This window comes from Triturus cristatus, chromosome 3_2 (genome assembly GCF_964204655.1).
Source record: "Triturus cristatus chromosome 3_2, aTriCri1.1, whole genome shotgun sequence".
Classification (NCBI taxonomy): domain Eukaryota; kingdom Metazoa; phylum Chordata; class Amphibia; order Caudata; family Salamandridae; genus Triturus; species Triturus cristatus.
Window position 1 is genome coordinate 922,914,483 of NC_140584.1, and position 72,089 is coordinate 922,986,571.

At 48.3% G+C, this 72,089-nt stretch overlaps 1 long non-coding RNA gene across 1 annotated transcript; it reads left to right on the top strand.

The window, feature by feature from the left end:
• Positions 1-22,570: 22,570 nt before the first annotated feature.
• LOC146858804 (uncharacterized) lies at positions 22,571-23,010 on the top strand. The gene is made up of 3 exons (XR_014979698.1): positions 22,571-22,648; positions 22,731-22,814; positions 22,919-23,010. It is a non-coding gene; the product is annotated as an uncharacterized LOC146858804 (long non-coding RNA).
• The last annotated feature ends 49,079 nt before the right edge of the window (positions 23,011-72,089 follow it).

Below are 72,089 nucleotides of genomic sequence, written 5' to 3' on the forward strand. Positions count from 1 at the left end.
CGAATTCCATATGCATTCAAAGAAATTCCCACTGCTGGAATTAAAGCTCCAAAAATGTCACCCACTATTTCTGACCAAGTTTCTCTCTTAAAACGTGTTAGTAAATTAATATGTTTTACATCTTCTATTCTATCTATATGAAAAATCTTTGGAAAGACCAGGCCCACATAACACGTGCCATACCAATGGTCAGGCAACTTGTAATAAGCCTTGTTCCCACAAACATAATACACTCCTGGGAAACTGGATCCTCTCCTCCTCTAAAACCCCATCCTGTTGCAATGAAGTATGTATCATGACACTCACTAGTCCCAACAAAGTATGTATCATATTGGGATTTCCTCCTGGTAATGCATAATTTACCCTTCTGTGGTGCATCTAAAGCCAAAGTTGGACTAGTTCCATTTCTCAATTCTTTTCCCATCTCAATGTCCCAAATTGTCTCACTCATTTTATATTTCCCTGCCTTTTCATGCATGCTCAATCTCCTTTCCTCCACCATGTTTAGGAAAGCTTTCTCCTCTTCTTTCAAACTGCAAGTTAAATTATTCTTAAAAATGTAATCAAATGTTAATTCTTCTTTCTCAATAAAAATCTCACCAAAAATGTTAGCTTCTTTAGCTGGATTCAGCTTTTCATTCATAGGCAATTGCCCAAAAATACTATCTTTGTTAGACATCTCATAATCTATTTTCCCTAGCAAATAAAAAACCCTACTTAACACACTACAAGAAATTCCATACGTAGCTGGTAAATGGTGATAAGTAACACCCTCTGAAACGGATGCAGGTAATTGCATACAAACGTAGCAATCCCTCACTTCCAATGTCTTCACATATTCATACAACAATTTCGAAAAAACATTGCTAGAAAAATCATTAATTGACCTATCTTTATGCATGTAAGTATTACTAATTCTAGTTGGAACTACTTTTTGTGAACTTTTCTCTACATTAGTCTCATTCTCAGTATGTATTTCAAATGTACCTATTGTAACTCTAAATGTAACTAATAAAGCTAAAACACCCCATAGTAGCATTAATAATCCAGTACAGCAACAGCACATTCTACACCATCTTTTCAAGAAGGCACATTTACTTTGATTATTCTCTATGTTAGCCATTTTACTACTTTGACCGTGTCTTTTGACTTAGCCTCTACTACTCCACTACTGTACTACTCTTTATTTCTGGATTACTTCAGACAGCTAAATTTCAGACTTTCTCCTTTTCAATTTTCTCCAAGTGATTTCTTCAGTTTACTCAATTTGGATATTCATCACTTTTCACTTCTTCTTCTTCAGCAACATCAAATTGTATCAGATCATCAACAACATCCTGTGCATCCGACTCTTCTCCAATGTCAGTCAGGATAACTTTTAAGATTCCAACAGATTTTTCCTTTTCCTCAACCACTTTTCTCAAGATCCCCTCCGGATTGTCTCGATTCACTGTTTCTTCTTCTTCTCCTCCTTCAGACAGTGCCACATAAGACCATTCCGGTGATCTGTACTTTTGGTTGGGTCTTCTAATTCTCTTTATCTCCTCGGGTTCTTTTGACTCCTTTTGCCTCTTTCTTTTTACTTCATTTTGACTCGACACCTCATTCACTTGTTCAGCTTTCGATGTATTTGCTCTTATCAGTCTGTATCTCAGCCTCTTTACTCTGTTGTTAGGCCAAAAATCTCCTCTTACAACCTTTTTCGGTCTTGTTTCTGTATTATTTCTTTCTCCAATCCAAGTTCTCTTTCTCAGAACTCGACCTTCTGATTTTTCATTCTCACTTTCATCCGATTCTGTTTCAAATGCCTCTTGTTCTTCAGCAGTTTTCTTTCGCTCCACAGTCTTTTTCACCACTGTTTGAGACTTCCCTACTTCTTTCCCTCCTCGAGTCTCCGACACGCAATCTTCTTGCTGTCTACTTGTCCCTTCACCTAGCTTATCAGGAATGTTCCCTACACCTCCTCGGGGGTCTTCCGCAATCTGTCCCTCTCTATCTTCTTCTGACCCTACTTCTTCAGGTATAATCTCAAGTGGTTCTTCAATCTCCTCTTCTGATTCAGGAGTAGTCTCTGTGGAACTGCTCTTTTCTCTTCTTTTTCCTCCACTGCTTTTTGGAACTTCAGGCTCTCTTACAGAATCTGATCTCCCTTCTGAGACTCTCAATGGTTCTCTCTCTGAACTTTGATTTTTTCTCACTGGTTCTGGGTCTTCATCATCACTAGAATCTGACTCTTCAAAACACTCTTTGCCAGTCCCATCCTTTGGGTTTGGAACTCTCAGAGTATGACTCGCATGTACCCAGTTTTTCACACCAGCACACTTCACTGCAGTTGTCGTAGTCAAAATAACTTGTCTTGGCCTTCCCCACCTTGGAACCAAGCAATTTCTTCTTCTGTGTACTTTAATCCTCACCCAGTCCCCTGGACTCAGATCATGAGCTTGCTTCTTCTCAAGTGTGGTAGCTTCTTCTCCAACCTGGTGAAACACAGAATGAACTGCGTCAGCCAGGCCTTTACAGTAATCCAAAATCATGTCATCAGTTATTGTCATCAACTTATTGACAGGTACAAATGGATGACGCATTGCACGTCCCATCAAAATCTCGTGCGGACTCAACCCAGTAGTTCTATCTGGAGTAGATCTAATAGTCATTAGCACTAGAGGCAAGACATCAGGCCATTTCATTCCAGTGGCTAAACACATCTTACCAATCCTGTTCTTGATTGTGCCATTTATCTGCTCAACAACACCAGAAGCCTCTGGCCTGTATGCACAATGTAGCTTCTGCTGTATGCCCAATGCTTCACAAATCAAACTCATGAGCTCATTATAGAAGTGTCCACCTCTATCAGACTCAATCGTTACTGGAAACCCGTACCTAGGAATCAACTCTCTTAACAGTAACTTTGCCACTGTTATTCCATCATTTCTCCTAGTCGGATAGGCCTCCACCCATCTTGAGAACAAACAGACTACCACTAGAACATACCTCAGTCTGTTCACTTGGGGCATTTCAATGAAATCTACCTGCATTCTCATGAAAGGACCACCTTCTCTGCCTATCGTTCCCAGACTCACCACTGTCTTTTTCCCAGTGTTAAATTGCTGGCAAATTAAACATCTTTGACAGATGCTCTCTGCAATTGTCCTGAACTTTGCATTGTACCAAGTCTGTTTAAAAGACCTGATCATCGCATCCCTTCCCAAATGTCCCTGGCCATGATACATCCTTGCCATTGTCGACAGCATAGAGTTAGGCATGACTGGTCTGCCATCTCTATAGACCCAAACATGGTCTGTTTCTCTTGGGGCACAACCTGCCTTGATCCAGTCTTTCTTTTCTTCCTTTCCTGCCTCATCCTGCAACTGTTTCACTTCATCCCACGTTTCTAGAACATTAGTAAACATCACAGAACAAAAAGACATTTCCCCTTCTCGTTCCCTATTAATCGAGTGATTGTTCTTAGCACAATATTGTGCAATGTCGTTGGCAAATCTGTTTCCAACTGTCACAAAATCATCTCCTTGTCCATGAGCAGCACATTTCACAACTGCTAATTCTTTAGGCAGCTGTATCGCCTCAAGCAATTTCCCAATCACTTCAGCATTCTTTATTGGAGTCCCACTCGACGTCAAGAAACCTCTCTGTAGCCAAAGTTGGCCAAAATCATGCACAACTCCAAATCCATACTGACTATCAGTCATCACAGTCACTCTCAGATCTTTCCCAATCTCACAAGCTTTCGTCAATGCCACCAATTCTGAAACTTGTGCAGATTTCACTCCTTTCAATGGTGATGCTTCCATAACTTCTGAAACCTTGCACACTGCATATGCTGCACTCAGCACACCCTCGTCATTCCTCAGACATGATCCATCTACAAACAGCACATGATCACTCTCAAGTAAGGGAAGATCCCTTATGTCTGGTCTCGGTTTTGTACAGTAATCCAGCACATCCAAACAATTGTGATCATCTTCTGTCTTCACACCCACATTTTCAATATCCGGCAATAATGTTGCTGGATTCACATTCACACATCTCTCCAGAGTCACATTTGATGCTCCCAGAATGACTTTCTCATATTTAGTCAGCCGACTATGTGACATGTACTGAGTTCTTCTTCTTGTCAAAAGAATTGCCACATTATGAGGTACGAATACCCTTACAGGATATCCCATTATAATTCCCTCACTCTGTTCCAGACTTCTGCATGTTGCAGCCACAGATTTCAGACAACCTGGTAAACCCACAGCTACAGGGTCAAGTGTCGATGAGAAGTACGCAATAGGCCTTCTCAGTAATCCATGCTTCTGGATTAACACTGAAAGTGCACATCCATTTCTCTCACTACAGTACAATTCAAACTCTTTCTCATAGTCTGGCATACCCAAAGCAGGGGCTTCACACATTCTGCTCTTCAGCTCCTCAAATGCTGCCATTTGTTCTCCATCTAGTTCCAATGGATCTGTCATCTCACTTTTTGTCAGCTTAATTAGTGGCTTTGCTATCAGGGAGAAATTAATTATCCACTGACGACAATAACCCACCATTCCCAGAAACATTCTCACTTCCCTCTGGGTCTTTGGGGCTTTCATTTCTCTGATAATTCTGATCCTGTCATCAGTCACTTTTCTTAGACCTTTTTCAATATTGTGTCCAAGATAATGCACCTCTTTCTTGCAAAATTGCAATTTGGCTGGAGATACCTTTAACCCTCCATCTGCCAGATGATTTAGTAAAGCTATGGTATCTACTTCACAAGCTTCACGTGTCTTTGATGCCACGAGTAGGTCATCAATATACTGCACTAGTACTGAGTTTTCAGGCATAATCAAGCTCTCCAATGATTTTTTCAATAACTGATTGAATATCGAAGGACTCTCTGTATACCCCTGTGGGATACGACACCATGCTAAAATACGCTGGCCAAACCTAAATGCAAAAATCGGCTGGCTGTCATGATGCAATGGAATCGAAAAGAAAGCATGACACAAATCAATCACTGTGTACCACTCAGCATCATGTGGAATCTGATACAAAATCACTGACGGATTTGGCACAATGGGACAACATGCCACCACAATTTGATTAACTTTTCTCAAATCCTGTACAATCCTGAACTTCCCATTAGGTTTCTTTAGCCCCATTATCGGTGAGTTACACGGGCTACTCAGTAGTTCTCTCAAAACTCCTTGCTGAATCATTATAGGAGTTATTCCTTCAATTATTTCTGGTGTCATTTTGTACTGAGGAATGTTAGGATAAGTAATTCCCTCTTTCACTGCAATTTTCACAGGATCTACATTATTCATCAATCCCACATCCTCTCCAGTAAAATCCCATACTGTCCTTTTCACTGTGTCTCTCAGCTCTTGAGGCAAATCCTCCGGATCAAACACAGCATATGCACCAATTAACTCACTCTCTCTATTTTCTAGAGTCATTCGGTACAAAACATCCTCATCTGGTGTTTCAAAAGCTATTCCATCCGGTGTACAAAAAATTGTACAGTTCATCTTACAAAGCAGATCCCTGCCTAACAAGTTCACTGGACTAGTGTCACAGACAATAAATCTGTGCATGTCTGAAAATTTCCCTATTTGTACTCTTACTGGTTCAGTAAGACGTGTCTTGATTTGTGTATTGGCTACACCAACTACTTGAATTGCTTCATCCGAGAGAGGAAGATTTCTAATATCTGTTGACCTGACAGTTGATCTTGTCGCACCTGTGTCTACTAAAAAAGTAACACCTTCTTCATTTATTTTCCCATCCACAAATGGTCCTGCCTGGTCTATTTCTAGAGTTGCACCAAGTATGCACTCTTCCTCCTCTCTTCGGCACCGTCAATAATCACCTTCAGACTCACTCCCTTCATTCTTTAACAAGTACTGCTGTACCTGGTTAGAACGCCTTGGTTTGTTTACCTGCTCATCATTGTAGAATCCCGAATCCTGATTGTACTTTTGTGATCCTCTATTCTGCGGCAAGGGCGGTTTTGGCTCTTGACTCTGCTGTTTCACAACAGAAGGTTGTTGCTGCTGTCGATTAATCCCTTCGTTCTGCACCTGTTGATTTAAGGTTTTATTCTCATTATTCGCTAATGGTGGATTGGTACATTCAGATCTCCAATGTCCCAGTTGGCCACAGTTGTGACACGGGAACTTCTTTTTGGCTTCCTCAAGATTCCCCTTTCCTTTCCCTGCATATCTAGGCCTATTCCCTGGATTATTTCCTGCATTATTCGCCTGTTCCACCAACTGTGCTTCCTGTCTTTCCGCAACTTTCACTTGTGCCCACATTGCTTTTTCTTTCAGCTTTCTCTGTTTTGCTTCAATTTCATCACTGAAGTATTTTGCATGTCTCAAAATCTCATCTATTTTCTTACTCTGCCAGTCCACTGTATGCTCACGAATTCTCTCACTAATCTCAGGTCTCAGGCCATATACAAATCTGTATACAAAATGACTCAAATCCTTGTCACCCAGGTGTTCATCCCCACTGAATTGTTTAAAAGCCAGTATCAGCCTCTCATAAAAAGCATGAACCGATTCTTTTGCTTCCTGGTGTGTTCGATCTATTTTAACCCAGTCTGTCTCTTTTGGAGGTACTTTATTTTTCAGGTATACGATCACCTGCTCATACTTTCTCATTACCTCTGGATCTGGTGCTCCTGTTCTCTGATCTCTTGGATATTCCTCAGTAGGCCAACTTACAACTATTTTACACTCAGCCCACAAGTCTGCTGGAACAATTATATCAAACAGACTATTTAGGTCAATCCACAGCACTTTTGACAATTTCACACACCTGTCTACCTGCCTATACCACTCAATGGGCTTTTCTCTCAGTCGAGGGAAATCATTCGTAAATGATAAAATATCCTGTCTGGTCCATGGAACATGTACATTTCCTCCTCCAGGTATTTCTCTCATAGGATAAACATCCACTGTTTTCTCTTTTTCTCTCACAGGAAATGCTGAATAAGTCCTATCCCCTGATTCTTCTCTTTTCTTGTACCACCTATCCTTCCACTTCTCAACATCACCCCATTTTCGCAATAAAGCGATCATCTCTTTAATCTGTCCTGTTCTACCAGCACCATTCAGATTTTCAATATCTTTGTCTGTGAAATCCATCCTGTAAGACTTCTGCAAAGCTTTCACTTTATCAATGTCAACTCCGTGCTCATTCGCTATTGCTCTTAATCTGTCATGTGTATTTTTAGCTCTCCAGGTGATATTTTTACACATAAATAACAGTTCACCATCATGATGATTTTTCAGAATTTCCGTAGGAACTGTCCCTGCAACAAGCTCTTCTAATTCTACACGTAACCTAGCCACATCAATTGCCTGTGAATCTTTATCCCTCTTTTGAAGAACTTTCATCCATTCATTCAAATCTTCAGCTGTTATTTCAGTAGATTTTCTCACTGGAACCACTTTCTTCTGCGGTTCTAAAATCGGCATCCCTGAACAACTAGCTTCACTAGCATCCAATCTTGAATTAGACTGTATCTCTAATCCTTCACTACATGTCTCATGTCTGGATTGTCTCAAATCATAATTTTCTGTCCTTTTTCCTGAATCTCCTGAGGGACCAGCCAAACTTGTCAATCTATTCCCAACATATGGAATCACCAAACTATTTTCACCCGTCCTCTGCTTATCAAAAACAGGCATAACCGGACCTATGGTTACAGGCACCGTAACAGCTTCTAGATTCTTTGTCAGCTCTCTAATCTTTTCAGTCAACTCCGATGTAGTTCTGGCTAATTCTCTCGTATTCTCGTCACCACTTCTATTCTCTCTTTCTTTTTCCCTAAAAGGATTACCACTTCTTAACTCAGGTGTCACATTTTCTGTCTCAATGATACGCAATGTATCTCTTATCGGAGAAACAACTGGTGTGCTCTCTTCTGGTTCTGGTCTATATGGAGGTGGTCTTTTGTAAATCATGTCATTCAAGACTTCATCCTCATACTCATTAACTCCATATCTTCTCACTTCTGCCTCAGGAACCCTTTCTGTACCCTTCTCTTCAACTATTCTCATAGGGTATAATCCCTCTGTCATACTAGCATCTCGCCATCTCTTCATTCGATCATGATGAGTTTCACGATCATGTCTCCTCCCAAACATGTATCTGTAATTTCCCCCAGACCTCTGTTTTTCTCGCTCATGTACTTCCTCTTCCCATTCCACTAAAGCCTCAAACTGTGTCGGCCTTGGTCTTGGGTCAAGACACAACATCTTTTCCCGCAAATTTTTCTACACGGCCAGATTAAATGAACCATGTTCTGGAAATGCTAGAACACCATCTTCTTTAGAATACCTAACCCAATTCTCCAACCATATACAAGTATGATACCCATATCTCGCAGCCAATGAGGATGCAGGCGTTTTCGATGGAGGTAACAATTCACCTTCTCTCGTTTTAACATCTTTATCCTTGTCGAACCAATTTTTAATCTTTCTGAACAAAGATTTTTTCTTTTTCTCTTCTTGGTAATACATTTTAGCTTTTACCAAACTTTCTAATCCCTTCCGTAATACAACTGAATAGTACGATGTTTTATCCAATAACAGCGCGACTCACACTAACGCACCAATCCTGGAGCGTCTACGTCACAAGAGTATAAGGTGACTCTTTCCAATCCTTGCGCGGCTCACACCAACGCACCAATCTCAGCGCGAGCAATGTTCTGATCTAATATCCAATCAGAGCGCGGTCTGTTTGACGTCAGCAGTCGCTGCAGTTTCTCCTGCTCCTGTCTCCTGTCAGTCGTCTACCCCTCCTTTACAAAACTTCTCAGTAGACTTCGTGTCAGATTCTACAAAATCTATTAGTTACAACATATAAACATCTCCATTGTCTGCTTCGCTAACCAAAGAATAGTAAAGAAAATCTATTTCACAAGAATCCCGTTGACACAGTAGCACATCCCTCTACTCTGCCCTTCTAACATGCATTCATTAACTGTTTTCTCTAGGACTGCTCCAAAGAGTCTTACAATCAACTAAATGTATGAGCATTCACGCACATTCATACAAGAAAATGTAGTACATACACACAGAATCCTGCTTTTCCCGAGAACAGCGAACAATCTGCCCCACTACAGAATTATAACATACGTTAACCAAGCAGTGTTTACCTCTGCCCAGTCCTTCAAACAAGCTCAGAGAATACCTATTACTCCACCCGCGATAAGCTTTAACGGTGAACCTTACGGATCCCTGGGACTGAAGACCAGAGTTTCACAGATAACCTTCGCTACCATACACACTCCTTTTTATACCAGAAATATTTCTAATAGTAACACACAACGATGTCACTAATTCCGAACACAGACAATGTGACGCGCAACTTCAATTGTCACACGTTTTTCCTGCATACGTACAGGACCAACAATCCCGTCTTTCCCGAGAGCAGCATATACTTCCCTCTGCCCTACTACGGAACTGCTACCAGCTCCCAAATTCCAGAAGCACTACATAAAACTCAACATGACGACTTCAACATATAGTATTAGTACATATACCATCATCAATCAATAATCAATAAATCAAAAGCCAATGTACAAGCAATCTAATCAGATCAAGACAATCATCAAAACCATCAAATTCTGCTACCAGGAAATTGGTGCAGATTGGGGTGTACAAATTCTCCCTACTTCCACGGATAGAGTAAATTCACAGATACACGCACATACACTCATCATACGCTTGGGCCCATTTCACTAACATACACTCAGATTACTCTATCAGCACTGAACCTGTGGAAAGAAAACCTTCTAAACACCCTGCATCTACACTACGGTCGATAAGACCTAATTGACACTGTCTTGAGTCATGATTTAACCAATAATAATCAACAATAATCAAAATAGAGTACTCAATAATTGACAAGAAATAACCACCAACATAGTATTTCAAATAATGGTAATTTATCTAAAATTAGTTCAAAGAAAATCAATTCAAAAGCAAAATCATTATTCTCATAATTACCTATTCTAGCTAAATGTCATAAACGAGTCAGGACGGGTTTCTCGATAGAAGTCTCTCAAGTCACCATCCTCACAGCATCGATCCTCACCAACGCAAGTTCGGAAAGAAGTGGCCTCAGAATCCAAAATGCAATGACCACAGACCCTCTCTAGTCTAGTATATTTATAATAAATTTAACAAAAGAAGGCAACATAAAATGTTTAGATATCCGCTGAACCGCTGAGCAGAGCGAGCAGGAAAGGATGTAGCATCGCTACATTTGGAAAAATCTCCGCTCAGAAAAAACCACAAAAATAAAAAGACGGAAGACGGAACTAAAACTTGAAAATGTTTCTTTTTCATGTTCATATTTCCTCGGAACCAGCATGGTGATCACAATGTTCATTGTGGTTCCTTTGTCTTCCAAGGACATTTGGATGTCCGCCCAAAGCTGCTGTCCTCACGGAAAACTTTTAACCAGGCGAAGACTATGGTCAGATGACTCTCGACTATGTTCAGCAAGGCCTTCTCATCAAAATCTCAGCACTCGAATGTAGGCTTTAAACGGTAGCCATTTTTCACTAGGCCAAAACGTACCATCTTAATTAAAAGAGACAAAAACAACGTTACCACAGCATAGTGATTAAACAGTGTTAACCCCACTAATACCCTTATGTGTATGTAATTATCTAGCCTTTGCAACACAAGAAAAGCATTAATACACGACATTTAAAAAGCGTTTTTGTGCTTTAAAATAAACAGCACTCAGCAACATTTATTAATAAAACATGCACATTATTAGTAAGCAACACAAATGCATCCCCACGTATAGTTTTCTCTTGTTAATTCGTATTGATTAATCAGAACATTTACACAAAACAAATAATTAGTAATTATAAATTAATAATTTTAATTTCTTTCGACAATAGACAAACCAGAGCTTAAAACCCAATAGATTTTCAACAGAAAACTCTGCTCCAGCAATGTCACACCTAGAGAGGGGTGTAGTGTCGGCAGTATCAACGCATCCTTGGTCCGGCGGGCCAAAGCATAGTACCGATACACTTTATAAGCCTGGGGGTGTAGGTAGAAGGGGAAGAGTACAGTCTCACGAAGTAGCGCTGACTTAAAAATCGTTGTTGGGCATCTCACAGCATAAGGCATTAATCATTTATCTTTAATTTTCATTTATGTATGCCTGGATCCACGCCTGATGCCTGGAAGTGCTACACACCGCTATGACTACAAGAGGTGGACAATCAAGGGGACTGGTGGATCCGGAACGTGAGTGGCAAGCGGCGGCATCAAGTGGGATGGGTGATCAGCCCAGTGGCTCAAGCGGTGCTAGCCTGAGACTGTGCTCCATATGCTTCATAGTTGGAATGTATAGTAGTCACCTGTAGGAAGGTGGATATCTGACTATGGTTACCCCCAAATTTTTGCCTAGTGTCTAGCTGGTTTTTCGACTTAGTTGGCCTGAGATCCTGCCATTCAGGCTCTCAGGCTATCTGCTCTCTCTGTAAAATGGACTCCATGTACCCTAGGTACATACCCAATTGGTTGGATCACCCTGTCAGCCCCTGTACCAGTGTACACTAGGTACCCAGGGCATTGGTGTACCCAAGGCCTGCCAAGGGCTGCAGCATGTATTATGCCACCCCAGGCTTGGCCTAACAATTTGACACAACTGGCTGATCACTCAGCTGGGGTAAGTTGGTGTAATCACCTCTTACTTAGGTGTAGTATACCTATACCTAACCTTAAATGAGACATCCTGGAATCAACTTGAAACTAAGAAGAAGACGGGAACTTCGACATTCTGCTGCACAGAAGACTGAAGAAAATCTCCCCTGTGGTCAGGGAGTGACCACCTTGCTAACGCAAGCACCATCCAGCGAATCAACGTCTGCTTTGCCGCCGCCTCCCGCCGGAGCCCGAGCCCAGAGACTGACAAGACCTGGACCTCCAGACCTCTCACCGCCCGATCCACAGTCCCTGAAAAGAGGAGACCCGTGGAGGCACCGAGACACGTGGAGCCAGCCATCTTGGAACGACTACGACAAGCTGACCAGTGCAACAACCGAGGCTCCCTCCAAGTTGTGCTTTGGGTCCTGAGAAGCCCAACCCTCGAGCAGCATCTGCACCAAAGGTGAGCCCTCCAGCATCTCCACGATCTGCGTGGGGCCCTTCTGCATTTTGCCACTCGACGCGCCTAACCGGTTGCTGGCCCGCTGGCTAGTGGCCATCTTGGCGACGAAATCTACGACAAACACCGCTGGTCTGGTTGCTCCAGACTGGCCCTTGCTCCCCTCCAAAGGAGCAATCCCTCTGACCTTGCTGGTCAGAACCAACAGCTGATTTCCGAATCCTCCTGCAATTGCTTTTGCCAAGGCTTGTTTGCTTCGATCAAGTCGCCGACACCGCCGACAGCGAGAGCCTGCGTGGGACAGCTCGTGAGCCGACTCCTGGACGTCGTCGACCTTCAGGGACCACGTGGCTGCGGAGACAAGCTACCCCTCATCACCTGTTTGCACCCGACATCGCCTGGTACCCACCTGGTGCCACGCTGGTCACTGGCTAGTGACTGTGAACACTGTCCCCTCTGCTTACAGGTCTTCAACATCTCCGATCCACTCTTGGATCCACTGCATCTCTTCCCGACCGACCGCCTGCAGCACTTTTGTCTACAGGCCCCACGGAACAGATAGAAGAAACCCGACGCACTTCGAGGCCTATGCACCCGCTTCCTGTGGGTGAGGTAAAGCTGGCACACCTGTGCCCAAGTGTAGTATTACATCTCTAGTGCCTGTGTTCCAAATCTTAAGTTCCTAGGTCATCCGGAAGATTCCTTTTGCAGTAACTTTGTACTTTTTACGCACCCATTGAAACCTATGGGAGCACGCGTGTGACTATTTGCTCTGCACACGCCACCCGTGGACCTCCTGGTCACTAACTGACGTTAGCTCCTTGTAGGCCCAGCGATTCTAGAGGCCCTAGGCCTTTTCCCTTTTCTGTTCGTGGTACTTATACCACTATTTTAGTATATGGTTTGAGTGGCCACCAGGGCCTATCCATATAACGTGCAACTTCTGTGTATTCTGTGATAATCTTGTTTGACGATTTGTGCTCCTGTGCTCATAAAGAGACTAGGGGTTACTTTGAGAAATAAATACATATATATTTTGAATATATATCTGTGTGGTGTCCTTTCATTGGTATAAAAGGGGGTTGCATTTGGTAAAACAGCTGGCTTAACACGCTTCACGAGTTTAGCCTCAAAGACTGCTTAGCCTACGCTACCACTAGGGCAGCTAGTCCGAAAAGGTTGACTTACAACCACACCATAAGGGTTGCTTGGCATGGTACAAGGTGATCACTTTAACTAGTGAGCATCATATACCAGGCCAACTTCTCACATTGGTGAGCAGCGGTTGGATTTGAGCTTGCTGTGTTTTACCATTGTAATCTCTTGGTTACCAATTGAAAGATCACATAGGTACCTGTAGGTACATATAAAACAAGATTAGATATACATAAGTTCTACTGAACTTAGTTGTTGTAGAGCAAAGGGAGTAGCACACCCTGACTACAACTACTAGATAGGTTTAGTAGGTAAACCCAAGTGTAGGTAGATTGCAACACATCCACCCACACTTAAGAGCAATGGCCGGGGCAGAGGGGTCCACTGTACCCATCTCTGTCGAGAGTGACCCCCAGAGGGCACCAACCAGCTTTGCTACCCTTAATCAGAATGAGCTCAGGCATTTGGCAACTCTTAGAGGCCTTAAACAGCCCAAGAACCCAAACTCTGCTGAGCTCAGAGAGCTCTTACAGAATGATGAGAATCAGAGAGCACTCAAGAAAGCTTCCCAGTTAGCCCCCTTAGGGACAGGAACAGGAGGCCCCCCTTCTGAAGATGCCACTGAAGTACCCCTTCCCAATAGTCACCCCTTAGATGGGATGCCTACCACAGAGGAAGAAAGTGATGGGGATACAGATGTGAGTGGGGATGAAGGGAGAACTAGCCCAGTGCCAAGTGTTATACTTGGCCCAGCTAAACTAAGGCTATTGGGGACTGACAGTGGGTTCACCCCATTGGATCTCCCCAGTGGACTTAACACAGGGCTTGGAAGGCAAAGGAATCGCTCAGGTGACTCCAATGCTTCCCATGGCTCTAGAGGCTCTCAAGGTCACTCCAGAAGGAGACTGACCACCCCTCAGAGGAGGGAACATGAGGCCAGAATGCAGGAAGCCCAGCTGAGGATCAGGAAGCAGGAGCTAGAAGTAGCCCTGATGGAAGAAAAACTGAGCAAGGCTAGGCAGCATAGAGAGAGTGGGTCTATACCCACTGGTGGCAGCAATGTCCCTAGGGACAAAGATAGGGTCTTTGACAATAGGAACCTGTCCAAGATTGTGCCCCCCTACAAAAGTGGGGATGACATCCACAAATGGATGACTGCTCTTGAGAGAGCCTGCAAAGTGCAGCAGGTTCCTGAAGACCAGTGGGCAGCAATCTTATGGCTCTCCTTTGAGGGGAGAGGCAGAGATAGACTCCTCACTGTTAGAGAAGAGGATGTCAGAAATTACAGAGTCCTGAAGAGTGTCCTAGTTGATGGGTTAGGCTTAACCACTGAACAGTACAGGTTAATGTTCAGAGACACCCAGAAGACACAGACTCAGGACTGGTCTGAATATGTGGAATGTGCCACTAAGGCTTTGGAGGGTTGGTTGCTGGGAAGTAAGGTGTCTGATTATACAGGATTGTACAATTTGATGATGAGAGAGCAGATTTTAAGTAATTGTCAAAACCAGCTTCTCCATCAACACCTGGTAGACTCAGATTTGACCTCTCCCCAAGAATTGGGAAAGAGGGCAGATAAATGGGTCAGGACCAGGATCAGGCCTAAAAACCAGGGTGGTGACCAAAAGAAAGATACCACCAAGCCTCAAGAGAAGGGTGGGGATAAAGAAAAAGAGAAACCTTCCTCAGGGCCCCAAAACTCCACACAGGGTGGTGGGTCCCAAGCTCCCTCCTCTACCACAGCTAAAAAGCCCTACTGCCATGAGTGTAAAACTCCTGGGCATTGGAAAACTGACAGCGGTTGCCCAAGGGCTAAAAACAAAACTGTTCCTCCAATTACTCCTGTCACACCACCTATTACTGTCAGCAGTAATCCCCCAGGTGGTGGGAGTGCCCCCAGAAATCTGGGTGGGTTTACTTGGGGAACACAGGGGGACCCTGGCTTAGCCAATTCCCCTACAGCAACCACTCTTGTCTGTGATGGTGGCATGGGGTTTGCCAACTTCACTGCCTGTCCCAACACTTTGGGTAGGTACAGACAGGAGCCCTACATCAATGGTACAAAAGCTGAGGCCTACAGAGACACTGGGGCTAGCATCACAATGGTGGCCCATTGGCTAGTTCCCTCTGAGCAGCTTTTGCCCGGTTTCTCCTACCAGGTGACTAACATTGATGGCAAACAGAACAGTCATCCCATGGCAGAGGTATGTCTCAGCTGGGGAGGGGTCACTGGCCCTAAAAGGGTAGCAGTGTCCCCAACCTTGCCTGTAGACTGCTTACTGGGGAATGACTTAGAACTCTCAGCTTGGGCTGGAGTTGAACAAGACACCCATTCTAAAATGGTAGGCCTTTCACAAAAGGGTAGGGGGGTTGTGCCATTCACAACCCCTGTCCAAATAGATTTCCTCCCTGAAAAGGTTGGAAGGGCAGTGGTAGCCACAGCCCAGGCACAGACAGACTTCCCTGTAGGGACTGGCAGAGCTGTGACAGTCACAGCTCAAACACAAACTGAGTGCCCCCCTGAAAAGGTTGGCAAGGCTGTAATGGTCTCAGCCTATACTCAGACTGACATAGGTGTAGTGAAGCCTGAAACAATGGATCACTCCACACAAACTGAGAGTAGTGGGGAGGAAGAAAAGTCTCCCTCTCCCCAGACATTAGGAAAAGGTCAGCCTCCTCAGGGATCTGACCTCACCCCTTGTGAAGGAACTGCCCCAGAGGTAGCCAGGCCTGGCCTGGCAGAGCCTCTGATGTCAGTGGCCCCTTCCAAGGTGGGATCCAGTCTGGTGCAGGTAGCCTGCCTCTCTCTACCCTGCCTCAGTCAGCCCAGGGCTGCAGAGGTCAGGGAGGCCAGTGGACCCCCAGAGGGCCCCTGTCCACAAGAACCCCCCCATCAAAAGAATGAGGATTGCCTGGCTAGTAGCCCTAGTCAGGTGATGGGTAAAAACATTCCTGAGGGATCTCCTTTACAGGTAGTTAGGGACCTCCCCCAGGGGGATTCTGTTGGGCACAGGCAAACATGGGACCTTAGGGCCCCAAACCTGACCTGTCCCTCCAGTAAGCCCACAAAAGGGACCCAGCCTCCAGCTTTAGGTAGCCAGAGGCTGACCCTGAGAGCACAGTGCAACTCAGTTAAAGAAAGAAAGGCATCCATGGTGGAGGATGATTGGAGGAAGCTGAGGCCTCACTTTGAGGACACTCACTTCAGTACTCCATCTCAACACCAGCCTTTTACTTTGCCAAGACACACCACAGGTAGAGATTCCCTATGGTGGAGACCCTCTGATACCCTTAGGGTGAGGGATTGCTTAGTGGACCATGAGACAGGGGGTAACCATGCCAGTGCTGGTTCCTCCTTATATGGCCACTTGGGCAATATAGGCTTACCTGGTCAAGGTCAGCCTTATCTCCCTTCGTTTGGGGGGGGGTTGTGTAGGAAGGTGGATATCTGACTATGGTTACCCCCAAATTTTTGCCTAGTGTCTAGCTGGTTTTTCGACTTAGTTGGCCTGAGATCCTGCCATTCAGGCTCTCAGGCTATCTGCTCTCTCTGTAAAATGGACTCCATGTACCCTAGGTACATACCCAATTGGTTGGATCACCCTGTCAGCCCCTGTACCAGTGTACACTAGGTACCCAGGGCATTGGTGTACCCAAGGCCTGCCAAGGGCTGCAGCATGTATTATGCCACCCCAGGCTTGGCCTAACAATTTGACACAACTGGCTGATCACTCAGCTGGGGTAAGTTGGTGTAATCACCTCTTACTTAGGTGTAGTATACCTATACCTAACCTTAAATGAGACATCCTGGAATCAACTTGAAACTAAGAAGAAGACGGGAACTTCGACATTCTGCTGCACAGAAGACTGAAGAAAATCTCCCCTGTGGTCAGGGAGTGACCACCTTGCTAACGCAAGCACCATCCAGCGAATCAACGTCTGCTTTGCCGCCGCCTCCCGCCGGAGCCCGAGCCCAGAGACTGACAAGACCTGGACCTCCAGACCTCTCACCGCCCGATCCACAGTCCCTGAAAAGAGGAGACCCGTGGAGGCACCGAGACACGTGGAGCCAGCCATCTTGGAACGACTACGACAAGCTGACCAGTGCAACAACCGAGGCTCCCTCCAAGTTGTGCTTTGGGTCCTGAGAAGCCCAACCCTCGAGCAGCATCTGCACCAAAGGTGAGCCCTCCAGCATCTCCACGATCTGCGTGGGGCCCTTCTGCATTTTGCCACTCGACGCGCCTAACCGGTTGCTGGCCCGCTGGCTAGTGGCCATCTTGGCGACGAAATCTACGACAAACACCGCTGGTCTGGTTGCTCCAGACTGGCCCTTGCTCCCCTCCAAAGGAGCAATCCCTCTGACCTTGCTGGTCAGAACCAACAGCTGATTTCCGAATCCTCCTGCAATTGCTTTTGCCAAGGCTTGTTTGCTTCGATCAAGTCGCCGACACCGCCGACAGCGAGAGCCTGCGTGGGACAGCTCGTGAGCCGACTCCTGGACGTCGTCGACCTTCAGGGACCACGTGGCTGCGGAGACAAGCTACCCCTCATCACCTGTTTGCACCCGACATCGCCTGGTACCCACCTGGTGCCACGCTGGTCACTGGCTAGTGACTGTGAACACTGTCCCCTCTGCTTACAGGTCTTCAACATCTCCGATCCACTCTTGGATCCACTGCATCTCTTCCCGACCGACCGCCTGCAGCACTTTTGTCTACAGGCCCCACGGAACAGATAGAAGAAACCCGACGCACTTCGAGGCCTATGCACCCGCTTCCTGTGGGTGAGGTAAAGCTGGCACACCTGTGCCCAAGTGTAGTATTACATCTCTAGTGCCTGTGTTCCAAATCTTAAGTTCCTAGGTCATCCGGAAGATTCCTTTTGCAGTAACTTTGTACTTTTTACGCACCCATTGAAACCTATGGGAGCACGCGTGTGACTATTTGCTCTGCACACGCCACCCGTGGACCTCCTGGTCACTAACTGACGTTAGCTCCTTGTAGGCCCAGCGATTCTAGAGGCCCTAGGCCTTTTCCCTTTTCTGTTCGTGGTACTTATACCACTATTTTAGTATATGGTTTGAGTGGCCACCAGGGCCTATCCATATAACGTGCAACTTCTGTGTATTCTGTGATAATCTTGTTTGACGATTTGTGCTCCTGTGCTCATAAAGAGACTAGGGGTTACTTTGAGAAATAAATACATATATATTTTGAATATATATCTGTGTGGTGTCCTTTCATTGGTATAAAAGGGGGTTGCATTTGGTAAAACAGCTGGCTTAACACGCTTCACGAGTTTAGCCTCAAAGACTGCTTAGCCTACGCTACCACTAGGGCAGCTAGTCCGAAAAGGTTGACTTACAACCACACCATAAGGGTTGCTTGGCATGGTACAAGGTGATCACTTTAACTAGTGAGCATCATATACCAGGCCAACTTCTCACATCACCCATTTGTTGTTGCCATTTGTGGTAAGTCGGCAGTACGTCTGCCTGGCAGGTGTGTACTTTCAGAGCTGCTCATGCATTAATGTTGAAGGGTATGGTTGTCACCCATTTATTGTTGCCATTCATGTTATGGTAGCAGTTCGCTGCCTTGTAGGTGTATACCTTTACCGATTGTATCAAACACAAGTATTGGGGGCAGATGCGACACATTAATTCCTGTGTCATGGAACGGTTAACTGCCATTACGGCGCATGTGCACGCAGACGCCTTTCAGTGCGGACATTGAGCAGTGTTGGGATGCTCCGTGTAGGGGGATAGGCGGGCACAGAACCTATCCCAGAACATAGTGCTCAGGTGCAGATAGTTCACGGTTTACATGATGTACCTAAGGGAGAGGCGTGGGGCCTGTGGGGCACTCCTTGGGTGGCCTTCCAATGGTATAAATTTCACCGGCAATGAGTGGTATTGTCTGGGGCGACGTGACTAGGCGGCGCACCGCGAGGCTCAGGAGTCAAGGCGGGTAGGGGCTCCAAAACGGCATGTTCATTGCCTATGAGGAAGCCAGCCCCGTAGCATTATTATCCTGCAAATGGGGAGTGACCGGGTACGAAACTATTCCTCAACACCCCTTGTCATTAAATTGGTCATTGTGCGTGTTGGGATGCTTCGTAGTAGGGGCAGCAGCCAACACAGAACCTATCTTAGAGCATGTTGGTTCGGTTGCAGTGGTTCATGAGGCCCACGGTATGCTTATGGGAACTTTTTGGGAGCCTGTGGGACACTACTGGGTTAGTATCACAATTGTATAATCACATCGGCAATGAGTGCCAGGGTATGTGAGGAGCGGGTTAACTCAGACGGTTAAGAGCGTGGAGCTAATAACGCTAGGGGTGTGGGTTGCAACGTGTTACATCGCGATGCGTTCAATCAAGACCATTTAGTGGCTCACTGACGGTATGTCAATTTTGTCTGATTCAGTCAGCCCTGGTATTTGTATTATCATACACTAGGAAGGGGGTTGCGGACCCTACGCCTGGGTAGAACAGTAGGAATACTTCGCATGGGAGTGGGAAAGTGTCACGTCTATGCCCGAGGTACACCTCGGCATGGTTTGCAGAGATTCCAGTAGAGAGGAGGCTATATAGCGTTTTTACACCTGCAGACTATACAGACAGAGCTGAGAGCAGGGTGGTTTCCAAGTATCTTTCCTTGGCCTCAGTCAGTTTAGGGTTTTTTTTATGACTGATCTTCTGAAGAGACACAGTCCTTCGCCACAATAGTTATTATAGCTAGTGAGGGAACGACTTTACACCATTAGGTAGAAGGGTCTCGCTGAGGGGTGTCAGGGAGAATTGTGCTTCATAAAAGTCGGAGGTCCACTCGACTAGGTTAGGTGACGAAATAGTGTTGAAAATTTTTCATAAGCTTGGTCAGGGAATTTAAGGCAGGGGCATGACCTTTCTGAGCGTCAGGATGGGGGGGGCCAGATAGTCGGTCAACTATGCTGGCCTGTGGCGGTAAGGTCATGACTGGTGAGCAGTAAATTTAAGGTTCTTAGGGGGTGGCGCCATTCTCGTATGGGGTCGCCCAGGAGGAGGGACAAGGGGTCTCTCCTAGAACTCCAGGGGCGGTACATCCGGTTGGCTGGATGGGTGCGGGGAAAGAGGGGAGTCACGCTTTCTTTAGGCTGGTTGGCCACCCCGCACTGGTATGGATGTCATTAAATGGCACAGAGTGCAAGACCCCCCAAATTGGAATGGAGTTCAGGGAACGTATGGGGGTAACCGGGGGGGGGGGGGGAGTACCCTCTCGGTAAGCGGGCCCTCTGCGCATGCGCAACTCCTACGGGAGGGCGTGGCTAATTGATAAGGATCTGACACCGGTTAGCGACCTTGCCGTAGGCTCAAATAGGATACGCAGAAAGTAATTAATGTATGATTATGTCCAGATGTTAGATTCGGATAGAAAAACTATGTATTAGAGATAGTTTAAGGTTAGCCATCTGATATCTGTGCATATGAATTGTAATCAAATGTCGTTTTATGTTTCTGCGTATAATTGTGTAAATATTGTTTATTTCAAAATTTTTAATTTTGTTTTATATTTTAATAAATACGGCCGGGGGTTGTACGACCCCCGCCTCCAAAAAGTATTTACCTTCTCTTGTCCCTCATTAGAAATGTGGTTTACGCGCAGGGGGAGGGGGAAATTCGGTAGTCCCAGACCATATGATGATATTAGAAGGTTTATGTGGAACATACATTTCTATTATTCATACAGCAACACTTTGGCAGGCTGAAGGGGCAGTAGGTAAGGGGAACCTTTGAATAGATGCACAGTGCATGCACCTTCTTGCTGCTGCAACACTATGGCAGGCTGGAGGGGCAGTAGGTAAGGGCCAAATTTGAGTAGCTGCATGATGCATGCACCTTCCTTCTGCAGCAACACCGTGGCAGGCTGGAGCCTGGAGGGGCAGTAGGTAAGGGGCACCTTTGAATAGATGCACAGTGCATGCACATTCTTTCTGCTGCAACATTATGGCAGACTGGAAGGGCAGTAGGTAAGGGACACCTTTGAGTATATGCACAGTGCACGCACCTTCCATCCATTATGTAGCTGTCAAATCACTCTCATTTCAAGCTAATGTTCTCCCTTATATGCCCCCTGTAATAGCTCCCTTGTGCCAATGCTGGGATGTGTGTGTTTATTAATTATGTAATGGAGGACCTGCACAACCTGATCTGGAGATCGTTAGGCACCAGGCAAGGGATTGGCCATCAGAAGATGTTTCAGGTTGACTTTGGAAACATTTAGTTGGGCATTTTTTTTGCATGAAGCAGAGAGTTTGTTCCACTTCCCATTTCTTTTTGTTTAAATAGAGCTTGTTGTCTTTTTTAGAGCATAGGTTGCTTCCATGGTCATAATGGAGACCCCTACAGCTCCTCTTGTGCAGGGAGTCCCTTCGTTCAGGGGGACCCCATTCAGTCAATAGCCTATGAGTATCTATAATCGATGGGAATTTTGGGAACACCTCATTCCATTCTGCAGATGAACCTTATTAATAATGTCATATAGCCCACTGCCAAGGGCTTTGCAGGTTGTTAAAGGCCCTGAAACCAAGTTATATACCCGAGCCGCAGGTGAGGGCCTATCATGAGGAAGAGGACCTTTAACAACCAGTATAGTCTGAGGTAGAAGGGCTATAAAGCTATTAGAACATTTCACCCAATGAGGTTAGAATATTCTACATTTAAAAGGAATAAAAAGAAAGAAAAACATCGGAATGTTGGTGCAGAAGGCTTATACCAGGAGAAGAGGTTGGTTTTCTCACAGAATAATTCCCATGCAATATTTATGCGGTATCTCAGAATCCTTATTTTTTAATGTTCTTCTTTAAGTGTCATTTTTCTGAGCTCAGGTTTAGAAGGACGTTTCTAAAATAATTCACGCTAATCGAGGACCACTTTTCTACATGGAATACTATCCAATCAGACTATGGATACCTTTATGTGCTGAGATATTGATGAAAATGTATTATTCTATATACTTTTGCATTTCCGAATGATACCTGAACGTAAGTGACAGTAGCGATTCACTATGTTTCTGCTCAAATACATGCAGACTCCATAAAAGGTCATCTCAACTGATATATGCGCCTTATCTTCAAGTTCCCTTTTGATGTTTAACTTCAATTAAGACGCACGGAACACACATCAAGCCATTCCCAGGGACACTTCCGCCTCATCAATCAGTCTCCTTTCTATGTTTAAACTCTCCAACCAATCAGCACGCGTACGCATATAACGTCATTTACACCGAGACATTAAGCGCGGAGAAATCGGCTAACTAGCACGGACGCGATCGGCTCATTAGTGCGGATAAACCCTCTGACTTATGCAGGTATGCGGCGCCGGGTGACTTTGATTCTAGTGAGAACGTAATCTGCACAATTTTAATTACTTCCTGTGTCGATTCTCTACAGCTCCGGTTGAGAATTCCAGACGACCATTAGCGTCTACAACCAAGTGGACAGAAACAAAATTACTCCAAGAGGCTCTCTTTAAAGGTAACATTTCTGTTTCACCCCCAGTGATTGCATACTCTCCTTGTGGTCTCTACTTGAAAATGCAAGGCATTAAAACACTGAAAGCATTCCTGTTCTTTCCTCAGTTACCATTTGAGGACCAGCCCAACACGTCCCCTTCCTGTTCTTTCCAAGCACAAAGTAATCAATCATGGTCGAGTGATACACGTCCCTCCCCTCACAATAAAGTAAGTCACTGCTCAAATTAAGTTCATCTCAACTTAATTAGATTGAATTGGATGTTTTCACACATTTCTGTTTCACTCTTTCTTTTTGTAGACCACTTTCTATCACTATTCGCCCGTCTCCATCTGATACAAGGTAATTTCTCAGTTTTACATCAAAAAGCTCGCAGAGAGAGGTATAGGGGCAGCAGAAAAACTTATACAGATTTTTCCTTACTTTACAGGTCCTGACGAGAGGCCCAGTGATCTAAGGGTCTCGAAACGCGTAGACCTTATAAAGACCACAAGAAGTCCAAATATTCAAAAGATTAGGAATTGTTTAGAGTTAAGCTTGTCGCTTGAACAATCCACTTCTGTGGTCCCATAATTGAAAAAACCGTTTCTCTTTCTGTGTCTCAATGAACAAGCCTGTGTGTTTGTATGAATGGATTAGAATGCATGAGATCTGCTTATAGTATGCTAGTAGTGAGTGAATAATTGTGGTGATGTAAATATTGTATTAAGAACCTTTCTGCTTTTGTGATTCCTTTTTCTAAATCCAGTTGCTTCGGCAACAGGAAGGTCTAAAAAAATTTAAAAATTACATTACTAAATATTGATTAAGTCAAACAAAAGAATAAATACGTTTTTGACACGTTTTGTTTCATTCTTTCAAAACGTGCCCTCCAAAATAATATGGAGCTTTTAGTTTTAGGGCAGTATTAGCATTCCATTTGTTTAATCAGGTTTAGAAGGAAGCATTATTCTAAGATTTGGGAATTGTAAACTATGTATTTGGTCCTTACATCTAGGTGAGATGGACTAATCATTTTATACATAGTTGTGTATGTGGCTGGTGGGAGCCTATTTTGTGCACCTCTGATTTATTGTGTCTGATACAGGTTCTATAGTATTCCGCCATCAATCATCACATGCCCACCAAGCTGTTCTTCAACTAAGAGATTCGATAGAGTGCCATGAATCAATGCCTCTGCCCCCCTCCTTTACTCTGAATATTATCTCTCTTTCTGATTCTTTGCTGAGATCTGCAAAGAACAAGATATTGCAATTGTTCTGTGACTAACACAGTCAGCATTGACTCATGAATGTGTGTTTAATTGCAAATGCCCCACTTTGCTGTACAGTACTGACACCAAGCTGAAATCCCCAAGCCAGAGAAAGTCACATGAATATTACATACATTCTTATAACAATAATAAGCATCATAGTGCAAAGTTGGCTTTCATTGGTGTAAACAAGGACTCTTCAATATAAAGCAGTGAGACTTGTGGGCCAAGAGGAAGAATCTACAATGTGTAAACAAGCATTTACAATGCAATAGGTCTCGCATTCACGCGAGTTTAAGCTATTGTCATTGTAAATGACAATGCGTTTTATTTATGTTCAAAAAACGCAAACATAAATAAAAGGCATTGTCATTTACAATGCCAATAGCTCAAACTCACCTAAATGCGAGACTTGTTGCATTGCAAATGCTTTTTTAAGTTGAGTGGCCACACAGCTACAGTGGCAAACTCAGCTTCCTCTTCTGAAACTAGCACTGCTTCAGTGTGCAACCTGATTTGCTCTTGGCACACTGTTCATCCCATCTGGAGACTTGCTACCCCAGGAGTAGCTGTAGTAGGACTAGGGGTCTTCTTGTTTAGGCAAGCAACATCTCCAGTTAAGTGTCCCAACTTCTTACAGTTGTTACACCAGGCCTTTAAAGGATCAAGGTTCTTTACCCTGTACCTATTGTTAGACTGGGAAGAGTTTTGGGACCCACACCCCTGTGCAGGTTTTTGGGGCCCTTTAGAAGACTCAGGCTTTTTATCTTGGGGGTTCTCACCACCTTTACCCTGGGGAGGTTTTTTAACCCCTTTCTTTTGGTCACCCCCAGTGATTGTTTTTGTCACCCTTGTCTTGACCCGGTGTTCGGCCTTCTTTCCCAATTCTTGGGGAGAAATTAGACCTAGGTCTACCAAATGCTGATGTGACTTTTCGTTAGTGCAATTACTTAAAATTTATTCTTACATAAACAGATTGTAAAGTCCATTTAAATCATGCACATTGTGTCTAGTTAACCAACCATCTAGTGCTTTAACTGAGTATTCTACAAAATCATTCCAGGATTGGTTTTGGGTCTTGTGATCCCCCCTGAATATAATTCTGTATTCCTCAGTTGTGAGTCCAAATCCCTCAATCAGAGTTCTCTTCATGAGGTCATAAGACCTATTATCTTCCCCTGTAAGGGTCAGGAGTCTGTCTCTGCAGTTACCAGAGAACAGTTCCCAAAGGAGTGCCCCCAGTGTGACTTCTTCACTTTTCTCATTTCACAAGCCCTCTTAAAGGCTGTGAATCATTTTGTGATATCATTACTCTCTTCATATTTAGGAACAATCCCTTTGGGGATGTTAGGATCAAACGATTGTTCTTTATCCTTATTAAGTAAATGGCTGCCACCATTGATGGGTGCTTGGCCCATCTCTGCTCTCTCTCTTTCTAGAGCTTGCAACCTGGTCTCTAGATCCAGTCTTTTGGACAGCCTTGCTAAAAGGCTGTCCTCCTAATTGAGGCTGTCCTCAATGTCCTCACTGGCCCCCATATGTGGGATCTAGGTACGGAGAGGTTGATTCTTGGAGTCAGGGGTTCTTGGACTCTTTTCTCCCTAGGAAGTGGAGGGGATTGATCTACCAGGTGATCCCCTTCCCCTCCTTCTCCATCTGACTGGTCTTCACCATTTTCATTGGGTGGTCCTTAGCATACCCAGCCAACAGCTCCTGGGGCTTTTGTTTGGTGGGATGGGGACCCATATCTATGTTTTTAATTTTACATAGGGACCTTAACTCCTTGAAAGATAAGTGAAAGCAAGTTGTGAGGTCGAGCTCCTCAACCAAGTCCTCTATGTCATTGTGGTTATTTTCACTAACAGCTGGGTCCTTGTTTTGAGACATAATTAAAAAAACACTAAGCCATCTAACCCTAGCTAAAGTGACTTTTAGTTTTCTAAAATTCTAAAGGGACTTAACCAAGACCCTAACAAGACTTTTAGTAATTTTGCAAAGTATGCCCTGGGCTTCTGCTAATCAGGTGCCCAGAGCCTATGTTCTTTCCCTAAAACTGCATTGATGCCTAAACCCAATTGGCATCTCTGGCCACAGGTCAGCCCCTGGTGAATGGTACCACAGGTACCCAGGGCACTGTGACCAGTGAAGGCCTCTAAGGACTGCAGTACTTATTGTGCCACCCTTAGAGGTCCTGTACCCTGACACTCACACACTGCCTTTGCAGGCTGCGTGTCTTGGTGCAGAACAAAGTGAAGAGTCGACATGGCACCCTTCCCTGTATGCCATGCCTACAACCCACTGCTCTGGAATAGATCAGTCACCCCTCTAGCTGGGTGCACTATACCAGTGGTGAGGGTATAGGTGCAAGAGCCCTGTACCCCTACAATGTCTAAGTCCATTCTTAAACATTGTAAGTGCAGTGCATCCATTAAGAGTATATGGTGCTGGGAGTTTGGTATTATGAACTCCACAGCACTATAATGGCTACACTGAAAACTGAGAAGTTTGGTATCAAACTTCTCAACACATTAAACCCACACTGATGCCCCCTAAAAGCTAACCTACAACTAGTGTCCAGGCTGAGTGGCTGCTTTCAGCTGCCACCACCAGACATGTTTCTGGACCCCGGAGTCGAGAGCCTGCTGCTCTCTGGGGCCTGAAACAATGCTCATCCTGGGACGAGGTGCCAGCCTCCTCCCCCAGGAGGGGTAGGGTTCACGAAGGGGAAGCTTCAAAGGCTTGCTGCCTTTGTGAGCTTCTCCATTCTACTTGCTGCTCTCAGCAACTGGTCCCCACTGGTTCTGACCCCCACTTTGGGCATGAGAACCGGCAGGAAAAACAAGTGAGGAAGAGCGGTGTTCCCACCTCTGCCAACTCCACCCCTCAGGTCAGGGAGGCGTGGTGAAGCACAACTCTCAGTCCATGACATCTTGAAGATGGGGGACTCAGCCAACCAGGGACAGGCTCATGACTCCCTCCCACAGGAGAGTGGCAGAATAGGGGGTGTACCCACCCCAGGGAAGGGACCCATTGGTCCCTACCTTTTACCTACCTGTAATAGGTCTAAATCGAGTATTTAGGGGTACCTCTTAACCTTGCTTCCACAGACAAGAACCTGTAACAAGAAGAAGAAGAAAAAGGACTGAACAGCCGTGCAGCAGCTAATAAGAGGAAGACACCCAATGACTTGGCCCCAGCCCTACCGGCCTGTCTCCCCCTTGAACCTGCTCCTGCGCATGGTGAATCCTGCAGCCAGCACCTCAAAAACCCCAGAAGACCTGCCTGCCTTCAACTACAAAGACGTTGCCTCCTGTGAACACCGGATTTGTTCACCTGCAACCTCTGATCCGCGGATCCGCCCCACTCTGCCTCCGCCGTCCACGGCCCGAGCTCGTGTGAGCAAACAGCACAAGATGGTCGCCCCGGCATTCCTGACCCAAGATCCGGCAACCCCTGACCTGCCTCAAGCCTCCAGCCGACACCTTTAGCCTAAATCCAGAAGGGCCCCCTAACCGCGACCAGGAACTGGTTAGAAGATCCGACCCCAAAAGGCACCCCTGCACCCGGTGCCCCACGGCCTTGTGTGCCCAAACCAACAGTGCCTAACCAACCCCTAACTTCCCAACTTACCTCTCGAAGTGGTGGTCGCATCCAGAAGACCTTCATCCCCGAGCCTGCAGTGCCTTTGCAACCAACAGGGCTCCCGGCGTCGAAACAGCACCCTGCACCCGGCCGCCCTGGTGCTGCTGAGGGTGCACCTTTGGTGCTAATTTGTTTCCCCATTTGCCCTGAGCTAAAGTCCAGGAGCTTTGCTCCCACAACCCAGCGGCCTGCTTGCCAGCAGCCACCAACCGGAGGCCCCCTATTCCCCATTGGATAACATTAGGGCCTCAGCACTCTGCACTCGACCTCCCTAGTGCCGCTAAGGGTGTAACAAGAGTGCATCTTTGACCCTGGGGTAACCCCAGAAGCTCAACTCCAAAGACCGATTTCTTACCTGGTAACCGTTAACTTCATCTCTCTCCATAGGAACCTATTGATTGTTTTTCTCTGAAAAAAATTCTAAGTGTGGAGTTGATTTGTATGGAAACCTGAAAAATAACAATTGTGCAAAACTGATTTTACTTATCTTTTCTCTAGGAAATGTCCCAGTGTGATATCTAGGCATATCACACTGAGAAGAAAAAGTAATCTCAAAAGTAATCTCAAAAGTAACATAAAAGTAACTTACCTGTAATTCTTATTGCAAAATCGATACAAACTATATGTACAGCATTTCACAGTATTGCATTACCAGTAATTCAAACTGTAACCATTTCAAATTGCATTTACAATTGCATTTCAAACTGTGTATTTACTTCAAAGTATTTATCAACTTAACCTCTGCCAGGCTTGCCGGGTACTAGAAAATAAAATAACTAAAAGAATATTTTTTTATTTAAGCTGTGTGTATTGCGGTTAAAACGTTTGTTATCAAGAGTGCCAGTTCCTACAAGTACAGAAACATGTCACAATGATTTTACATCAGATTGGTCGCACACTGCTACACCTACCAGTCGTGTTCCCCCAATGAAAATGGTCCCTGAAGGTCAGCGTCGGCGGATACACCTATGCTCAAGAGTACGTGCAAGTATGCGTGGCGTGTGCCATCCCTGGACACGTGTATCGAGGTAGTTGCCTCTCGTCAGCAGGGAGTAGGAAAATGAGAGTGGGGTTGCTGTGTAAGCTGCTAAAAACATAATCAGGTCTAGTACCTCTCTTAGCGCGCAGGTGCGTAACCATGAGTCCGTCGACTCCACCGGCTCAAGGGAGCCTGAATATAAAGTTACATCAGAATGGTCGCACACTGCTACACCTACCAGTCGTGTTCCCCCAATGAAAATGGTCCCTGAAGGTCAGCGTCGGCGGATACACCTATGCTTATGACGAGAGGCAACTACCTCGAAACACGTGTCCAGGGATGGCACACGCCACGCATACTTGCATTCACACTCGAGCATAGGTGTTTCCGCCGACGCTGACCTTCAGGGACCATTTTCATTGGGGGAACACGCCTGGTAGGTGTAGCAGTGTGCGACCAATCTGGTTTAACTTTATATTCAGGCTCCCTTGAGCCGGTGGAGTCGACGGACTCATGGTTACGCACCTGCGCGCTACGAGAGGTACTAGACCTGATAACGATTTTAGCAGCTTACACAGCAACCCCACACATTTTCCTACTCCCTGCTGACGAGAGGCAACTACCTCGAAACACGTGTCCAGGGATGGCACACGCCACGCATACTTGCATTCACACTCGAGCATAGGTGTATCCGCCGACGCTGACCTTCAGGGACCATATTCATTGGGGGAACACGCCTGGTAGGTGTAGCAGTATGCGACCAATCTGGTTTCACTTTATATTCAGGCTCCCTTGAGCCGGTGGAGTCGACGGACTCATGGTTACGCACCTGCGCGCTACGAGAGGTACTAGACCTGATAACGATTTTAGCAGCTTACACAGCAACCCCACACATTTTCCTACTCCCTGCTGACGAGAGGCAACTACCTCGAAACACGTGTCCAGGGATGGCACACGCCACGCATACTTGCATTCACACTCGAGCATAGGTGTATCCGCCGACGCTGACCTTCAGGGACCATTTTCATTTGGGGAACACGCCTGGTAGGTGTAGCAGTGTGCGACCAATCTGGTTTAACTTTATATTCAGGCTCCCTTGAGCCGGTGGAGTCGACGGACTCATGGTTACGCACCTGCGCGCTACGAGAGGTACTAGACCTGATAACGATTTTAGCAGCTTACACAGCAACCCCACACATTTTCCTACTCCCTGCTGACGAGAGGCAACTACCTCGAAACACGTGTCCAGGGATGGCACACGCCACGCATACTTGCATTCACACTCGAGCATAGGTGTATCCGCCGACGCTGACCTTCAGGGACCATTTTCATTGGGGGAACACGCCTGGTAGGTGTAGCAGTGTGCGACCAATCTGGTTTAACTTTATATTCAGGCTCCCTTGAGCCGGTGGAGTCGACGGACTCATGGTTACGCACCTGCGCGCTACGAGAGGTACTAGACCTGATAACGATTTTAGCAGCTTACACAGCAACCCCACACATTTTCCTACTCCCTGCTGACGAGAGGCAACTACCTCGAAACACGTGTCCAGGGATGGCACACGCCACGCATACTTGCATTCACACTCGAGCATAGGTGTATCCGCCGATGCTGACCTTCAGGGACCATTTTCATTGGGGGAACACGCCTGGTAGGTGTAGCAGTGTGCGACCAATCTGGTTTAACTTTATATTCAGGCTCCCTTGAGCCGGTGGAGTCGACGGACTCATGGTTACGCACCTGCGCGCTACGAGAGGTACTAGACCTGATAACGATTTTAGCAGCTTACACAGCAACCCCACACATTTTCCTACTCCCTGCTGACGAGAGGCAACTACCTCGAAACACGTGTCCAGGGATGGCACATGCCACGCATACTTGCATTCACACTCGAGCATAGGTGTATCCGCCGACGCTGACCTTCAGGGACCATTTTCATTGGGGGAACACGCCTGGTAGGTGTAGCTGTCTGCGACCAATCTGGTTTAACTTTATATTCAGGCACCCTTGAGCCGGTGGAGTCGACGGACTCATGGTTACGCACCTGCACGCTACGAGAGGTACTAGACCTGATAACGATTTTAGCAGCTTACACAGCAACCCCACACATTTTCCTACTCCCTGCTGACGAGAGGCAACTACCTCGAAACACGTGTCCAGGGATGGCACACGCCACGCATACTTGCATTCACACTCGAGCATAGGTGTATCCGCCGACGCTGACCTTCAGGGACCATTTTCATTGGGGGAACACGCCTGGTAGGTGTAGCAGTGTGCGACCAATCTGGTTTAACTTTATATTCAGGCTCCCTTGAGCCGGTGGAGTCGACGGACTCATGGTTACGCACCTGCGCGCTACGAGAGGTACTAGACCTGATAACGATTTTAGCAGCTTACACAGCAACCCCACACATTTTCCTACTCCCTGCTGACGAGAGGCAACTACCTCGAAACACGTGTCCAGGGATGGCACACGCCACGCATACTTGCATTCACACTCGAGCATAGGTGTATCCGCCGACGCTGACCTTCAGGGACCATTTTCATTGGGGGAACACGCCTGGTAGGTGTAGCAGTGTGCGACCAATCTGGTTTAACTTTATATTCAGGCTCCCTTGAGCCGGTGGAGTCGACGGACTCATGGTTACGCACCTGCGCGCTACGAGAGGTACTAGACCTGATAACGATTTTAGCAGCTTACACAGCAACCCCACACATTTTCCTACTCCCTGCTGATGAGAGGCAACTACCTCGAAACACGTGTCCAGGGATGGCACACGCCACGCATACTTGCATTCACACTCGAGCATAGGTGTATCCGCCGACGCTGACCTTCAGGGACCATTTTCATTGGGGGAACACGCCTGGTAGGTGTAGCAGTGTGCGACCAATCTGGTTTAACTTTATATTCAGGCTCCCTTGAGCCGGTGGAGTCGACGGACTCATGGTTACGCACCTGCGCGCTACGAGAGGTACTAGACCTGATAACTATTTTAGCAGCTTACACAGCAACCCCACACATTTTCCTACTCCCTGCTGACGAGAGGCAACTACCTCGAAACACGTGTCCAGGGATGGCACACGCCACGCATACTTGCATTCACACTCGAGCATAGGTGTATCCGCCGACGCTGACCTTCAGGGACCATTTTCATTGGGGGAACACGCCTGGTAGGTGTAGCAGTATGCGACCAATCTGGTTTAACTTTATATTCAGGCTCCCTTGAGCCGGTGGAGTCGAAGGACTCATGGTTACGCACCTGCGCGCTACGAGAGGTACTAGACCTGATAACGATTTTAGCAGCTTACACAGCAACCCCACACATTTTCCTACTCCCTGCTGACGAGAGGCAACTACCTCGAAACACGTGTCCAGGGATGGCACACGCCACGCATACTTGCATTCACACTCGAGCATAGGTGTATCCGCCGACGCTGACCTTCAGGGACCATTTTCATTGGGGGAACACGCCTGGTAGGTGTAACAGTGTGCGACCAATCTGGTTTAACTTTATATTCAGGCTCCCTTGAGCCGGTGGAGTCGACGGACTCATGGTTACGCACCTGCGCGCTACGAGAGGTACTAGACCTGATAACGATTTTAGCAGCTTACACAGCAACCCCACACATTTTCCTACTCCCTGCTGACGAGAGGCAACTACCTCGAAACACGTGTCTAGGGATGGCACACGCCACGCATACTTGCATTCACACTCGAGCATAGGTGTATCCGCCGACGCTGACCTTCAGGGACCATTTTCATTGGGGGAACACGCCTGGTAGGTGTAGCAGTGTGCGACCAATCTGGTTTAACTTTATATTCAGGCTCCCTTGAGCCGGTGGAGTCGACGGACTCATGGTTACGCACCTGCGCGCTACGAGAGGTACTAGACCTGATAACGATTTTAGCAGCTTACACAGCAACCCCACACATTTTCCTACTCCCTGCTGACAAGAGGCAACTACCTCGAAACACGTGTCCAGGGATGGCACACGCCACGCATACTTGCATTCACACTCGAGCATAGGTGTATCCGCCGATGCTGACCTTCAGGGACCATTTTCATTGGGGGAACACGCCTGGTAGGTGTAGCAGTGTGCGACCAATCTGGTTTAACTTTATATTCAGGCTCCCTTGAGCCGGTGGAGTCGACGGACTCATGGTTACGCACCTGCGCGCTACGAGAGGTACTAGACCTGATAACGATTTTAGCAGCTTACACAGCAACCCCACACATTTTCCTACTCCCTGCTGACGAGAGGCAACTACCTCGAAACACGTGTCCAGGGATGGCACATGCCACGCATACTTGCATTCACACTCGAGCATAGGTGTATCCGCCGACGCTGACCTTCAGGGACCATTTTCATTGGGGGAACACGCCTGGTAGGTGTAGCTGTCTGCGACCAATCTGGTTTAACTTTATATTCAGGCTCCCTTGAGCCGGTGGAGTCGACGGACTCATGGTTACGCACCTGCGCGCTACGAGAGGTACTAGACCTGATAACGATTTTAGCAGCTTACACAGCAACCCCACACATTTTCCTACTCCCTGCTGACGAGAGGCAACTACCTCGAAACACGTGTCCAGGGATGGCACACGCCACGCATACTTGCATTCACACTCGAGCATAGGTGTATCCGCCGACGCTGACCTTCAGGGACCATTTTCATTGGGGGAACACGCCTGGTAGGTGTAGCAGTGTGCGACCAATCTGGTTTAACTTTATATTCAGGCTCCCTTGAGCCGGTGGAGTCGACGGACTCATGGTTACGCACCTGCGCGCTACGAGAGGTACTAGACCTGATAACGATTTTAGCAGCTTACACAGCAACCCCACACATTTTCCTAATCCCTGCTGACGAGAGGCAACTACCTCGAAACACGTGTCCAGGGATGGCACACGCCACGCATACTTGCATTCACACTCGAGCATAGGTGTATCCGCCGACGCTGACCTTCAGGGACCATTTTCATTGGTGGAACACGCCTGGTAGGTGTAGCAGTGTGCGACCAATCTGGTTTAACTTTATATTCAGGCTCCCTTGAGCCGGTGGAGTCGACGGACTCATGGTTACGCACCTGCGCGCTACGAGAGGTACTAGACCTGATAACGATTTTAGCAGCTTACACAGCAAGCCCACACATTTTCCTACTCCCTGCTGACGAGAGGCAACTACCTCGAAACACGTGTCCAGGGATGGCACACGCCACGCATACTTGCATTCACACTCGAGCATAGGTGTATCCGCCGACGCTGACCTTCAGGGACCATTTTCATTGGGGGAACACGCCTGGTAGGTGTAGCAGTGTGCGACCAATCTGGTTTAACTTTATATTCAGGCTCCCTTGAGCCGGTGGAGTCGACGGACTCATGGTTACGCACCTGCGCGCTACGAGAGGTACTAGACCTGATAACGATTTTAGCAGCTTACACAGCAACCCCACACATTTTCCTACTCCCTGCTGACGAGAGGCAACTACCTCGAAACACGTGTCCAGGGATGGCACACGCCACGCATACTTGCATTCACACTCGAGCATAGGTGTATCCGCCGACGCTGACCTTCAGGGACCATTTTCATTGGGGGAACACGCCTGGTAGGTGTAGCAGTGTGCGACCAATCTGGTTTAACTTTATATTCAGGCTCCCTTGAGACGGTGGAGTCGACGGACTCATGGTTACGCACCTGCGTGCTACGAGAGGTACTAGACCTGATAACGATTTTAGCAGCTTACACAGCAACCCCACACATTTTCCTACTCCCTGCTGACGAGAGGCAACTACCTCGAAACACGTGTCCAGGGATGGCACACGCCACGCATACTTGCATTCACACTCGAGCATAGGTGTATCCGCCGACGCTGACCTTCAGGGACCATTTTCATTGGGGGAACACGCCTGGTAGGTGTAGCAGTGTGCGACCAATCTGGTTTAACTTTATATTCAGGCTCCCTTGAGCCGGTGGAGTCGACGGACTCATGGTTACGCACCTGCGCGCTACGAGAGGTACTAGACCTGATAACGATTTTAGCAGCTTACACAGCAACCCCACACATTTTCCTACTCCCTGCTGACGAGAGGCAACTACCTCGAAACACGTGTCCAGGGATGGCACACGCCACGCATACTTGCATTCACACTCGAGCATAGGTGTATCCGCCGACGCTGACCTTCAGGGACCATTTTCATTGGGGGAACACGCCTGGTAGGTGTAACAGTGTGCGACCAATCTGGTTTAACTTTATATTCAGGCTCCCTTGAGCCGGTGGAGTCGACGGACTCATGGTTACGCACCTGCGCGCTACGAGAGGTACTAGACCTGATAACGATTTTAGCAGCTTACACAGCAACCCCACACATTTTCCTACTCCCTGCTGACGAGAGGCAACTACCTCGAAACACGTGTCTAGGGATGGCACACGCCACGCATACTTGCATTCACACTCGAGCATAGGTGTATCCGCCGACGCTGACCTTCAGGGACCATTTTCATTGGGGGAACACGCCTGGTAGGTGTAGCAGTGTGCGACCAATCTGGTTTAACTTTATATTCAGGCTCCCTTGAGCCGGTGGAGTCGACGGACTCATGGTTACGCACCTGCGCGCTACGAGAGGTACTAGACCTGATAACGATTTTAGCAGCTTACACAGCAACCCCACACATTTTCCTACTCCCTGCTGACGAGAGGCAACTACCTCGAAACACGTGTCCAGGGATGGCACACGCCACGCATACTTGCATTCACACTCGAGCATAGGTGTATCCGCCGATGCTGACCTTCAGGGACCATTTTCATTGGGGGAACACGCCTGGTAGGTGTAGCAGTGTGCGACCAATCTGGTTTAACTTTATATTCAGGCTCCCTTGAGCCGGTGGAGTCGACGGACTCATGGTTACGCACCTGCGCGCTACGAGAGGTACTAGACCTGATAACGATTTTAGCAGCTTACACAGCAACCCCACACATTTTCCTACTCCCTGCTGACGAGAGGCAACTACCTCGAAACACGTGTCCAGGGATGGCACATGCCACGCATACTTGCATTCACACTCGAGCATAGGTGTATCCGCCGACGCTGACCTTCAGGGACCATTTTCATTGGGGGAACACGCCTGGTAGGTGTAGCTGTCTGCGACCAATCTGGTTTAACTTTATATTCAGGCTCCCTTGAGCCGGTGGAGTCGACGGACTCATGGTTACGCACCTGCGCGCTACGAGAGGTACTAGACCTGATAACGATTTTAGCAGCTTACACAGCAACCCCACACATTTTCCTACTCCCTGCTGACGAGAGGCAACTACCTCGAAACACGTGTCCAGGGATGGCACACGCCACGCATACTTGCATTCACACTCGAGCATAGGTGTATCCGCCGACGCTGACCTTCAGGGACCATTTTCATTGGGGGAACACGCCGGGTAGGTGTAGCAGTGTGCGACCAATCTGGTTTAACTTTATATTCAGGCTCCCTTGAGCCGGTGGAGTCGACGGACTCATGGTTACGCACCTGCGCGCTACGAGAGGTACTAGACCTGATAACGATTTTAGCAGCTTACACAGCAACCCCACACATTTTCCTAATCCCTGCTGACGAGAGGCAACTACCTCGAAACACGTGTCCAGGGATGGCACACGCCACGCATACTTGCATTCACACTCGAGCATAGGTGTATCCGCCGACGCTGACCTTCAGGGACCATTTTCATTGGGGGAACATGCCTGGAAGGTGTAGCAGTGTGCGACCAATCTGGTTTAACTTTATATTCAGGCTCCCTTGAGCCGGTGGAGTCGACGGACTCATGGTTACGCACCTGCGCGCTACGAGAGGTACTAGACCTGATAACGATTTTAGCAGCTTACACAGCAACCCCACACATTTTCCTACTCCCTGCTGACGAGAGGCAACTACCTCGAAACACGTGTCCAGGGATGGCACACGCCACGCAAACTTGCATTCACACTCGAGCATAGGTGTATCCGCCGACGCTGACCTTCAGGGACCATTTTCATTGGGGGAACACGCCTGGTAGGTGTAGCAGTGTGCGACCAATCTGGTTTAACTTTATATTCAGGCTCCCTTGAGACGGTGGAGTCGACGGACTCATGGTTACGCACCTGCGTGCTACGAGAGGTACTAGACCTGATAACGATTTTAGCAGCTTACACAGCAACCCCACACATTTTCCTACTCCCTGCTGACGAGAGGCAACTACCTCGAAACACGTGTCCAGGGATGGCACACGCCACGCATACTTGCATTCACACTCGAGCATAGGTGTATCCGCCGACGCTGACCTTCAGGGACCATTTTCATTGGGGGAACACGCCTGGTAGGTGTAGCAGTGTGCGACCAATCTGGTTTAACTTTATATTCAGGCTCCCTTGAGCCGGTGGAGTCGACGGACTCATGGTTACGCACCTGCGCGCTACGAGAGGTACTAGACCTGATAACGATTTTAGCAGCTTACACAGCAACCCCACACATTTTCCTACTCCCTGCTGACGAGAGGCAACTATCTCGAAACACGTGTCCAGGGATGGCACACGCCACGCATACTTGCATTCACACTCGAGCATAGGTGTATCCGCCGACGCTGACCTTCAGGGACCATTTTCATTGGGGGAACACGCCTGGTAGGTGTAACAGTGTGCGACCAATCTGGTTTAACTTTATATTCAGGCTCCCTTGAGCCGGTGGAGTCGACGGACTCATGGTTACGCACCTGCGCGCTACGAGAGGTACTAGACCTGATAACGATTTTAGCAGCTTACACAGCAACCCCACACATTTTCCTACTCCCTGCTGACGAGAGGCAACTACCTCGAAACACGTGTCTAGGGATGGCACACGCCACGCATACTTGCATTCACACTCGAGCATAGGTGTATCCGCCGACGCTGACCTTCAGGGACCATTTTCATTGGGGGAACACGCCTGGTAGGTGTAGCAGTGTGCGACCAATCTGGTTTAACTTTATATTCAGGCTCCCTTGAGCCGGTGGAGTCGACGGACTCATGGTTACGCACCTGCGCGCTACGAGAGGTACTAGACCTGATAACGATTTTAGCAGCTTACACAGCAACCCCACACATTTTCCTACTCCCTGCTGACGAGAGGCAACTACCTCGAAACACGTGTCCAGGGATGGCACACGCCACGCATACTTGCATTCACACTCGAGCATAGGTGTATCCGCCGATGCTGACCTTCAGGGACCATTTTCATTGGGGGAACACGCCTGGTAGGTGTAGCAGTGTGCGACCAATCTGGTTTAACTTTATATTCAGGCTCCCTTGAGCCGGTGGAGTCGACGGACTCATGGTTACGCACCTGCGCGCTACGAGAGGTACTAGACCTGATAACGATTTTAGCAGCTTACACAGCAACCCCACACATTTTCCTACTCCCTGCTGACGAGAGGCAACTACCTCGAAACACGTGTCCAGGGATGGCACATGCCACGCATACTTGCATTCACACTCGAGCATAGGTGTATCCGCCGACGCTGACCTTCAGGGACCATTTTCATTGGGGGAACACGCCTGGTAGGTGTAGCTGTCTGCGACCAATCTGGTTTAACTTTATATTCAGGCTCCCTTGAGCCGGTGGAGTCGACGGACTCATGGTTACGCACCTGCGCGCTACGAGAGGTACTAGACCTGATAACGATTTTAGCAGCTTACACAGCAACCCCACACATTTTCCTACTCCCTGCTGACGAGAGGCAACTACCTCGAAACACGTGTCCAGGGATGGCACACGCCACGCATACTTGCATTCACACTCGAGCATAGGTGTATCCGCCGACGCTGACCTTCAGGGACCATTTTCATTGGGGGAACACGCCGGGTAGGTGTAGCAGTGTGCGACCAATCTGGTTTAACTTTATATTCAGGCTCCCTTGAGCCGGTGGAGTCGACGGACTCATGGTTACGCACCTGCGCGCTACGAGAGGTACTAGACCTGATAACGATTTTAGCAGCTTACACAGCAACCCCACACATTTTCCTAATCCCTGCTGACGAGAGGCAACTACCTCGAAACACGTGTCCAGGGATGGCACACGCCACGCATACTTGCATTCACACTCGAGCATAGGTGTATCCGCCGACGCTGACCTTCAGGGACCATTTTCATTGGGGGAACATGCCTGGAAGGTGTAGCAGTGTGCGACCAATCTGGTTTAACTTTATATTCAGGCTCCCTTGAGCCGGTGGAGTCGACGGACTCATGGTTACGCACCTGCGCGCTACGAGAGGTACTAGACCTGATAACGATTTTAGCAGCTTACACAGCAACCCCACACATTTTCCTACTCCCTGCTGACGAGAGGCAACTACCTCGAAACACGTGTCCAGGGATGGCACACGCCACGCAAACTTGCATTCACACTCGAGCATAGGTGTATCCGCCGACGCTGACCTTCAGGGACCATTTTCATTGGGGGAACACGCCTGGTAGGTGTAGCAGTGTGCGACCAATCTGGTTTAACTTTATATTCAGGCTCCCTTGAGCCGGTGGAGTCGACGGACTCATGGTTACGCACCTGCGCGCTACGAGAGGTACTAGACCTGATAACGATTTTAGCAGCTTACACAGCAACCCCACACATTTTCCTACTCCCTGCTGACGAGAGGCAACTACCTCGAAACACGTGTCCAGGGATGGCACACGCCACGCATACTTGCATTCACACTCGAGCATAGGTGTATCCGCCGACGCTGACCTTCAGGGACCATTTTCATTGGGGGAACACGCCTGGTAGGTGTAGCAGTGTGCGACCAATCTGGTTTAACTTTATATTCAGGCTCCCTTGAGCCGGTGGAGTCGACGGACTCATGGTTACGCACCTGCGCGCTACGAGAGGTACTAGACCTGATAACGATTTTAGCAGCTTACACAGCAACCCCACACATTTTCCTACTCCCTGCTGACGAGAGGCAACTACCTCGAAACACGTGTCCAGGGATGGCACATGCCACGCATACTTGCATTCACACTCGAGCATAGGTGTATCCGCCGACGCTGACCTTCAGGGACCATTTTCATTGGGGGAACACGCCTGGTAGGTGTAGCTGTCTGCGAACAATCTGGTTTAACTTTATATTCAGGCTCCCTTGAGCCGGTGGAGTCGACGGACTCATGGTTACGCACCTGCGCGCTACGAGAGGTACTAGACCTGATAACGATTTTAGCAGCTTACACAGCAACCCCACACATTTTCCTACTCCCTGCTGACGAGAGGCAACTACCTCGAAACACGTGTCCAGGGATGGCACACGCCACGCATACTTGCATTCACACTCGAGCATAGGTGTATCCGCCGACGCTGACCTTCAGGGACCATTTTCATTGGGGGAACACGCCTGGTAGGTGTAGCAGTGTGCGACCAATCTGGTTTAACTTTATATTCAGGCTCCCTTGAGCCGGTGGAGTCGACGGACTCTTGGTTACGCACCTGCGCGCTACGAGAGGTACTAGACCTGATAACGATTTTAGCAGCTTACACAGCAAGCCCACACATTTTCCTACTCCCTGCTGACGAGAGGCAACTACCTCGAAACACGTGTCCAGGGATGGCACACGCCACGCATACTTGCATTCACACTCGAGCATAGGTGTATCCGCCGACGCTGACCTTCAGGGACCATTTTCATTGGGGGAACACGCCTGGTAGGTGTAGCAGTGTGCGACCAATCTGGTTTAACTTTATATTCAGGCTCCCTTGAGCCGGTGGAGTCGACGGACTCATGGTTACGCACCTGCGCGCTACGAGAGGTACTAGACCTGATAACGATTTTAGCAGCTTACACAGCAACCCCACACATTTTCCTACTCCCTGCTGACGAGAGGCAACTACCTCGAAACACGTGTCCAGGGATGGCACACGCCACGCATACTTGCATTCACACTCGAGCATAGGTGTATCCGCCGACGCTGACCTTCAGGGACCATTTTCATTGGGGGAACACGCCTGGTAGGTGTAGCAGTGTGCGACCAATCTGGTTTAACGTTATATTCAGGCTCCCTTGAGACGGTGGAGTCGACGGACTCATGGTTACGCACCTGCGTGCTACGAGAGGTACTAGACCTGATAACGATTTTAGCAGCTTACACAGCAACCCCACACATTTTCCTACTCCCTGCTGACGAGAGGCAACTACCTCGAAACACGTGTCCAGGGATGGCACACGCCACGCATACTTGCATTCACACTCGAGCATAGGTGTATCCGCCGACGCTGACCTTCAGGGACCATTTTCATTGGGGGAACACGCCTGGTAGGTGTAGCAGTGTGCGACCAATCTGGTTTAACTTTATATTCAGGCTCCCTTGAGCCGGTGGAGTCGACGGACTCATGGTTACGCACCTGCGCGCTACGAGAGGTACTAGACCTGATAACGATTTTAGCAGCTTACACAGCAACCCCACACATTTTCCTACTCCCTGCTGACGAGAGGCAACTACCTCAAAACACGTGTCCAGGGATGGCACACGCCACGCATACTTGCATTCACACTCGAGCATAGGTGTATCCGCCGACGCTGACCTTCAGGGACCATTTTCATTGGGGGAACACGCCTGGTAGGTGTAACAGTGTGCGACCAATCTGGTTTAACTTTATATTCAGGCTCCCTTGAGCCGGTGGAGTCGACGGACTCATGGTTACGCACCTGCGCGCTACGAGAGGTACTAGACCTGATAACGATTTTAGCAGCTTACACAGCAACCCCACACATTTTCCTACTCCCTGCTGACGAGAGGCAACTACCTCGAAACACGTGTCTAGGGATGGCACACGCCACGCATACTTGCATTCACACTCGAGCATAGGTGTATCCGCCGACGCTGACCTTCAGGGACCATTTTCATTGGGGGAACACGCCTGGTAGGTGTAGCAGTGTGCGACCAATCTGGTTTAACTTTATATTCAGGCTCCCTTGAGCCGGTGGAGTCGACGGACTCATGGTTACGCACCTGCGCGCTACGAGAGGTACTAGACCTGATAACGATTTTAGCAGCTTACACAGCAACCCCACACATTTTCCTACTCCCTGCTGACGAGAGGCAACTACCTCGAAACACGTGTCCAGGGATGGCACACGCCACGCATACTTGCATTCACACTCGAGCATAGGTGTATCCGCCGATGCTGACCTTCAGGGACCATTTTCATTGGGGGAACACGCCTGGTAGGTGTAGCAGTGTGCGACCAATCTGGTTTAACTTTATATTCAGGCTCCCTTGAGCCGGTGGAGTCGACGGACTCATGGTTACGCACCTGCGCGCTACGAGAGGTACTAGACCTGATAACGATTTTAGCAGCTTACACAGCAACCCCACACATTTTCCTACTCCCTGCTGACGAGAGGCAACTACCTCGAAACACGTGTCCAGGGATGGCACATGCCACGCATACTTGCATTCACACTCGAGCATAGGTGTATCCGCCGACGCTGACCTTCAGGGACCATTTTCATTTTGGGAACACGCCTGGTAGGTGTAGCTGTCTGCGACCAATCTGGTTTAACTTTATATTCAGGCTCCCTTGAGCCGGTGGAGTCGACGGACTCATGGTTACGCACCTGCGCGCTACGAGAGGTACTAGACCTGATAACGATTTTAGCAGCTTACACAGCAACCCCACACATTTTCCTACTCCCTGCTGACGAGAGGCAACTACCTCGAAACACGTGTCCAGGGATGGCACACGCCACGCATACTTGCATTCACACTCGAGCATAGGTGTATCCGCCGACGCTGACCTTCAGGGACCATTTTCATTGGGGGAACACGCCTGGTAGGTGTAGCAGTGTGCGACCAATCTGGTTTAACTTTATATTCAGGCTCCCTTGAGCCGGTGGAGTCGACGGACTCATGGTTACGCACCTGCGCGCTACGAGAGGTACTAGACCTGATAACGATTTTAGCAGCTTACACAGCAACCCCACACATTTTCCTAATCCCTGCTGACGAGAGGCAACTACCTCGAAACACGTGTCCAGGGATGGCACACGCCACGCATACTTGCATTCACACTCGAGCATAGGTGTATCCGCCGACGCTGACCTTCAGGGACCATTTTCATTGGGGGAACACGCCTGGAAGGTGTAGCAGTGTGCGACCAATCTGGTTTAACTTTATATTCAGGCTCCCTTGAGCCGGTGGAGTCGACGGACTCATGGTAACGCACCTGCGCGCTACGAGAGGTACTAGACCTGATAACGATTTTAGCAGCTTACACAGCAACCCCACACATTTTCCTACTCCCTGCTGACGAGAGGCAACTACCTCGAAACACGTGTCCAGGGATGGCACACGCCACGCATACTTGCATTCACACTCGAGCATAGGTGTATCCGCCGACGCTGACCTTCAGGGACCATTTTCATTGGGGGAACACGCCTGGTAGGTGTAGCAGTGTGCGACCAATCTGGTTTAACTTTATATTCAGGCTCCCTTGAGCCGGTGGAGTCGACGGACTCATGGTTACGCACCTGCGCGCTACGAGAGGTACTAGACCTGATAACGATTTTAGCAGCTTACACAGCAACCCCACACATTTTCCTACTCCCTGCTGACGAGAGGCAACTACCTCGAAACACGTGTCCAGGGATGGCACACGCCACGCATACTTGCATTCACACTCGAGCATAGGTGTATCCGCCGACGCTGACCTTCAGGGACCATTTTCATTGGGGGAACACGCCTGGTAGGTGTAGCAGTGTGCGACCAATCTGGTTTAACTTTATATTCAGGCTCCCTTGAGACGGTGGAGTCGACGGACTCATGGTTACGCACCTGCGCGCTACGAGAGGTACTAGACCTGATAACGATTTTAGCAGCTTACACAGCAACCCCACACATTTTCCTACTCCCTGCTGACGAGAGGCAACTACCTCGAAACACGTGTCCAGGGATGGCACACACCACGCATACTTGCATTCACACTCGAGCATAGGTGTATCCGCCGACGCTGACCTTCAGGGACCATTTTCATTGGGGGAACACGCCTGGTAGGTGTAGCAGTGTGCGACCAATCTGGTTTAACTTTATATTCAGGCTCCCTTGAGCCGGTGGAGTCGACGGACTCATGGTTACGCACCTGCGCGCTACGAGAGGTACTAGACCTGATAACGATTTTAGCAGCTTACACAGCAACCCCACACATTTTCCTACTCCCTGCTGACGAGAGGCAACTACCTCGAAACACGTGTCCAGGGATGGCACACGCCACGCATACTTGCATTCACACTCGAGCATAGGTGTATCCGCCGACGCTGACCTTCAGGGACCATTTTCATTGGGGGAACACGCCTGGTAGGTGTAGCAGTGTGCGACCAATCTGGTTTAACTTTATATTCAGGCTCCCTTGAGCCGGTGGAGTCGACGGACTCATGGTTACGCACCTGCGCGCTACGAGAGGTACTAGACCTGATAACGATTTTAGCAGCTTACACAGCAACCCCACACTTTTTCCTACTCCCTGCTGACGAGAGGCAACTACCTCGAAACACGTGTCCAGGGATGGCACACGCCACGCATACTTGCATTCACACTCGAGCATAGGTGTATCCGCCGACGCTGACCTTCAGGGACCATTTTCATTGGGGGAACACGCCTGGTAGGTGTAGCAGTGTGCGACCAATCTGGTTTAACTTTATATTCAGGCTCCCTTGAGCCGGTGGAGTCGACGGACTCATGGTTACGCACCTGCGCGCTACGAGAGGTACTAGACCTGATAACGATTTTAGCAGCTTACACAGCAACCCCACACATTTTCCTACTCCCTGCTGAGGAGAGGCAACTACCTCGAAACACGTGTCCAGGGATGGCACACGCCACGCATACTTGCATTCACACTCGAGCATAGGTGTATCCGCCGACGCTGACCTTCAGGGACCATTTTCATTGGGGGAACACGCCTGGTAGGTGTAGCAGTGTGCGACCAATCTGGTTTAACTTTATATTCAGGCTCCCTTGAGCCGGTGGAGTCGACGGACTCATGGTTACGCACCTGCGCGCTACGAGAGGTACTAGACCTGATAACGATTTTAGCAGCTTACACAGCAACCCCACACATTTTCCTACTCCCTGCTGACGAGAGGCAACTACCTCGAAACACGTGTCCAGAGATGGCACACGCCACGCATACTTGCATTCACACTCGAGCATAGGTGTATCCGCCGACGCTGACCTTCAGGGACCATTTTCATTGGGGGAACACGCCTGGTAGGTGTAGCAGTGTGCGACCAATCTGGTTTAACTTTATATTCAGGCTCCCTTGAGCCGGTGGAGTCGACGGACTCATGGTTACGCACCTGCGCGCTACGAGAGGTACTAGACCTGATAACGATTTTAGCAGCTTACACAGCAACCCCACACATTTTCCTACTCCCTGCTGACGAGAGGCAACTACCTCGAAACACTTGTCCAGGGATGGCACACGCCACGCATACTTGCATTCACACTCGAGCATAGTGTATCCGCCGACGCTGACCTTCAGGGACCATTTTCATTGGGGGAACACGCCTGGTAGGTGTAGCAGTGTGCGACCAATCTGGTTTAACTTTATATTCAGGCTCCCTTGAGCTGGTGGAGTCGACGGACTCATGGTTACGCACCTGCGCGCTACGAGAGGTACTAGACCTGATAACGATTTTAGCAGCTTACACAGCAACCCCACACATTTTCCTACTCCCTGCTGACGAGAGGCAACTACCTCGAAACACGTGTCCAGGGATGGCACACGCCACGCATACTTGCATTCACACTCGAGCATAGGTGTATCCGCCGACGCTGACCTTCAGGGACCATTTTCATTGGGGGAACACGCCTGGTAGGTGTAGCAGTGTGCGACCAATCTGGTTTAACTTTATATTCAGGCTCCCTTGAGCCAGTGGAGTCGACGGACTCATGGTTACGCACCTGCGCGCTACGAGAGGTACTAGACCTGATAACGATTTTAGCAGCTTACACAGCAACCCCACACATTTTCCTACTCCCTGCTGACGAGAGGCAACTACCTCGAAACACGTGTCCAGGGATGGCACACGCGACGCATACTTGCATTCACACTCGAGCATAGGTGTATCCACCGACGCTGACCTTCAGGGACCATTTTCATTGGGGGAACACGCCTGGTAAGTGTAGCAGTGTGCGACCAATCTGGTTTAACTTTATATTCAGGCTCCCTTGAGCCGGTGGAGTCGACGGACTCATGGTTACGCACCTGCGTGCTACGAGAGGTACTAGACCTGATAACGATTTTAGCAGCTTACACAGCAACCCCACACATTTTCCTACTCCCTGCTGACGAGAGGCAACTACCTCGAAACACATGTCCAGGGATGGCACACGCCACGCATACTTGCATTCACACTCGAGCATAGGTGTATCCGCCGACGCTGACCTTCAGGGACCATTTTCATTGGGGGAACACGCCTGGTAGGTGTAGCAGTGTGCGACCAATCTGGTTTAACTTTATATTCAGGCTCCCTTGAGCCGGTGGAGTCGACGGACTCATGGTTACGCACCTGCGCGCTACGAGAGGTACTAGACCTGATAACGATTTTAGCAGCTTACACAGCAACCCCACACATTTTTCTACTCCCTGCTGACGAGAGGCAACTACCTCGAAACACGTGTCCAGGGATGGCACACGCCACGCATACTTGCATTCACACTCGAGCAGAGGTGTATCCGCCGACGCTGACCTTCAGGGACCATTTTCATTGGGGGAACACGCCTGGTAGGTGTAGCAGTGTGCGACCAATCTGGTTTAACTTTATATTCAGGCTCCCTTGAGCCGGTGGAGTCGACGGACTCATGGTTACGCACCTGCGCGCTACGAGAGGTACTAGACCTGATAACGATTTTAGCAGCTTACACAGCAACCCCACACATTTTCCTACTCCCTGCTGACGAGAGGCAACTACCTCGAAACACGTGTCCAGGGATGGCACACGCCACGCATACTTGCATTCACACTCGAGCATAGGTGTATCCGCCGACGCTGACCTTCAGGGACCATTTTCATTGGGGGAACACGCCTGGTAGGTGTAGCAGTGTGCGACCAATCTGGTTTAACTTTATATTCAGGCTCCCTTGAGCCGGTGGAGTCGACGGACTCATGGTTACGCACCTGCGCGCTACGAGAGGTACTAGACCTGATAACGATTTTAGCAGCTTACACAGCGACCCCACAAATTTTCCTACTCCCTGCTGACGAGAGGCAACTACCTCGAAACACGTGTCCAGGGATGGCACACGCCACGCATACTTGCATTCACACTCGAGCATAGGTGTATCCGCCGATGCTGACCTTCAGGGACCATTTTCATTGGGGGAACACGCCTGGTAGGTGTAGCAGTGTGCGACCAATCTGGTTTAACTTTATATTCAGGCTCCCTTGAGCCGGTGGAGTCGACGGACTCATGGTTACGCACCTGCGCGCTACGAGAGGTACTAGACCTGATAACGATTTTAGCAGCTTGCACAGCAACCCCACACATTTTCCTACTCCCTGCTGACGAGAGGCAACTACCTCGAAACACGTGTCCAGGGATGGCACACGCCACGCATACTTGCATTCACACTCGAGCATAGGTGTATCCACCGACGCTGACCTTCAGGGACCATTTTCATTGGGGGAACACGCCTGGTAGGTGTAGCAGTGTGCGACCAATCTGGTTTAACTTTATATTCAGGCTCCCTTGAGCCGGTGGAGTCGACGGACTCATGGTTACGCACCTGCGCGCTACGAGAGGTACTAGACCTGATAACGATTTTAGCAGCTTACACAGCAACCCCACACATTTTCCTACTCCCTGCTGAGGAGAGGCAACTACCTCGAAACACGTGTCCAGAGATGGCACACGCCACGCATACTTGCATTCACACTCGAGCATAGGTGTATCCGCCGACGCTGACCTTCAGGGACCATTTTCATTGGGGGAACACGCCTGGTAGGTGTAGCAGTGTGAGACCAATCTGGTTTAACTTTATATTCAGGCTCCCTTGAGCCGGTGGAGTCGACGGACTCATGGTTACGCACCTGCGCGCTACGAGAGGTACTAGACCTGATAACGATTTTAGCAGCTTACACAGCAACCCCACACATTTTCCTACTCCCTGCTGACGAGAGGCAACTACCTCGAAACACTTGTCCAGGGATGGCACACGCCACGCATACTTGCATTCACACTCGAGCATAGGTGTATCCGCCGACGCTGACCTTCAGGGACCATTTTCATTGGGGGAACACGCCTGGTAGGTGTAGCAGTGTGCGACCAATCTGGTTTAACGTTATATTCAGGCTCCCTTGAGACGGTGGAGTCGACGGACTCATGGTTACGCACCTGCGTGCTACGAGAGGTACTAGACCTGATAACGATTTTAGCAGCTTACACAGCAACCCCACACATTTTCCTACTCCCTGCTGACGAGAGGCAACTACCTCGAAACACGTGTCCAGGGATGGCACACGCCACGCATACTTGCATTCACACTCGAGCATAGGTGTATCCGCCGACGCTGACCTTCAGGGACCATTTTCATTGGGGGAACACGCCTGGTAGGTGTAGCAGTGTGCGACCAATCTGGTTTAACTTTATATTCAGGCTCCCTTGAGCCGGTGGAGTCGACGGACTCATGGTTACGCACCTGCGCGCTACGAGAGGTACTAGACCTGATAACGATTTTAGCAGCTTACACAGCAACCCCACACATTTTCCTACTCCCTGCTGACGAGAGGCAACTACCTCGAAACACGTGTCCAGGGATGGCACACGCCACGCATACTTGCATTCACACTCGAGCATAGGTGTATCCGCCGACGCTGACCTTCAGGGACCATTTTCATTGGGGGAACACGCCTGGTAGGTGTAACAGTGTGCGACCAATCTGGTTTAACTTTATATTCAGGCTCCCTTGAGCCGGTGGAGTCGACGGACTCATGGTTACGCACCTGCGCGCTACGAGAGGTACTAGACCTGATAACGATTTTAGCAGCTTACACAGCAACCCCACACATTTTCCTACTCCCTGCTGACGAGAGGCAACTACCTCGAAACACGTGTCTAGGGATGGCACACGCCACGCATACTTGCATTCACACTCGAGCATAGGTGTATCCGCCGACGCTGACCTTCAGGGACCATTTTCATTGGGGGAACACGCCTGGTAGGTGTAGCAGTGTGCGACCAATCTGGTTTAACTTTATATTCAGGCTCCCTTGAGCCGGTGGAGTCGACGGACTCATGGTTACGCACCTGCGCGCTACGAGAGGTACTAGACCTGATAACGATTTTAGCAGCTTACACAGCAACCCCACACATTTTCCTACTCCCTGCTGACGAGAGGCAACTACCTCGAAACACGTGTCCAGGGATGGCACACGCCACGCATACTTGCATTCACACTCGAGCATAGGTGTATCCGCCGATGCTGACCTTCAGGGACCATTTTCATTGGGGGAACACGCCTGGTAGGTGTAGCAGTGTGCGACCAATCTGGTTTAACTTTATATTCAGGCTCCCTTGAGCCGGTGGAGTCGACGGACTCATGGTTACGCACCTGCGCGCTACGAGAGGTACTAGACCTGATAACGATTTTAGCAGCTTACACAGCAACCCCACACATTTTCCTACTCCCTGCTGACGAGAGGCAACTACCTCGAAACACGTGTCCAGGGATGGCACATGCCACGCATACTTGCATTCACACTCGAGCATAGGTGTATCCGCCGACGCTGACCTTCAGGGACCATTTTCATTGGGGGAACACGCCTGGTAGGTATAGCTGTCTGCGACCAATCTGGTTTAACTTTATATTCAGGCTCCCTTGAGCCGGTGGAGTCGACGGACTCATGGTTACGCACCTGCGCGCTACGAGAGGTACTAGACCTGATAACGATTTTAGCAGCTTACACAGCAACCCCACACATTTTCCTACTCCCTGCTGACGAGAGGCAACTACCTCGAAACACGTGTCCAGGGATGGCACACGCCACGCATACTTGCATTCACACTCGAGCATAGGTGTATCCGCCGACGCTGACCTTCAGGGACCATTTTCATTGGGGGAACACGCCTGGTAGGTGTAGCAGTGTGCGACCAATCTGGTTTAACTTTATATTCAGGCTCCCTTGAGCCGGTGGAGTCGACGGACTCATGGTTACGCACCTGCGCGCTACGAGAGGTACTAGACCTGATAACGATTTTAGCAGCTTACACAGCAACCCCACACATTTTCCTAATCCCTGCTGACGAGAGGCAACTACCTCGAAACACGTGTCCAGGGATGGCACACGCCACGCATACTTGCATTCACACTCGAGCATAGGTGTATCCGCCGACGCTGACCTTCAGGGACCATTTTCATTGGGGGAACACGCCTGGAAGGTGTAGCAGTGTGCGACCAATCTGGTTTAACTTTATATTCAGGCTCCCTTGAGCCGGTGGAGTCGACGGACTCATGGTTACGCACCTGCGCGCTACGAGAGGTACTAGACCTGATAACGATTTTAGCAGCTTACACAGCAACCCCACACATTTTCCTACTCCCTGCTGACGAGAGGCAACTACCTCGAAACACGTGTCCAGGGATGGCACACGCCACGCATACTTGCATTCACACTCGAGCATAGGTGTATCCGCCGACGCTGACCTTCAGGGACCATTTTCATTGGGGGAACACGCCTGGTAGGTGTAGCAGTGTGCGACCAATCTGGTTTAACTTTATATTCAGGCTCCCTTGAGCCGGTGGAGTCGACGGACTCATGGTTACGCACCTGCGCGCTACGAGAGGTACTAGACCTGATAACGATTTTAGCAGCTTACACAGCAACCCCACACATTTTCCTACTCCCTGCTGACGAGAGGCAACTACCTCGAAACACGTGTCCAGGGATGGCACACGCCACGCATACTTGCATTCACACTCGAGCATAGGTGTATCCGCCGACGCTGACCTTCAGGGACCATTTTCATTGGGGGAACACGCCTGGTAGGTGTAGCAGTGTGCGACCAATCTGGTTTAACTTTATATTCAGGCTCCCTTGAGACGGTGGAGTCGACGGACTCATGGTTACGCACCTGCGCGCTACGAGAGGTACTAGACCTGATAACGATTTTAGCAGCTTACACAGCAACCCCACACATTTTCCTACTCCCTGCTGACGAGAGGCAACTACCTCGAAACACGTGTCCAGGGATGGCACACACCACGCATACTTGCATTCACACTCGAGCATAGGTGTATCCGCCGACGCTGACCTTCAGGGACCATTTTCATTGGGGGAACACGCCTGGTAGGTGTAGCAGTGTGCGACCAATCTGGTTTAACTTTATATTCAGGCTCCCTTGAGCCGGTGGAGTCGACGGACTCATGGTTACGCACCTGCGCGCTACGAGAGGTACTAGACCTGATAACGATTTTAGCAGCTTACACAGCAACCCCACACATTTTCCTACTCCCTGCTGACGAGAGGCAACTACCTCGAAACACGTGTCCAGGGATGGCACACGCCACGCATACTTGCATTCACACTCGAGCATAGGTGTATCCGCCGACGCTGACCTTCAGGGACCATTTTCATTGGGGGAACACGCCTGGTAGGTGTAGCAGTGTGCGACCAATCTGGTTTAACTTTATATTCAGGCTCCCTTGAGCCGGTGGAGTCGACGGACTCATGGTTACGCACCTGCGCGCTACGAGAGGTACTAGACCTGATAACGATTTTAGCAGCTTACACAGCAACCCCACACTTTTTCCTACTCCCTGCTGACGAGAGGCAACTACCTCGAAACACGTGTCCAGGGATGGCACACGCCACGCATACTTGCATTCACACTCGAGCATAGGTGTATCCGCCGACGCTGACCTTCAGGGACCATTTTCATTGGGGGAACACGCCTGGTAGGTGTAGCAGTGTGCGACCAATCTGGTTTAACTTTATATTCAGGCTCCCTTGAGCCGGTGGAGTCGACGGACTCATGGTTATGCACCTGCGCGCTACGAGAGGTACTAGACCTGATAACGATTTTAGCAGCTTACACAGCAACCCCACACATTTTCCTACTCCCTGCTGACGAGAGGCAACTACCTCGAAACACTTGTCCAGGGATGGCACACGCCACGCATACTTGCATTCACACTCGAGCATAGTGTATCCGCCGACGCTGACCTTCAGGGACCATTTTCATTGGGGGAACACGCCTGGTAGGTGTAGCAGTGTGCGACCAATCTGGTTTAACTTTATATTCAGGCTCCCTTGAGCTGGTGGAGTCGACGGACTCATGGTTACGCACCTGCGCGCTACGAGAGGTACTAGACCTGATAACGATTTTAGCAGCTTACACAGCAACCCCACACATTTTCCTACTCCCTGCTGACGAGAGGCAACTACCTCGAAACACGTGTCCAGGGATGGCACACGCCACGCATACTTGCATTCACACTCGAGCATAGGTGTATCCGCCGACGCTGACCTTCAGGGACCATTTTCATTGGGGGAATACGCCTGGTAGGTGTAGCAGTGTGCGACCAATCTGGTTTAACTTTATATTCAGGCTCCCTTGAGCCAGTGGAGTCGACGGACTCATGGTTACGCACCTGCGCGCTACGAGAGGTACTAGACCTGATAACGATTTTAGCAGCTTACACAGCAACCCCACACATTTTCCTACTCCCTGCTGACGAGAGGCAACTACCTCGAAACACGTGTCCAGGGATGGCACACGCGACGCATACTTGCATTCACACTCGAGCATAGGTGTATCCGCCGACGCTGACCTTCAGGGACCATTTTCATTGGGGGAACACGCCTGGTAAGTGTAGCAGTGTGCGACCAATCTGGTTTAACTTTATATTCAGGCTCCCTTGAGCCGGTGGAGTCGACGGACTCATGGTTACGCACCTGCGTGCTACGAGAGGTACTAGACCTGATAACGATTTTAGCAGCTTACACAGCAACCCCACACATTTTCCTACTCCCTGCTGACGAGAGGCAACTACCTCGAAACACGTGTCCAGGGATGGCACACGCCACGCATACTTGCATTCACACTCGAGCATAGGTGTATCCGCCGACGCTGACCTTCAGGGACCATTTTCATTGGGGGAACACGCCTGGTAGGTGTAGCAGTGTGCGACCAATCTGGTTTAACTTTATATTCAGGCTCCCTTGAGCCGGTGGAGTCGACGGACTCATGGTTACGCACCTGCGCGCTACGAGAGGTACTAGACCTGATAACGATTTTAGCAGCTTACACAGCAACCCCACACATTTTTCTACTCCCTGCTGACGAGAGGCAACTACCTCGAAACACGTGTCCAGGGATGGCACACGCCACGCATACTTGCATTCACACTCGAGCAGAGGTGTATCCGCCGACGCTGACCTTCAGGGACCATTTTCATTGGGGGAACACGCCTGGTAGGTGTAGCAGTGTGCGACCAATCTGGTTTAACTTTATATTCAGGCTCCCTTGAGCCGGTGGAGTCGACGGACTCATGGTTACGCACCTGCGCGCTACGAGAGGTACTAGACCTGATAACGATTTTAGCAGCTTACACAGCAACCCCACACATTTTCCTACTCCCTGCTGACGAGAGGCAACTACCTCGAAACACGTGTCCAGGGATGGCACACGCCACGCATACTTGCATTCACACTCGAGCATAGGTGTATCCGCCGACGCTGACCTTCAGGGACCATTTTCATTGGGGGAACACGCCTGGTAGGTGTAGCAGTGTGCGACCAATCTGGTTTAACTTTATATTCAGGCTCCCTTGAGCCGGTGGAGTCGACGGACTCATGGTTACGCACCTGCGCGCTACGAGAGGTACTAGACCTGATAACGATTTTAGCAGCTTACACAGCAACCCCACAAATTTTCCTACTCCCTGCTGACGAGAGGCAACTACCTCGAAACACGTGTCCAGGGATGGCACACGCCACGCATACTTGCATTCACACTCGAGCATAGGTGTATCCGCCGATGCTGACCTTCAGGGACCATTTTCATTGGGGGAACACGCCTGGTAGGTGTAGCAGTGTGCGACCAATCTGGTTTAACTTTATATTCAGGCTCCCTTGAGCCGGTGGAGTCGACGGACTCATGGTTACGCACCTGCGCGCTACGAGAGGTACTAGACCTGATAACGATTTTAGCAGCTTGCACAGCAACCCCACACATTTTCCTACTCCCTGCTGACGAGAGGCAACTACCTCGAAACACGTGTCCAGGGATGGCACACGCCACGCATACTTGCATTCACACTCGAGCATAGGTGTATCCACCGACGCTGACCTTCAGGGACCATTTTCATTGGGGGAACACGCCTGGTAGGTGTAGCAGTGTGCGACCAATCTGGTTTAACTTTATATTCAGGCTCCCTTGAGCCGGTGGAGTCGACGGACTCATGGTTACGCATCTGCGCGCTACGAGAGGTACTAGACCTGATAACGATTTTAGCAGCTTACACAGCAACCCCACACATTTTCCTACTCCCTGCTGAGGAGAGGCAACTACCTCGAAACACGTGTCCAGAGATGGCACACGCCACGCATACTTGCATTCACACTCGAGCATAGGTGTATCCGCCGACGCTGACCTTCAGGGACCATTTTCATTGGGGGAACACGCCTGGTAGGTGTAGCAGTGTGAGACCAATCTGGTTTAACTTTATATTCAGGCTCCCTTGAGCCGGTGGAGTCGACGGACTCATGGTTACGCACCTGCGCGCTACGAGAGGTACTAGACCTGATAACGATTTTAGCAGCTTACACAGCAACCCCACACATTTTCCTACTCCCTGCTGACGAGAGGCAACTACCTCGAAACACTTGTCCAGGGATGGCACACGCCACGCATACTTGCATTCACACTCGAGCATAGGTGTATCCGCCGACGCTGACCTTCAGGGACCATTTTCATTGGGGGAACACGCCTGGTAGGTGTAGCAGTGTGCGACCAATCTGGTTTAACTTTATATTCAGGCTCCCTTGAGCCGGTGGAGTCGACGGACTCATGGTTACGCACCTGCGCGCTACGAGAGGTACTAGACCTGATAACAATTTTAGCAGCTTACACAGCAACCCCACACATTTTCCTATTCCCTGCTGACGAGAGGCAACTACCTCGAAACACGTGTCCAGGGATGGCACACGCCACGCATACTTGCATTCACACTCGAGCATAGGTGTATCCGCCGACGCTGACCTTCAGGGACCATTTTCATTGGGGGAACACGCCTGGTAGGTGTAGCAGTGTGCGACCAATCTGGTTTAACTTTATATTCAGGCTCCCTTGAGCCGGTGGAGTCGACGGACTCATGGTTACGCACCTGCGCGCTACGAGAGGTACTAGACCTGATAACGATTTTAGCAGCTTACACAGCAACCCCACACACTTTCCTACTCCCTGCTGACGAGAGGCAACTACCTCGAAACACGTGTCCAGAGATGGCACACGCCACGCATACTTGCATTCACACTCGAGCATAGGTGTATCCGCCGACGCTGTCCTTCAGGGACCATTTTCATTGGGGGAACACGCCTGGTAGGTGTAGCAGTGTGCAACCAATCTGGTTTAACTTTATATTCAGGCTCCCTTGAGCCGGTGGAGTCGACGGACTCATGGTTACGCACCTGCGCGCTACGAGAGGTACTAGACCTGATAACGATTTTAGCAGCTTACACAGCAACCCCACACATTTTCCTACTCCCTGCTGACGAGAGGCAACTACCTCGAAACACGTGTCCAGGGTTGGCACACGCCACGCATACTTGCATTCACACTCGAGCATAGGTGTATCCGCCGACGCTGACCTTCAGGGACCATTTTCATTGGGGGAACACCCCTGTGCCCCACACAGACGGTCGCTCACCTCTCACTGCTGCTGCCTGTCGCCTGCTGCTGCCTGTCGCCTGCTGCTGCCTGTTGCCTGTCGCCTACCTGCTGGTACCGACCCCGCTCACGCCGCTCCCTCCTCACCTGCGCTGACCTCCGCTTCACGCCGCTCTCCTCCTGCTGCTGCTGGCCACTCTCCTCGCCTCCTCGCCGCCGCCGCTGCCCCGGTCACTCGCCTTCCTGGTTTCCCGCCGCTGAGCCCGCAGTCCCGCCTCTCCTCCCTGCCCATTGGCCACCCAGCCTCCCGCCTCCCAGCGGACCCTCCCTCCCGGCTCCTTACTTAAGGTGACCGCGGCGGGCTGGTCAGTGTGACCCCTGTGCCCCACACAGACGGTCGCTCACCTCTCACTGCTGCTGCCTGTCGCCTGCTGCTGCCTGTCGCCTGCTGCTGCCTGTTGCCTGTCGCCTACCTGCTGGTACCGACCCCGCTCACGCCGCTCCCTCCTCACCTGCGCTGACCTCCGCTTCACGCCGCTCTCCTCCTGCTGCTGCTGGCCACTCTCCTCGCCTCCTCGCCGCCGCCGCTGCCCCGGTCACTCGCCTTCCTGGTTTCCCGCCGCTGAGCCCGCAGTCCCGCCTCTCCTCCCTGCCCATTGGCCACCCAGCCTCCCGCCTCCCAGCGGACCCTCCCTCCCGGCTCCTTACTTATGACGCCCCCACAGCGACCGCGCAGCGGACGCGCGCAGCGGGAGCGCCGACTGAGCGCCGAAGGTGCGCCAAAGGTAAGCCCGTCTGCGCCCGTCCGCGCCTGGACCGCGCCCAGCACCAGACCCCCTGCCCCCCGCGCCCGCCAGCCCCCCCGCAGGACCTACGACTTCGCTACGCTCATCGCACTCAAACCCGCCCGAGCCCCCGGATGCCACCGAGCGTCCCCGCGACGCACCCATGGACCCTTCGACTGCCGATCCTGCAACTTCTCCTGCCTCCGAACAAGCACCACGCCCACCAAGACGGACAACAGCAACCACCTCAAGTGCATCCTGATCAACACCCGCTCCATCCACAGACACGCCGTGGAACTCTGGAACCTCCTCGACACCGCATCTCCAGACGTCGCCTTCCTCACGGAAACCTGGATGAACGACTCCTCAGCCCCCGACATCGCCATAGCCATCCCGGACGGCTACAAGATCATCAGGAGGGATCGCAACAACCAGACCGGAGGGGGCATCGCCATCGTTCACAAAAGCGCCATTCGCATCTCGACTGACTCCACCGACGCATTCAACACCGCCGAATACCTGCACTTCCAGATCCACACCGACCCCAAGACTACCCTCAGAGGCACCCTCATCTACAGACCCCCGGGACCACGCGCACAGTTCTGCGAAGACATCACGGACTTCATCAGCCCTCACGCCCTCCCCTCCACCGACTACATCCTCCTCGGAGACCTCAACTTCCACCTGGAGAACAACAACGACCGCAACACGACCACCCTGCTGGACAACCTCGCCAACCTCGGACTCCAACAACTGGTCAACACCCCCACCCACTACGCCGGCCACACGCTCGACCCCCTCTTCTCATCCAGCAAGCACATCACCTTCAGCCACTGCACCGGACTCCACTGGACTGACCACAGCTGCGTCCACTTCAGCTTCAAGAAGAACACGGTCCACCACCACCCGAAGCAGGTTCCCCACAGAAACTGGAGCAAGATCACCGTCGACCAGCTCACCACCTCCCTCAGCAAGAACCCACCAGTCAGGACAACGGACCCTAACAGAGCAGCCCTCGACCTCACGCAATGGTTGACCTCCTGTGCCAACGACCTCGCCCCACTGAAGAACCCACTCACCAGGCCCAGAAGCAAGAAGGCCCCCTGGTTCACCGACGAACTCAAGGACTCCAAGAAGGCCTGCCGCACCCTCGAGAAGGCCTGGCTCCTCGACAGGAACACCGACAACATGACCGCCCTCAAACTCGCCACCCGCAGACATCACCAGCTCATCCGCACCACCAAGAAGAAATCTTTGAAGGAACGACTGGACAAGAACGCCCATGACAGCAAGGAGCTCTTCAACATCGTCAAGGAGTTCTCCAACCCCAGCACCAGCAACAACGACATCACTCCCTCGCAGGACCTCTGCGACTCCCTCGCCTCGTACTTCCACCGCAAGATCGCCGACATCCACAACAGTTTTGGCGCTCCACCCCCGCACCCATCGACCGAACCTACGCACCCCGCCGCTATCCTCCAGACATGGACCAAAGTGACCCTCGAAGACACGACACGCATGATGAACACCATCCACTCCGGATCTCCGACCGACCCATGCCCCCACCATGTCTTCAACAAGGCCGCCTCTACCATCGCACCCCACCTCCGAGACATCATCAACGCCTCCTTCGACACAGCCACCTTCCCAGAGAGCTGGAAGCACGCCGAGCTCAGCGCACTACTGAAGAAACCAACTGCGGACCCGACCGACCTCAAGAACTTCCGCCCTATCTCGCTCCTTCCTTTCCCTGCCAAAGTCATCGAGAAGGTCGTCAACAAGCAGCTGGCCGCCTTCCCTCGACCCATCGCAATCCGGATTCAGAGCCAACCACAGCACAGAGACCGCCCTCATCGCAGCCACCGACGACATCCGAGCCCTGCTCGACAAAGGTGAAACAGCGGCACTCATCCTCCTTGACCTCTCCGCAGCATTTGACACTGTCTGCCACCGCACCCTAGTCCAACGCCTCAACGACACCGGCATCCAGGGGATTGCTCTGGAATGGATCATCTCATACCTCTCCGGCAGAACACAGAGAGTACGCCTCCCTCCGTTCCGCTCTGAGGCCACCGAAGTCATCTGCGGCGTCCCGCAAGGATCATCGCTCAGCCCCACTCTCTTCAACATCTACATGAAACCCCTCGCTGCCATCGCACGCCAACACAACCTCAACATCATCTCCTACGCCGATGACACCCAGCTGATTCTCTCCCTGACCAGAGACCCCGACACCGCCAAAGCCGACCTACACGAAGGGATGAAAGATGTCGCCGAATGGATGAACATTAGCCGCCTGAAGTTGAACACGGACAAGACAGAAGTCCTCATCCTGGGACCATCGCCCTCTGCATGGGACGACTCCTGGTGGCCCCCGGCCCTGGGCACCGCACCCAAGCCAACGGACCACGCACGCAACTTGGGCGTCATCCTGGACTCCTCCCTATCGATGACCAGACAAGTCAACGCCGTCTCCTCATCTTGCTTCCACAACCTCCGCATGCTCCGCAAGATCTTCAGATGGATCCCGACTGAGACCAGGAAGACTGTCACCCAGGCCCTCGTCACCAGCAGACTAGACTACGGAAACACCCTCTACGCCGGTACAACAGCCAAGCTTCAGAAAAGACTTCAGCGTATCCAGAACGCCTCCGCCCGTCTCATCCTGGACGCCCCCCGACGCAGCCACATCTCGAGCCACCTAAGAGACCTGCACTGGCTCCCTGTCAACAAGAGGATCACGTTCAGGCTCCTCACCCACGCACACAAATCCCTCCACGACCTGGGCCCAAGGTACCTCAACGACCGCCTGACCTTCTACACGCCCACCCGACAGCTACGATCCGCGTACCTCGCCCTCGCCGTCGTCCCTCGCATCCAGAGAGCCACCGCCGGAGGAAGATCCTTCTCCTACCTGGCGGCTAAGACATGGAACTCCCTGCCCGTCCACCTGCGGCTGACCCAGGACCACCTCGCCTTCAGGAAACAGCTCAAGACCTGGCTGTTCGAGCAGTAGCAGACCCCCTCCCCCAAGCGCCTTGAGACCCTTCCGGGTGAGTAGTGCGCGATATAAATTCCTTGATTGATTGATTGATTGGTAGGTGTAGCAGTGTGCGACCAATCTGGTTTAACTTTATATTCAGGCTCCCTTGAGCCGGTGGAGTCGACGGACTCATGGTTACGCACCTGCGCGCTACGAGAGGTACTAGACCTGATAACGATTTTAGCAGCTTACACAGCAACCCCACACATTTTCCTACTCCCTGCTGACGAGAGGCAACTACCTCGAAACACGTGTCCAGGGATGGCACACGCCACGCATACTTGCATTCACACTCGAGCATAGGTGTATCCGCCGACGCTGACCTTCATGGACCATTTTCATTGGGGGAACACGCCTGGTAGGTGTAGCAGTGTGCGACCAATCTGGTTTAATGTCACAATGATTTAACAAAATTTAAATTCCATATGTGTCTTCTAGGCAGTACGATGCACAGCTCTGTAACCTGCACTCGCCTGATTTCGTTATTTTTTGTATTTACGTCTGGGCTTTTCTCAGTTTTAGTTGCAGAATCATAAATGTTCTTCTTATAGTGGCACATAATGTAAACGCGTTTTCAGCTGCTCGAAATGAGGTGTCGGTGTTTGGCTAATGTACGAGTGGTGAACAAGTTTCTGGCACGTGACCTTGGTGAAATGAAAGCCTGCTTAAGCAGGAATGGGTTCCTTTGACAAGTGGCGGATAACTAAACCTGATTTAAGCGGTTCATGCGCTGCTCTCGTCATACGAGGGCGTCTTGGAATCGATACGATTCAGAAGCCCTGTCCCAGCTCCACCTTCAGTTTTCATTAGTGCGCTTCATTTGGCGTCACGAATTATGCCAAAGGCAGTGCAATGATTGCACCAAAGGCATGTCAATCGCTGCTTGTTGCCACCCTGTCACCTTTTAGCCACGCCCAGCGGGATTGGATCACTTATCGGTGGCGTGACACAGTAGGTTTATTATTAGCTTGCCGCACTTTTTTTGTATGCTTGTTTTCTGTGCCATGCTCCTTTTATTACCTCTTGTCCATGCTGACAATGTCCCTATGTCTTCTCATTCTCTCTCCTCCTCATTAGTTTCTTAAGCTCTCCTTCATTTGTGTCAATTTATCTTCTTTCCTTGCTCCTGTGGTATTTGTTTCTCTATCGTTCCCTTTCGTGATCCTCTCTTCCGTCCTCCTGTACCCTTTGTGCTTTGTTCTGATTGAGGAAGTTGTGTCCTCTCCTACTCCCCGATGCTCCCGGGACTGTTTCTCACCTCACTCCCATTTATTTATTTATTTATTTATGCAGCAGCAATGCGCTTTTGGGCAGCTTGAGTCATTGTTTGTTCTTCATGCACCATTGTTTTTTATGTATTTATTGTAATTTTATTTAACCATTCCAATATGGTTATCTGCTTTTGTTAGAAATGTAAAGTAAAACCGGACGTTTGCATCGAGACGCATGCACAGGTATTTGCACACTAATGAACACGCATTATGATATGCCATCTTGTAATGGGTTTTATTTCATAAAAAACACACAATCTCAAGATTGCCAGCCAGGCGTGAGCATGCGTCTTGATGCAGGCAAATGCCTCTAGATATATTCCCTTCTTTGTTATTAGTCCCTCGTCGATGTTCGTCTAAAACTACCCTCAATCAGCCATCTCATAAATAGTATCCTGTTCATTTAACAACTTAAAACTAGGCACTAAAACTCTCCAGCGCAAATGACACATTTTTTACAACCGATTCACAGATTTGCACAAAAAGAGGCGCTGTTCACACATTTTTCCCTTCTTTCTGCTCACAGTTACCATCAGCTCAATTTGGGCTTATATTTAAATCGGCTGCAGTGCAGTAAGTAGCATGCAGTCTTGGCGCCGTGGTCTCGGCTTACATGTTCTTTTGTGGTATAGTTCACAACGAGTTTACTGCGCCCTGCACTTGCCAATCAAATGCATTTAATTCCCCGCCACTTCCCGCACGGTCCTTTTCGGGATGGCTGCTGCCCGGCCATCATTGATCACTCATTCATGTGGGCAGGCTCATGATATACTTTTTTGATATTTCAGAGGAGGATTAAGGGATTCACAGGTACCGCTGATTTGTTTCTAATCCACAACGCTAGAGGGCGCTGTTTTGAAGTGTGCTCCCCACCCAGGTCAGTTATTTTGTGAATGAAATTGCTTTATATGAAATACATGTGCAGTGCTTGGTGGAGAATTACACGTAGTATTCTTGGATGTATTTTTGCCAAGTCATTATTTCTGAAGTTCTCTACTCTAACACGACTGGTAAACTTAATTTTCTCAGTATTACTGCATCTTGGAATAATTGCTTCTCTTTTCATCTTCAGCTTGCACAGGAGCACATCCAGAATTAGTGGTAAGCAGAACTACACAATTAAAACTCAACCCTTACTTAAAGGAAAAGGATTAAATGTGTTTTCTTTGCTGCGTGTATACGGACTTGGGTACTAGCCCACACCACATCCCCTGAGTAGGCAGGCCTCGGACTGCTCTGCCTTGCTACCCTGAGAGAGTCAAGTTCTACAATAGGTTACTTGGTACCCAGTAGATAGAAGATTGCAGATATACTGCTCAAGAAAGACCCATATCCTTCCCAAATAATAACCCACTTTAATCTCACACACCAAGACACCAAACCAGACAAAATATTGACTTCGCTCAAACACAGCCCCTCAGTAATAAAGCACCTAAGCTCAGTCTTAGGTCAGTCTCGTTCAAAAGGGCAGGAGGAAAAAAGTTATAACAAACAACACAAGCATTAAAAATGCAATAGGTTTCGCCTTTTATTAAGTTAAAGCCATTTGCTTTACTGTACAAACCATCAGCAAAGCAAATGGCTTTAACTTAATCAAAGGCGCGACCTATTGCATTTTCAATGCTTGTTGATAGGGTTTGCAAGCATTATCCTGCCTTCACTCATCAGGCTGGGTCCTGCAAATTACACCGAATGGCCATTTTTGCGCTGCGACGGATCAGTACATGCGCCATAGAAGTGCCTCTAAATAACCACAGGCCCACATCCAGGAGAAGAGAGGAAGCAAGGGGCCCGCAAGTCTACAATTGTTATCACCCCCATGGGGTACACCTAAAACTCGTATAGAAGTCAGTCTTGGTACGAGCGAAAAGAGTGTGATGCTCATCCAAGGCGTAGACATTTTTGGAGGCACAGAGTGCGTTTAACTTGCTTCCTTTACCTGGAACAGCGCATACTTGAAGTCGTGCATTTTTTAAACTTGATGTTGCTTCTCCAGTTGTTTTACCTGAACATTCCGGTTTTTATGTCAATATACTTAGCACTTAATCACACAACAGGTGCTCACTCCACAAACCTTAAGACAATTTGTTTTTTTACATCTTGGCTGATTAAATAATGTATGTATTGGTGCTGACTATTTAGCTGCAGCAGTTTGGCCTACACATTACTTTTCTCACTGCTTTATTATTTTCCTTATGTTACTTTTGATGGAGCAAGGTTTCGTAAAGAAGAAACTTGCTCGGATGCAATACCGTAATCAATTTGTCTTGTAAATACTAATATTGCATTACACAAAATATACTGGGGCAGATCTATGTCGGAGATGCGCCACTTTTACGCCGCCGTTGCGTCACTTTTGTGACGCAGCGGCGGTGTAAACCCTGCGCCACGTTGCGCCATATTTACATCGTGACGCATCTATGGAGATGCGTCACGATGTAAAGCCCTGCGCCACGTAAAACCTGCGTCAGGTTTCACGTGGGCGTGTCGACATAGGGGGGGGCGTTCCGTCGCAGGAACCCCCCTGAAAAGTGACTCAGTCAAATCTATAAGATTTGACTGAGTCACTTTCCCAACGCTGATGCGCCAAAACCCTGCGCCTGCTTGAAGCAGGCGTAAGGCTTGACGCACCATGTTAGGGATAGGGTTGGTTGGAACAGTGCTGGAGTTGCGTCGCGCTTGCGACGCAACTGAAGCACTGCGCCAACCTTACGCCATTGGATGCGTCACGCATCTGTTTATTCCTGCGCCATGATGCGCCGCATTATAAATGCGGCGCATCATGTGTGGCGCAAGGATAAACTTGCGTGACGCATCATTCCTGGCGCATCCTTGCTGATTTGCAGGGATGCGCCAGGCAACATAAATCTGCCCCACTGTATCTAGGGGATGCTTTCATATGTGTGTTACTAACCAGTAACCCGAGTGTCTTAAAATGGCCAACAAAACGCGGGAATTTCACTGCGCATGCTTCTACTGCATCTATGTTGAATGGCGTTTTCTATGCTTGGAGAGAAACCTTTGCAGCTGCGCAATAGCTTCTAAAATGGCCACTTGAAACTCACATGTTAATGCACATGCTACTGCTTAAACGAAACCTCATAAATTCTACTAAATACTAATGCGAAAGATTTATATAAATAAATGGGGATAGAGTAGAGATAAGTGGTATACAGTGAATTCATTTATTTCCGTATTCTAACGTGTCTTTTTCTGACTTTATTATTAGTTCGTATTCGGGCCTTGGAGGGTGACTTAAATGCCTGCCCCACCTGATCTGTGCGCACGCGCACTAGACCCTGCCCGGAACTAGGATGACACCATTGAAACCCAGCCAAGGTCAAGCTGGCGAGAAGCACATGGGAACTTAACCCATCGATCTGGACAAGAGCAACATATGATACAAATAGTATAAAATGTATTTAGTATAATGTGAAATGCGGATGGGAATAAAGCTTTGGGAAAGTAAATTAAGGGGTGGAAACATAGAACAAAGTGCTTAAAGTAAAATATTACATTTAATATGGTGTGATGAACTCACCTTCTTGCCCTGTTCAATCACAAATAGGGGAAAACACAAGATTGAAACATTTGGGGGTGATACACGAACACAGAATAGTATAATTGAAGTAAGATGGGGGCATATTTACAAGGCGGCGCTAAAAAATTATTGCCGCTTTTGCGGCAGTTTTCGGCCGAAAAGCGACGATAATTTTATCGCCTAATTAGCAAGGTCACGCTAACACGTGAAACCTTGCTTTAGCGCAGGAAATCTGAACGCCAAGCTTTGCATCTCTAATGAGATGCAAAGTGGGCGTTCCTGACCTAACATGACAGGAGAAATGTCGCTAAGCGACATTTCTCCTATCATCAAGCCCCACGCTATGAAGCATAGCGGCAAGGAAAGTAGCGATAACCCCTGTTATCGCTACTTTCCTTACGCCTGCTTCAGGACTGACTTAGCCATGATATCCTATGGAAGGTGGATATCATGGCTAAGTTTGTCAGTCCCTATCAACAAGCTAACGCCACATTTCGTGAGATTATCGCTGGGTTTCCAGCGATAATCTCACGTTAGGCAGTTAGCCCTAGGATTTTTATCGCATTTGAGATAAGTGTTGCCAATAGCACGCTATCTCAGCGATAAAAATCCACGCTAGCCGACGATAGTTATCCTCACGCTAAAAGCGCTGAGCGATAATTATCGCCGGTTGTTGCTGATATGCCCCTTAGTTAGTTAGATGTCTTACTCTGTCTGAATCCGACCCGACACGTAGGCTGCCACAGACGCTGTCCGAGACGCTGTCTCAGACCCTGCAGATGCCAGAGACCCTGCTCGAGAGACCGAAATACTGATCGATAATCCAATCATCTAGAAGGGGAGTCGCGGAAGAATAATCGAGGAGAGTAGTGCCAGAGAGGGGTGCGACGCTGGCGTTGCACTTAGAAGAGGTCACCTTCCCGGTCCTGAACCTGTCCTGATCCTCTGTCTTCCACCTGTCCCAGTGGACTCCATCTAGCCCATCTTCAAAGAGTTGGGTTTATTTACCACCCTAGGTAAATATAATTCTGTGAAATCTGTCTTTGTACCTGCTCTCTCTTTTCCTTCCCTTACAGGTACTGTCTTCATAATATTTTATTGAGATTATTATTGAACTAAATTTGATTTCTTTCCTGAATGAAACTCGATGTTAACATTGTATTTGATCTTTGACTCACAAAATTATTGATTAGATAAACTTTTAAAACTCATTGAGTCTGTGATTATTGGAGAAACTTAAATGTTATTTTTCTGCCTATACTACTAGCTACTAGATTCATTGACCAGAGGAAATTTACTGTCAAGGAGATTGGAATGGTAAGATTTTGGTAAAAGATAACAAAATCTTGCAGGTAAAACCAATATTGACTCCAGTGGTATTACTAGCTTATTGTATGAATGGTTATTGGCCCAGGTAGGTATATAGTGCGTGTGTAACCCCAAGCTGGCAATCCGCTGGATCAGTATTACTTGGTAGCAGAGCTATGGTTAGGGTTCTAGTTAGTTAGGTAGAAAATATTGTGGATTGAATTATTGATTTATGCATTAACACCCGTTATTCGTTTATGTTTTGTTTTATGTTGTCTGGAAATTCCCGGGAATATCGAATAGTGGTTGGCGAATGGAAGCCACACTGCAGTGAGGTTGCTTGTCTGAATCAGGAAGGTGCTGAAAAGTTATGCAGGACTTGAAGCATTGATTTAGGGATTATTTTCTTTCGTATAAAAGTGAGAGTAATTGGTAGCAAAGGAGTTCGCTGGTGAAACTTTGGTCTTATATCACCTAGAAAGGGTAATACTGAATGAGTAACAGGTTCTTTGATGCTTGCGTGAAGGGTAAACGAAAGGGTTTTACTCGTAGTGTGTGAAGAGTAAACGGAAAGGATTTACTCGCAGCAAAAAAATAGACTATTCTTTGAAATGTAGGGGATCAGACAAAGTAGCGAATGTTTGTATGTTGTTAATTAATGAAAAATTGCACATAAATTGAAGAAAAGACGTTTTCGCATTACCTTGTAAAGGAGGGGTCCATTGCGAGTGCTGCACTGACGTCCCAGAGGGCCGCGCTGGGATTGGTTGATAGAGCGAGCGTGTGACTGATACAAAGACTTGTGAAGGAGGGGTCAGTATTAAGGAGTGATACTGACGTCACAGAGAGCCGTGCTAGTATTGGCTAAACGCATAGCAAAACATAATCTGATTGGTGAGAAGAAATAAGAAGCCGTGCTGTATTGGTCAATTGTTAAAGTAAAAGCGAACATTTGATTAGTTGAAAATAGAAGCCATAATAATAATTGATAGTGGGTCTTGCATGTGGAGACACGATCCTACTTTGATAGGGAATCGTCCAGATAGAAGGTACTTAGGATTTGCCCACGTACAGTATATAAAAGAAAGATCTCGAAAAATGCACAGGGAGAAAATGAGATGTGATTTATGCAGAAAATTTAAAATTATTTTAAAAAGGATAAACCCATTAAAATTAGAGAAGGGATTCTTATTCCTCCCCCGAAAACGCCCGCATCTTACATGATGATGGAATGAGGCTATCATACTTGTGTATTGTTAGAAAATTGGATAGAATATACAAAAGATAATGGAATACTAGCTTTTCCAGAGTTTGGAACATTTAATGGAAGAATCCTACATAACTTACGAACTAGAATGAATGAATTGGAACCCAGACCCAGATTAACACAGTGTGAGGCATTAGAAGAATGGGAAACTGAAACATTTGAGCGCGATAGATCAAGAAGTGACAGAAACTTGAGCAGATTTTATCCCAAATTTCCACGCCAAACCCAAGATAGGCAGATGAAACAGTGGAGGCAAGCCATGGTGACAGAAGGATTATATCCTGTATTGATAGCTGAGGAACAGACAGGAGGAAAATGCGCAGAGAAAACAAAGCACTTAACAATGGCAGGTAGTGGAGACTCAGAAGATGATTATTTAGAAGATATTTTAATGAAAAATCCTCCGCCTTATCAAGAAAAATCCAATAGAACTACCCCGAGTGCCCCAATTCTAGATATACCTTTAGTTCCACAGGTAGTACATGAAAGAACAATGGAGAAGGTACTTCAAGAAAGAGAAAAAGAAGCGATAAATAAAAATAGAAGTGAATTAATACAGAAGATTTCTCAGTTAGACACGCATCCTGAAGCTCTGACTATACCTGTGACTATAGGTCCTGTAGTCCCATTGTATGGGGATAAATCAAATTGTCCTAAAACACTCGTCATGACTACACCCATTATTGAACCTAGAAAAGAGAAAATAATAATTGATGACCAAGCTAGTGAATGTGAGTCAGTGATTTCATTAATGGACTTACCGATAAGAGGGCAAATGAATGACACAGCCAGAAGAGTTACACCAGGTTGCTCGAAAGAAGTACGAATAGAGACATCCACAGGGATGAAAAGTGCCACAATAGTAACCCCAGAAGTAATAGAAAGATGGGTACAAGAAATAGAAAAACCAAACCCACCACCGAAAATATTAGACATTTTCAAATCAAAAGTTGAATTAGAAGAAATAATAGCTGGAAATGTAGGGCTGGATAGGTTGAATACCTATAGTGAAGAAGAGTTACTGTTCATTTGCAGAAGCATCACCAGAAATGCAAGAATATTTCATGAAAAATTTACAAATTTGGCCTCAGAAATGGGGATTGCACTAGGGAGATCCAAGGTGTTGCAGAAACCCTATAGAACATAATTTTCTGATAAAGATTTGGAAAACATGGATATGTCGGGAAGAAAGTTGCAGATAAAGGAGTTGATGACAATATTGCAAAAATCGGGAGATTTAGATGGATGGAAAGTTAGAAGGACAAAGAAAAAAGAGGAAGCACAGACAAATCGATCGACATCTGAATATTTGATGAAAGAAACAGAGAAGGCGGAAAGATTGTACCCAATGAGAGAGGTTCCAGGAGGGGGATATGTACATGAACCATGGACCCGACAGGATATTTTATCATTTACAAATGATTTCCCTAAGTTGAGAGAAAAACCAGTGGAATGGTAAAGGCAAGTTGAGAGATTTGTGAAGGTTTCGAAGGTTTTGTTGAAAGACTTGGATGGTTTACTTGACATAGTGGTGCCTGCTGATTTGTGGACAGAATGTAAAATTAGAGTTGATTGGCCTAGTGATGAGTACCCGAGAGATGAAAAGACAGGAGCCCCGTCAGAAGAGGTCATGAAGAAATATCACCAAGTAATCACTTTCTTAAAATTGAAAATTCCCTCAAAAGAAACAGATTGGATAAAGATAGATAGAACAATTCAGGAAAAGGATGAGTCTGTACATGCTTACTATGAGCGCCTTTTACAGGTATTCAAGCAGTATAGTGGATTTGAAAATATCGGAGATAAGGACATGACTCATTTTGTGTATCGGTTTGTGTCAGGGTTACAGCAAGAAATATCCCAAATAATTAAGCAGCACAATTTGTGCTGGCAAGTGAAGCCCATAGATGAGATCCTAAAATATGCAAAGTATTGTGGAGATGAAATTGACAATAGACAAAAGAATTTAGAGGAGAAAGTGATGTGGGCTCAAGTGAAATTAGCAGAACAGCAAGAACTCCAGCTACAGAATCAGGCAGAAAATACAGTTATGGGTGTGGAAAATTGGAGCATTGGAAAAACAAGTGTAAAGGTATACAGAATAAAAATGGCCCAAATCAAAATTTAAATTCACAGACGCAGAATGAGGTGATAATAAGTCAACAGCAGCAGGTTGTAAACCTACAGAGTGAATTGCCACCTGCCCCTAAGCCAAATTTTGTGAGTCATGCCAAGTACAGTACGGACACGGGATTTCAAGAAGGAAGTGGTAAGAAAAGTTTGTAACATCGCAATTTCTTTTGCAGGATTCTTATTTTGATGACAGCACCTTATGACGGTGCCTGAGGGGGGAGGAAGAGGAGTGCGTACTTGGCGCATCCTTGCCGGTAGATCAGTCAGGTCCATATATTGATGGTAAGGTGGAAGGAAATGACATTACCTTTTTATTGGACACTGGCGCTACCCGTTCTACTGTGAGAACAGCAGACATCCCAAACCTACCCCTCTAGGGAGAAGCAATCCAAGTAGTGGGCGTTTCTAATAAACAAATTAGAACCCCTATTTCAAAACCAATGGAGGTATGTATTGGCAAACTCAAAGAGATGCATAAGTTTGTAGTGTGTGACTCCAGTCCTGTGAACTTATTAGGAAGGGATCTATTGTGCAAGATGAATTGCATCATATTTTGCACACCGGATGGTGTTGCAATGCAGACCCCAGATGAAGACTGAGTATACAAAATCATGGTAGCAAAACAAGGAACAGAAGAAGATGAATTATATTCTGTAATGACCAAAGAAGACTTACCAAATGAGGTCAAAGCAACAGTAAATCCTGAAGTGTGGGATTTTACAGGAAAAGAAGTGGGATTAATGAAAAATGTAGATCCCGTAAAGGTGACTGTAAAAGAAGGTGCAGTTTATCCAAATACACGACAATCCAAAATGAGTCCTGAAATAAAAGCTGGTGTTGCAGCAGAAATTGATCCAATGGTTTAACAAGGCATTTTAAAGGAAATAATGAGTAGTCCCTGTAATTCACCTATAATTAGCATCAAGAAACCTAACGGGAAATATAGGGTAGTACAAGATTTACGAAAGATAAACAAGATTGTTGTGCCATGTTGCCCTATAGTACCTAACCCTGCAGTGATTTTGTAGCAGATACCATGGAAGGCAGGATGGTTTACCGTAATTGATTCATGCCATGCATTTTTATCTATTCCATTGCATCCTGATAGTCAGTTTTTATTTTCTTTCAAAGTTGAGGATCATATTTATGTTTGGAATCGCGTTCCTCAAGGGTATACTGAAAGTCCTTCGATTTTTAACCAAATATTGAAAAAGTGTCTCAAAACATTAGTGTTGCCTAGGGAGTCAGTCCTGGTACAGTATATTGATGACCTGTTGGTCGCATCGAAAACAAGGGACAACTGTGTTACTGATTCCATTGCTTTATTGGACCATCTGGCAAAATATGGACATAAAGTGTCCCCAGGGAAATTACAGTTTTGCAAAACAACAGTTAAATATTTGGGACATCAGGTCCAGAGAAGTGACCTCTGAGAGAATAAAGATAATAAGTCAAATGAAATTGCCACAAACCCAAAAAGAAATAAGGATGTTTCTTGGTGTTGTAGGATATTGCAGACAATGGATTGTAGGGTTTTCCCTATTGGCAAAACCCCTGAAACAAATGGCAAAGAAGCGAGCCAATGACCCAATAGAGTGGGATGATCAAAGCATGGAAGCCTTTGTAAAATTAGGAAAATGTTTGTGTGAAGCCCCTGCTTTAGGTATGCCTAACTATTCAAAAGAATTTGCACTGTTCTGTTGTGAGAGAGATAATTGTGCACTGTCAGTCTTAACATGGCCTAATGTGACGTCCGGTGGCATATTTTTCTGCTACCTTAGACCCTGTGGCACCTGCATTGCCTGGTTGCCTAAAGACTGTGGCTGCAATGTGCATGAGTTTGGAACAGAGTGAGTCCATTGTGATGGGACACCCTGTAAAAGTGTACGTCCCACATGCAGTTGTAATTCTGTTAACAAGAACCCGAACTAAGTATCTCACCCCAAGTAGAATGACAAAGTACGAAACAATTATCCTAGGGGCTGAAAACGTCACCATAGTCAGATGCCCTGTTCTTAACCCAGCTACCTTGTTACCAGATCCATACAATGAAGAAGTGAAGGATGAAGATGAACATTAATGTCTCGACGTGACAGAGCTTAGTACCAAACCCCTGACATACAGAAGGAGCCCTTGGAGAATGCTGAACATGAGCTCTTTGTAGATGGCTTGTGTATCCGCCATGAGGAAGCTGGACTAAGTGCTGCTCATGCTGTGTGTACATTGGCAGGAATAGTCGACGCATCCCATTTACCAGGAGTCAAGTCTGCATAAGTAGCCAAATTGATAGCTTTAATTAAAGCTTGCAAAAATGGGAAAAATTGGAGAGTAACCATTTACACTGATAGTCAGTATGGTTACGGGGTTGTGCATGACTTTGGCCAGCTCTGGATACAGAGAGATTTCCTGACTTCTTCAGGGTCTCCCATAAAAATGGACATTTTGCGAAAAAATTACTTGAGGCAATACAATTACCAAAAGAAGTGGCAGTGGTCAACTGTGCTGCACATCAGTCAATTCAATTCAATTCAATTCAAATGATCTTTATTCGGATATAAACAGACATCCATAAAAGTACATACAAAATACAACAAACATTCTTAAACACAGTCAAATAAGTGCAGATTCGAAACTCAAGTACTGTAAAAATAGTTCCATATCAAACATATCAGAGACTTCCAGAAAATTCGTCTATTAAAAGCATTAAAAAACCATCCCAATGAATAATAAAACATATTTTAAAAAGAACAGCGTGTCTAAGGTACATCAATGTGCAAATATGCAATGTGCAAACGTTAGAACAGCCTAAGTCATTGATAAAAACTAATCTTAAAAACAGCATATCTGAAGGTACACCCAATGAGCAAAAGTGCGATAGATAAGATAATAGACAGGCTTCCAAACTAAGTTCATTGAAGTGAGTAGACGACCAATATATAAAACACAATAAATTAACTTGGCAGAATAATCAACACACTTCAAGTCATAATCATTGAGGCACGAGAGCGGACAGCGGTTTGAAGAAAGTGGTTGACTCTGTAAATTACATCGTCAGAACTTAACATCCGTAAAACTCTAAAAGCCTCATTAAAATCCGTCAGGGCATTAGCTCTCAAATAAGGGATTAGAAAGTGTTTGGTATATTTTGCATAAAAGCCACAAAACAGTGTAAAATGCAACAAACTTTGCTT